Source organism: Nelumbo nucifera, chromosome 5 (genome assembly GCF_055504915.1).
Source record: "Nelumbo nucifera cultivar China Antique chromosome 5, China Antique-T2T, whole genome shotgun sequence".
Taxonomy (NCBI): domain Eukaryota; kingdom Viridiplantae; phylum Streptophyta; class Magnoliopsida; order Proteales; family Nelumbonaceae; genus Nelumbo; species Nelumbo nucifera.
The window spans coordinates 51,649,211-51,721,299 of NC_142653.1; the positions used below are offsets into that span (position 1 = coordinate 51,649,211).

Below are 72,089 nucleotides of genomic sequence, written 5' to 3' on the forward strand. Positions count from 1 at the left end.
TGTCTTGCTCAAGTGATGACTCAGCATGACAGCACAGCAAGCACAACTGCAACTCAGAGAGAAGGGCCCACCGAGTTCATCCTAGCAACTTGGCGGGATAAGCTACTCGCCGAGAGCTGCCTGACCTGAACCTCCTCCCCGAGACTAAGGCGTTTCGAGCTACCTCCGAGCTCGGGGCCCCCTGACCTTTCCTAATGCTCGAGCTCCTCCCAGTGGATTTTGGGCCACTCCCAAACAGGAACACCCCGATCCGCCTCTAGATACCCCGAGGTAAAGACACCTCGGGCTGGACAGCTCGGTGTAGCTTACCACGGGCAGCTCGCCACTTGCGGGATAGCTCAACACATGGTAACTTGCAAAAGAGCAGTTCGGCATATTGCAGGAAGATCTCCTGCCCGACCACCGTACCCGACAAATCCTGGGACAGCAACCATGTCCCTCGTCAGACAGTGTCGTGCTTGCCACCTTTAGAGGGTGCCTTACACCTGACAGGCACATACCCTGCAATGACGGCCCCGCGCGTGCCACCTCAGCCTTGCCTGTAATGGCTGCGATAGGATGACAGTGGCGGTTATACCTGCCCTGTCAGAGGCTAGTGGGCTTGATGCAACTGAATTCTGTTATAAGAAACCCAATCTCAAGGAGCAGGGGTAACTTCCAGATACTCGCACTATCTGCACTCTTAGCCTTCATCCTCTCTTTGCATCTTTCACAGAATTCTAACTTAAGCGTCGAAGTGTTCCCGTCGAGTAAGCCCCTGGGTATTCTTCATCTTCTCCATCTCAGGTACCTTTCAGGAGCCACGCAAGTGCCAGCTAGGAGTGACCGAATTGCACACCATCAATTTCCAAATAGTCAATACTATATGTGTAAGTAAATCCTTTTGCAACTAACTGGGCCTTATACCTTTCAATAGAACCATCAACATTATGTTTCACAGTGAATACCCATCTACATCCAACCGGCTTCTTACCTTTAGGCTGATCAACTATCTCCTAAGTATTGTTTCTGATGAGGGCATCCATTTCTGCTTTTATTGCATCTTTCTATTATGGTACTTCCAATGCTTCCTGTATTGTTCTAGGAATGGGAACGTCGGCAATGGATGCGAGAAAAGACTTATAGGTGGGAGACAAATGATTGTAGGACAAGAACTGAGAAATATTATGAGTTGTAGATGTGGTGCAATGACACTTTCCCTTACGAACTGCTATGGGAAGATCAAGATCATCTAATGAAGGTGAAGGCTCCATGGTGAGATGTCTTTTATCTGTAGTATCTGTGGTACCTGGATTTGGCACTACAGAAGGAACTAGGGCAACTGTGGTACCGAAATCTGGATTTGTAGAGGAAATTGGGACTACCCTGCACTGTTGACGTCCACAATCAACTTGTCTCCATCGTCTGTGATAAACTCTCACATCCCTGCATCTTTGACAACCCTCCCCATTACACCCCTCTTCACTTAATGGTATAGGTAAAGGAACTTTTGACGAGTTAACCCCATCCTTACTATTCTCCCCCTGAGGAGAAACCCTTGGATAATAGGGTACATCTTCAAAGAAAGTGACTTCCATTGAGACAAATATTTTCCTAGAAATAGGTTCATAGCAACAATCTCTTTTGAGTCTGTGCATAACCAAGGAAAATACATTTTGGGGCCTTAGGATCAAACTTGGAACGATGAGGGCCAAGAATCTAAACAAAGCATGTACAACCAAAGGTTTTAAGGGGAATAGTAAATAACTCTTTATTAGGATATAAGAGGGTAAATGGAGATTTCATGTCAAGAACCCATGAAGGAATCCTATTGATGAGATACAGTGTTGTAAGAACAACATCCTCCCAAAAACGTATAGGCATATTGGAGGTAAACATAATGCTTCTGGCTACCTCCAATATGTGTCTATTATTTCTCTCAGCAGCCCCATTTTGCTGTGGTGTATAAGGACAGGTAATCTGATGGATAATCCCATGTTCAAGCAAATAGGAGGCTAATGGGTTTGCAAAATATTCCTTCACATTATCAGATCTAAAAATTTTGATTTTGACCCTAAATTGGGTTAAAATCATTTGATGAAAGATCTGGGTTAATGCTGGAACCTCATCTCAAGAATGCATGAGATACATCCATGAAAAATGAGTATAATCATCAACAAACAGTAGGAAATATCTGTACCCCCAGGGGTATGGTAAGGTCTCCAAACATTAGTATGCACAATTTTAAAGGGAATATTACTTTTATTATTACTTAATGAAAAGATTGTCCTGTAGTGTTTTGCAAGTTCACAACTCTCACATTTCAAACTAGACATCTAGATAGATTCAAATAAACTAGGAAACAAACTCTTCAAAGCCCAAAAAAATAAATGACCCATCCTATTATGACAAAGCATAGCTTGATCAATAGACTGCGAAACACAAGACCTCTTAGTCTCACTATCTTCCCAATGAGGACTCCCTCCATGTAGATAGGCTCCAACTGCCTCATGGCCAGTCCCAATCACCTTCCTTGTCTCCAGATCCTGAAAAACACATCGGTCTAGAAAAAAAGGTTATTGAACAATTTTGGTTTTTTGTAATGCTACTAACTTAACTGAAAGCAAGTTAGTACTAAGCTTAGGAACATGCAAAACCGAAGATAAAAAAATAGCATTAGACAACTTGATGTCTCCCTTGCCAGAAATAGGAATGAGGGAGCCATCAGCAATGGACACTTTGTCTTTGCCTAAAGATAAGTGATCAATAGTAAATAGTGACGGCAAGCCAGTCATATGGTCAGATGTTCTAGAATCTATTATCCATGAATGTTCTATATTACCTGTAACTGAGGCATGATGAGCTAAGGCCCGATTACCTGTATGAGTAAAAGCTGAGGTAGGGGGTGCTAATGGAGTCTAAAGAGGTGGAGTTGAATTACCAACTTCATTTTCCAGCTGAACTAGAGCAGCTTGGATAGCAGCTAGAGTATCTAGAGGATTGCCTCTTGTGCTAGATGAGGTTGTACTATCAGTGTTAACATCCATATTTGCATTCCCCTTTTTGTTTCTGAGTTTTGCTGGAACTAGATGTGGATGTAACTTCCAATAGGTCCCTTTAGTATGTTTAGGTTTCTTGCAATGCTCACATACTAAGTCCTTCTTAGCTTCCTTCTTCATGTCTCTTTCCTTATCACTCCCAGATTTGGGCTTAACTGCTGCTAGAGCTGATTCGAAAGGCTATTGCTATAGTATAACTTTTCTCCTAGTCTCTTCGTTGTGCACTAAGGAATAGGCCTGGGACAGAGTTACACTGTCTCTTGTCAACAGTTGCTGCCTCACAATATCATATTCCGAATTTAGACCAGCCAGGAACTTAAATACTCTATTAGTTTCAATCTACTTTCTGTAAATCTATGCATCCTTCTGACTTTCCCATTCAATTGATTCAAGGTGGTCAATTTCATGCCACAGGGATTTCAAGATTGAAAAATAAACAGAAACTTGCTTCTCACCTTGCTTAAGATTTTTAATCTCACATTTCAGCTCATAAGCCTTAGCAACATTAAGGGGCTGAGAGTAGGTTTCTTTCACAACATCCCATATTTCTTTAGCTGTTTTTGCCCATAAGTAATTTTGGCTGATGTGTGGCTACATGGAATTGCACAGCCATACCATCACTAAATAATTTTCCTGAATCCACTTAGCATAAGTGGGATCCTTCTTATTTGGTTCCTTTACATCTCCCAACAAATAGTTCAGTTTTTCTCTTCCCCCAATGGCCATCATGGCTGATTGGGCCCACTCTAAGTAGTTTGAACCATCAAACTTTACAGTTGTAATCTGGAAGGTGTTTTCAGTCATGCCACCTGAACCAGTCCCAAAAACACCCTCCCCTTGGTGCTTGAACTCCATTGTTGGTTAGGGGTTAAGCAAAAACACATTCTATTTACTATAACAATCAGCCTACTAGTTTGAAAAAACTAACGACAGTAGGTCTAGAAGCAGAAATCAAATTCAGAGAAAGAAAAAAAAATTCCAATTCACTGTATCACTGTACCAATCAGTCTACTAAATCTGAGAACTAATAGCAGTTGGCCTAGGGTACAAAACTCAAAAAACAAAGATCAGAGAACATAAATCTGATAGTAGCCAAACTTAAAAACAAGTCTAATCTCTTATCCAGACACAGTAATAGTCTTGGATTTTAGGGTTTTCTCTTAAAACCCTAAAAGAGAAAAAGAAAAAAAAAATCTATATAGTTGTACCTCACAAATTAAGCTATCCTTGTTGCTGCCCTCAAGAAGGAATAAGACCTTACCCAGGAATTTCTAAGAAAAAAAAACTGATCTTGATTAAAAAATTCTTGTTGAAATTCTGATCGCCAACTTCAGTTTGCTCAAAACTGATATTGACTCTGATCAACTCAAGTAACTTTTGAAACAAAACTGATCTCGGAGAAAAATATTCTTGATCGCCAACTTCAATCTTGATGAGAGAACCAAAAAATTTGATTGGCACATCCAATCTTGACCAAAGACTTAACCTTGATCACTTAATTCTTCTCTGATTCTTCCTGATTACAAGGAGCACTTTCCAATCCTTGGACAGTTGTTGAAGACTTCTTGTGATCTCCAAGAATTAGTTGGATGAAAAAACTCAACCCTAAATAATTCTCATGTGGTCGGCTGAATTAATTCCACATGAGAAACCCTAGATTGAATACTCTGATACCAAGTAGTCGCTCAAGATTGAACAAACACTTAAAAGTAGAAGAAAAAAATAAGAAAAGAAGAGGGAGAAAATAGAGAGAGAGAGAGAGCGAGATTTTGATAAAAGAGAGTTGGGTTGATGTCTTTAAAAAGCCGTCCCCCTCTTAAATTTATATACATAGTATCATACTTGTAAAATGACTAAATTGCTTGCATAAGATAAGATAAAGCTGAAAAAAGACTAATCCTAATCTTATCCTAATCTTATAAAAGACTAGTCCTAATCTTATCATGAAGAACTAATCATAATCATAATTTATTGTTGACATACGAACAGTGGGGACCACCTTAGTGGGATTCACATTAGTGTTCTCTACAGGTTAATTAGACAATAGGAAATTCAACTTGGATGTCATTTAACAAAAGAAGATTGGAATTGACTAGGTGATCAGAGTTGGTGGCGAAGATGAACAATGTCTTGTAAAAGAAGATGATGAATAATATTTTTAAGGGTAGTTTTGGAATGTTGAAATGTTTCAATTGCATGTGACATCACATGATACATATAACTAACAAACTACTAACAATAGGGACTAAACTCACACGTTTTGGAAGTTCACATACTGGATCGACACATTTTGAAGTTCAAGAGACCAAAGTGAGACTAAGCCCAAAGTACAAGGTAGAGTAATATGTAAGTTTCCTTAATATAAATACATCTTACATTCCATACTTATTTTTGTTTAGTATAATGAATATACAATATTAGAGATATGCCCAGTTCTTTTTATTTTTTGTATTATATATTTTATTTATTTTAATTTTTATTATTTAATTATGGAATTATTTAGTAACCTGTTTGACCCCAAATGGTTGAAGTGCTTACCTACAAGCAGGAAAGAAGAAAATGGTTTTGTTTTCAAAATATTTATTTTTTATACTATTAAAATTAATATTGTGAATTTAATGACGAGAAAAATATATCTTAAATATAGGTTTTAATGAGAGAATATACCTTAGATATGAGATTTAATGAGAGAGAACAAGAAAATAATTTTATTTCCAATTGGTTTTAAATTTTACATTCTATTTCCATCATTAATAAAAATGTTTCTTATTTATCATACTTATTATAGTTTAATATGCTGAATATATGATGTAAAAAATATTCCTATTTTTTATTTCTATATTTTTTGTATTTTATCTATTTTTGAACTTTATTATTTAATTGTGACAACATGGATTGACCCATTTAACCCAAAATGGTTTAATTTCTTACCATCACCTAGATGAAAATGCCATTTTTTTCAAGGTAAATTTTCAAAGTATAAGTTTTTATGTTATTGGAATTATTAATTTATTATGTATGAATTTAATTAATAGAATTTAATGATAAGAAGAAACAAAAATGCCTTAAATATATGATTCAACGAAAGTGAAAAATAATTCTTGATGAAGAAAAGACAACTCAAATTTTACTTTATTCAAACCTTGAAAGCAATTCCAATTTTCTAATCATTTGTTTTATTGTAAACACAACAAAATCCAATCCAAATATAAGAAATAGGAATACTGACAAAACTCAAATGGAATGATCATAACTTTCTTTTTTAGATATTTCTGTCAAATAATTGATCCGTTCATATCTTTTATATATAAAGAAAAACCTTTAGACTAGAGAGCTTCTCCCTCATGCAAGTGGCATCAAGGTTCAAAAGTATCGATATGTATTGGGAACTTCCCGATACGCCCCTACAGAGGGTGTATCAGGGTTTTGATTGGTCCAGGGGTAGACGGGACCTTAAATCGGTCCCTCTGAACTGGATTTGAAAACAAAACTAAAAAAAAAAAAAACTATCGATAGTGTTCGATACGCCTCTACTAGCATATTGGGTGTATCAATATTTTGAACCTTGAGTGTCATCTTGTTTTCTCAAGATATAACATTTTAAAAGTGAGTACTCCTACTTTCAAACAAGAGTTTCAAATGATAGTAACCTCTACTTTTAAAAAGGTTAGTAGTAATAACCTCTACTAAAAAGAAAACAAAAACAAAAACTCATTTCAAATAATGTTACATCCATAAATTGGATTATTATTTAGAAATAAAATTTGATTCAATCTCTTAAATTGAATAACAAATTTAAATATAAAAAACTAATAACCAAAATTTACAATATAAGAAATGGGTGTGAAACAAATTTTATCAAAATACATTTGTAAAAGAATATCAAAATCTATCGGTTCAGGGGGGAGGGGGGAGGGGGGGGGGGGGGCCTTTCTAGTAAAAAATTAACTGAATTGAACATGGTTTCAACTTTCACCCAGACGACTTATGCCGTAGCCCATAGCAACTTTTGACGAGCTGCTGACGACGGGAGGTGAAGAAGTCGGTGCTCTTTCAGAGTGACGAACGTCGAGAATATTTCCTTCTGCAACGAACATTCCGGTTAGTTTTGCTTGATTTCTCCGCTTTAGTAGTCTCTCTTGTCTTGCTTTCCTTCTATTTCTCAAAACTTTGGAGGATTTAAGTTAGGTATTCGTAGAAAATGGATGAGTACCAGCATATGGAGAGATTTGGAACGGAAAACGATTACGATGACGGGCAGTGGATTGGTGGAGAGTTCTATTACAGGAAGCGCAAGGAGAAGCGACGGCAGACAAAGGAAGATGTCCTGTATGGAGTCTTCGCGGACAGTGATTCGGATAATGATGATTCATCCAGGAAGCGGAAGAAAGATTTTTTCTCAAAATCGGATTTCACGAAGCCGGTGAATTTTGTGTCGACTGGTACCGTGATGCCGAACCAGGAGATTGATAAGAATAGTAAAGAAGAAAGGAACAGAGAAGAGGACGTGGGGGTGGAAGAGGAGGAAGGAAGGGCTGGATTAGGGCTTAGTTCGAATGTGGGGTCGGGATTAGGTTTTAGGCAAAATTCGACGAAGAAAGATGGTGGTAATGAGAATGATGTGGACGATGATGGTGATATTTTTCTTCCGACTGCGTTTGGTAGGATTATTAAGGAGGGTGTGCAGCGGCGGGAGAGAGAGAGGGAGAGATTGAAGTTGGCTCAGAAACCTCAGGGAAGAAGAAAGGAATCAGAATTTGGTGATGTTGGGCAGTTTGAGAAGCATACGAAGGGGATAGGGATGAAATTGCTTGAGAAAATGGGGTACAAGGGAGGTGGATTGGGTAAGAATGAACAAGGTATTGTTACTCCGATTGAAGCCAAGTTGCGGCCGAAGAACATGGGAATGGGTTTTAATGATTACAAGGAGGCAAGTTTACCTGCTGTAGAGGAAGCGGAAGAGAAGAAACCTTCATCTGGAATGACTCGGCCTGCTGGGCGGGCAAAAGAGAAACTTTGGTCAAAGCAAAATCGGGGAAAGAAAAAGGATTATATCACAGCTGAGGAATTGCTTGCGAAAAAGCAGGAGCAGGGTCTGGAAGTTGTTCAGAAGGTTCTAGATATGAGGGGACCGCAGGTACGGGTTTTGACGAACTTGGAGAATTTGAATGCTGAAGAGAAGGCAAAGGAAGAGGACACACCAATGCCTGAGCTTCAACATAATATAAGACTGATAGTAGACTTGGCCGAGCTTGATATTCAGAAATTGGACAGGGATTTGAGGAATGAGAGGGAGACAGTGGCAACTTTGCAGAAAGAGAAAGAGAAGCTTCAAAAGGAGGCATCTCAGCAGAAGAAACAACTGGATAACATGGAAGACATAGTTGGGGTGCTGGAGCGAATAGGTGAGGAAAACTTGTCAGGGACATTGACACTGGATTCACTTGCAAAGGTGTTTTATGACTTACAGAGAAGATATGCTGATGATTACAAGCTCTGCAACTTGTCTTGCATTGCATGCTCATTTGCATTGCCTTTGCTGATTAGAGTGTTTCAAGGATGGGATCCACTTCAGAGTCCATTGCATGGGTTGGAGGTGATGTCTTCATGGAAGAGTCTGTTGCAAGGAGATGATTCTCTTGGCTTTTCAGATGCAACATCACCTTATGTCCAGTTGGTCATGGAGGTTATTTTTCCTGCTGTGAGGATATCTGGGACTAATACCTGGAGAGCCAGAGATCCTGAACCAATGCTCCGATTTCTAGAACCATGGGAGAACCTATTGCCTCCCCTAGTTCTTCAGACCATTTTAGACACTGTGGTTATGCCAAAACTAACAGATGCTGTAGAGTCATGGGACCCTCGTCAGGAGACTGTCTCGATCCATGTATGGGTGCATCCATGGTTACCATTATTGGGACAGAAATTGGAGACTCTATATCATACAATAAGATTCAAACTGGGAAGTGTTCTTCATGCTTGGCATCCAAGTGATGCATCTGCTCTCACAGTACTATCTCCTTGGAGGACTGTGTTTGATCCTGCCAGTTGGGAACAGCTTATTGTTCGATATATAGTTCCGAAACTAGTGAATGTACTGCAGGAATTTGAAGTAAACCCTGCAAATCAGAAACTTGAGCCATTCCATTGGGTCATTGCTTGGAGACATGCTATTCCAATTCATCATATGGTTTCTATGTTGGAGGTGGGTTTCTTCACCAAGTGGCAGCAGGTTTTATACCACTGGTTATGTTCAAACCCAAGGTTTGATGAAATTGAGAAATGGTATTTAGGTTGGAAAGAACTTTTTCCAAAAGAGCTGCGGGAAAATGAGCGTATATGGTATCAGTTCAAGGTAGGGCTTGACATGGTTAACCAGGCTGTTGAAGGTATGGAGGTGGTGCAACCTGGGGTTAGGGAGAAAATCAGCTACCTTAGGGTGACGGAGCAAAGGCAATTTGAGGCGCAACAGAAAGCAGCAGCCCATGCTCAGCAGCAAGGAGTGAATGCTGTTCCTGAGTTGAGCTTAAAGGAAGTTATTGAAACATATGCACAGCAACATGGATTACTGTTTAAACCTAAGCCTGGTAGACTATACAATGGTCTTCAAATTTATGGCTTTGGTAATGTGAGCATTTATATGGAATCCTTAAATCAAAAGATCTTTGCTCATACAGAAGAAGGATGGTTGTTGGTTACACTAGAGAAATTGGTGGAGATGAATCTTAGTTCTGGCCAGAGACGACGTTGAGTTTTGTAGTACATAGTTTGTTTTCAATGACTTATAAAAACTACTAACTCAAGGTTTGCTTGTCCTTGAATTCAAATTTGTTGATACATTTAAGTGTATGACTATTTTGTTTCAAGAATGGTTTGGAAAAATTACTTGATATTTTTTTTTTCTTGCAAGTAGCTTTAGATTATACAGAATTGTACTTCTTTCAACTTCTAGTTATATTTGCTTCAGGAAGGCTGAACTCTAAAGTAATAGATAACTCCTCTTTGATATATGGTGGTTACCAGCTACCACCTTGAGGTTGGTTACTTGGTTTTACCAATTGATGTGCTTATTCTTTGTTCTATTAGTGAAATTCATACATCCTCTCAATTCAACTTCCTATTGATGTAGTACTAATGATTTGAGGGAAACTGAAAAATAAATGATGGTGGTAAGAGGTTAGGTCCAGATAAGGATATGCAGAAATTTCTATAGAAAGAAAAAAAGAACCAATATCTTAAGATTGGAATGGAACTTCTTCAAATTGTAAGGTTTATGTAAGTGAAGCAAAGACAAGGATTGAGTTTGGAAGGGTTTTTGAGAAGGTTTGGCACAAACTGCTTGGACATCTCATAGTATATACAAGTTACTAGAAGTGACCCATGTGATGCACAGCCTAGTGCAACGTAACTTTTAGAAAATCACTGAAATATCTTGAGGGTCCTTGCTAGAAAAGGAATAAACCTTTGAATAACAAAAGAAAATCTGTTGATCAAAAAATAATGAAAGAAGTTCCAAAGTAGCAAGTGGAAGGAAAATATATCTTACCCTGCTTGTAAATAACCATAGGTGAGAAATGGAGAATATTATGTATTTTGGTCTACAAAATGAAAATAAAAATATTATACCAGTTATACTTGTACCACTATCAAATCTCGTAAAATTGCATTGAAGGAGAGTAAGGCTGCATTTGGCATTCCTTATTTTAAGGACTTATCTCCCTTTTGTTGTTAAAAGCTCAGTGTTCATAGGGGCATTTTAACTGCAAAAAGGAGATGAGTCCTTAAAATAAGGAATGCCAAATACAGCCCAAGTGTCCAGAGCAATGAAGAGGCAGTTAACCCGAGTCTCTTTAGTCGAACTTCTCAGCTCAATACTTAGTGATCTTTTTCTTCAGCATGCAATTTACATCATTGATTCTGCAACACTACCATACAAATCAGGAAAAACAGAATTTTATCACACAAGAATAACACCTGATAAAGACTTTCTCCTCTTATCCAATACCACTGTTTTTTCTTTTTTCTTTTTAACTTTTAATACTGTTTCTTAACCTATAGAACTATTACCTTTCAATATAAACACATCCATATTTGAAAGGGGGAGGTCTCCATTGAAAGAATAAATGATACAGTAATACTATTTTTGTACAGCTTTGAGGGTTCTCACCCTCCATGGTAATACAATTAAATTTCCACTTATCAAAAAAGGAAAAAAAAAGAAGAATATGATGTAGAGCAATGAGAGGAGGTTGGCTTATGTTCTCACAGACCTCTAAAATCTGTATTATTGAGAACATTTTACATTATATGGTATAGAAATGAAATTATTTGAAAATTCTGTGAACTTCAAGGATTATTATAGTGCTGGTGATTTTCAGATTAAAATATTCTTTGTAAATTGAAGCCATTTTTGGTTCATTGCCATGGGCCTCATTTTTTAAATTCTTGCTTATTCTGAGAAAGAATGGACAATTCTTAATAAAGAGAATTGCTGTTTTTTCAATAAACATACATGCTGAATGGTATATAAAACTAGGAAACTAGACAAAAGTCAGTTTTTTATATTATAAAATTTTGGGTAAATTCCACTTTAGTACCCTGAACTTTGGGGGTAGTGCCGTAGTGTCAAGTTAGTACCCGAACTTCCAAACGTGTCACTGCAGTACCTAAACTTTCAAAAAGTGTCAAGTTGGACCCTACCATTAATCGACTGTTAGTTATTTGTTGAAAATGTCAAAACTGCCCTTCAAAAGAAGACACTATTCATTGTATTCTTGTTTGAATAGGGTTAGAATCCATCATATGGATGGCCAAACCATGCAAGATGGCTAGCCAAAATTTCAAAAAATTTTTCTAACCTTTTCGGGAACCGATTTCCTGGTAAATTGAAATATGAAATTTCAGGATCGTTCTTGCATCGAACTGGACCAGATTTGAAACCAAAAGGAAGGGAGGATATACCTGATACAGAGACCAGAAATCGCAGCTCCCAAGGTGGTAGTTCATGCCCAATATCAAACCCAAAACCGTTTTCCAATTGAAGACGATTCAGCGTACAGAGATTCGATTCAGCAACACTTGTTTTCAGCAAATCTACTATCCAACTTGTTTGGATTGAGTAGGGTAATTGAGCCTGGAATTTTTTAGAGTTTTTCTTGCAAAAACAAAGAAGAAAACCGATCTAAATCACTTTTTGAAAGCCTAAGTCGTTTTAGGGTTTCTTAGGAGACAAAAGAGAAGAAGAGTGAACAAGAGAGAATTGTTAATCCGGGGGTGAATTCCACTTTTATAGCTCTGATTCCCGAAAAGAAAGAAGCATTGCATCCAAGGGATTTCAGACCAATCAGTCTAGTAAACAGTTTGTACAAGATCATTGCAAAGGTGTTATCCTTGAGGTTGAAGAGGATATTGCCAGACATAATTGAACAAAATCAAGATGCCTTTGTAAGTGGAAGACAGATCACATATAAAATCCTAATTGCCAATGAGAGTGTGAAGAATTTCAAGAAGGATAAAAAAAGGGGGTGGTGTGTAAGTTGGATTTGGAGAAAGCTTATAATATGGTGGATTGGGAGTTCTTAAGGAAGGTTATGATCAAAATGGGGTTTGGGGCCAAATGGTGTAAATGAATCATGGGCTGTGTTCGGAATTGTCATTATTCAGTGCTAGTGAATGGGATAGTGGTGGATTTCTTCCTAGCCACTAGGGGTATAAGGCAGGGAGACCCCTTATCTCTATTTTTGCTTTTACTGGTTGCTGATGTTTTGGGGAAGTTGATCCATAGGACAAACTCTAGGGTCTCATTAGAGGTTGGAGGGTTGGAAGGAAGAACATCCCACTCACTTACAGTTTGCTAATGATACAATCCTATTTTGTGAAGGAGGTAATGTGAGCTTCATAAGGAATTTGAAACTGGTGATTCAATTATTTGAGCAGGTGTCATATTTAAAGGTGAACTTTGGGAAGAGTTGTGTAGTGGGGGTGAATCTGGAGGAGAGAGAGTTAAGGGAGAGTGTAGAAGTACAGGAGTGTGAAGTATCAGGGTGGCCTCTGAACTATCTAGGGCTGCCCCTAGGAGATAATCCTAAGAGAGAGCTTTTGGAACCCAGTGGTGGAAAGATTTGAAAAAAGACTTGTATTTTGGAAGAAGAATTATCTCTCTCTAGGTGGTAGGATTACACTGATTAAGGCCACGTTAGCAAACTTACCCATTTATTTTCTTTCAGTGTTTAAGATTCTAGGGAAGGTTTCTAGTAGGTTGGAGAGGTTGATGAGATATTTCCTTTGGGAGTTGGGAGAGGAGAAGAGGGACCATAGGGTTAGCTGGAAGGTGGTGACCAGAAGTAAAAACTATGGGGGTTTGGGGCTTGGGAACATTGGGATAAGGAATTTGGCCCTTCTGGGGAAATGGTTGTGGAGGCTCCCTCTGGAGTGGCAGAAGCTATGGGCTAGAATAGTGGCAAGCATACATGGGCTGGAGCAAGATGGATGGGATGCTGGAATCAGAGCAAGGACCATAAGCACTTCACCTTGGAAAGCCATTCATGATTTGCTTCCAGCCTTCTCCCCTCATCTCAGGTATGATTTGAATTCAGGTAATGCCATTAAATTTTGGGAACATGTTTGGGTGGGGAATGCTCCTCTTAAGGAACAGTTTCCTTCTTTGTATGCTCTATTTGAATTTAAAGATGAGCTAGTTTCATCTTTCATCACCCCTTCCTCTTTTAGTTCGGAGTTTGGGTGGAACCTGGGTCTGAGGAGGGCTGTGAGGGACTCAGACCTTGATTGTATTTCGAATCTCTTTGAACTTCTTGATAATGTTTTCTTGGACCCTTCTATGGTGGACTCTAGAATTTGGACCCCTACCCCTACGGGCTCTTTTTCTTGTGCTTTCTTCAAAGTCCTTTGCTAGTCCACTAGTCCTGCAACCTCTCCTTTCCCGGTTAGTGAGGTTTGGTGTAGACCGATTCCTCCTAGGGTTGGTAGTTTTTGTTGGGGAGTCTATTTGGAAAGATTCAACACTGGGGATTTGCTCCAAAAGAAGAGACCCAATACTTGTTTGTCACCTCATTGGTGTGTTCTTTGCAAAGCGGATGGGGAGATTGGTTCACTTATTGGTGTCTTGCCAATTTGCAAAGTCAATTTGAGAGTGGGCTTGTTCTCTCTTTGGGTGTAGGTGGAACCCTCCATCAGACTTGCAGAGCCTTTTTTTCCCTTCCTCTTTCAGGTGGCACATGAAAAGGGGAAGGACTATGTGGAGAGGTCTGCAGTATGCTGGACATTATGGGAAGAAAGAAATCTTCTCAGAAAATGAGAGAGGGGCTGAAGATGTGAAGGCTATGATCCATATAAGGGCAGTACAATGGCTGAAATCACTAGAGCTATTTACAGACTACACAGTGGAAGACATGCTGAGAAAGTGGGGTGAGATTGCAAACTGCACTCAGATCAAATCAGTAATAAGGGTGTCTTGGACTCCCCCACCTGCTAGCTTCTTAAAGTTAAATTTTGATGGGAGTTATAGGGGCAACCCAGGACAATCAGGGATTGGAGGTGTTTTTAGGGATGAAAACGGGGTCATTTTTGCCCTGTTCTCAGGCCCAATTAGTGTGGGGGCTTCCCTTAGAGCTGAGATCTTGGTAGTTATGGAAGGAGTTCAGAAAGCCAAGGAGTTGAATGTTAGGAAACTCATAATCGAAGGGGACTCGGAGGTGGTGATAGGGTGGCTGATTAAAGACAACTATGGTTTATGGAATTATAGAAATGAAAAGAGGAAATTCAGGTGGCTGGTGCGGGAGATGGAAATCAGGATGCAGTGGGTTAAGAGATCAGCTAACTCTTTGGCTGATGGGTTAGCTAAACAAGGGATAGAAAGGGAAGCAATGTTTTGGGCTAAGCTGTAACTTAATTGTTTATTTTGTTTCCTTGTTTCTCTCTTTGGAGGGTTTAAGTTGTACTCAGAAGATAAGAGTTTTTGTCTTCCTTGCTGTAAATAGTTTGATATTTCAATGAATTGAATGAATCTATTATTGATAGAAAAAAAAAAGAGTGAACAAGAGAGAAAAGTGTTTTAGTCTACTTCACCCTCTTCTTTTATCTCCTTATGGAGAACTTTCCTAATCTAATTAGGTGATTATCCACATCTGATTTGGATTTGGATTCTATTAATAGATAAACCTTATCCTCTTAGGAGGATGAGTTCTCCATACCTAATACCAAACCCGTATTTGATCTAGACTAGTTGTCACATGACAACTTAATTAATCTTATTAATGTTGGGCCTTTGGCCCATTTTCTTCAAAGGCTCACGACCCTAGGTGTTGCATGGCCAATTTAGTCCTGATATTGTATGGCGTGGGACCCCACAAAGGTCTCACTCAAGTCCACAAGGGTCCGGCCCCACCTCTAAATGAGGTTAGGGTGAATTTACTATTCTGAGTAGTGAACCCCTTAGCCAATCAGCATGGGCTCAATTTAGGCCCGACATTTACACCTAAATGATCCTTGGGTTCAGCCACCCTATGAAGACTCGAGGATAATGGACTTAAGCAAGATAAAGCCCATTAGGTAATCAACCTTGTAATGGTCTCTTACACTTAACCTCTCAGCCCATAATGATCATAACATTGTCCGAAGGATCTCTTTCCTAACTGCAAGGTGCAGTGCCACACTCTCTGCTCAGATGGATCCTGGGATTAAAATCTTTTGCAAACCATTTTAATAAAATAGTAGTATATAACATATAAGTACATTTTGCAAAAACATATTTCAAATATAGTTGAAATCCACTTCTAGCAGTTTAGGTTTCCATCAGAGAGAGTGTAAACCTTAATATTCACTTTGTTCGACAAAGTGGCCGATCCTATCACTATGATCACCCACTCAGGTGAATTCCCAAACTACCCCAACATGCCCAGGTGTTGATCCTTGATGGATCTCATTGATTGGCATATCAAAGATGGTCTAATCCAACACCTAGTGTAGTACTATAATCAAGTTTGGGGATATGTATAACTTTTCAGTCTTGCGCATCTATCTCCAAGGTCCATTGCATAATTAGAAATTGATCTGGGTTTAGTGTTTCTTCCAAACACACATATTGCCTATGCTTGGGGTCTAACCCTAGAAGCTGAGACAAGCTGCTCCCACTGTTTGGTAGCGCACCAATGTCAGCCTTGGCAGGATAAACTCCCAAAGTCTATGGCTGAGAATATTCTAAACTAATATGAGTCTCACAAGTGTCCAGATTAAGAGGTAATAGACAAAAAACATACCAATATCAATATGAAACAATAATGTATTTTATTCATTTACAAATAAATGTTCATGTACATTAGTCTGATTAGAGCTAAGGCCATATACTATCTAACACTTCTACCTTAAGACTGAATCGATTGAGGTGTTTGAGATTCTGGACTAGGTACAACTCATGAGATTAACCTTGAAAGGAAACCCCGATTTCTTATCATTGTTGGTTTGAAAATTTTAATAAATTCTCATGCAACATAGTTCACTCAATCAAGTGATTGAGCTTTTATTATTCTGGGTAAGGGAATTATACGGATTGCTCCCCTTAATTACATCTCCACAAGAAAGTAAATAACACCTTTTGATTCTGACTTGGAGAAACGAATGCATAGAACAAAAGAAAAGAACAGTAGGGTACTAAAAGAACTTTTCATTTGTGTTTCTTTTACATCAAGTGTACAAGAATGAGAAGAAAGAAAAAGAAAATACAATTGAGAAACTATACAACAATACATTTCTCTCTTTTCTTTTTGCTACAAAGAAAATTTCCTTCTCACTCCTTTCTTCACAATAAGTTGTAGTTGTGAAATCCCTATTCGATTCTAAGTTAAAGTAGAGAAGAAGAAGAGGAGAAAGAAGAAGAAGAGAAAGAAGGGTTCGGCCAGATTAGGAAAAAATCAGTCCACCTCTAGCCGACCCACTTGTATTTATCTCTAATAACATAGATACAAGAAAGACCATATTGTCCCTCATAAGTGATAGGACACATAACTTAAAACTTAAATAAAATAGACCTTTCACTCTCAAATAGATAAACCCAAATGACCAAAATACCCCTGATTTGTGTATTCTAACACTCCCCCTCAAGCTGGAAAGTATATGTCATATAGTCCCAGCTTGTCACAAATATAATCTACTCTGCCCCGAGACAATCCCTTTGTAAAGAGATCTGTCCACTGATTTCCTGAGCTCACATGAGATGTGGTTATCACTCCACTTTTCACTTTCTCTTTCACAAAGTGACAATTGACCTCAATATGTTTGGTTCTCTCATGGAAGACTGGGTTGGAAGAGATGTGAACAGCAGCTTGGTTATTACAGTATAGTCTCATGGGTTTGTCAATCGAGAACCCCATCTCTTGTAGCAAGTTCTTTAACCATACTAGTTCACATGTGGTATGAGCCATAGCTCTGTACTCAGCTTCTGCACTACTCCTTGCCACCACTGTTTGTTTCTTGCTCTTCCAAGTTACAAGATTGCCACTAAGGAAGGTACAATACCCTGTAGTTGATCTCTTGTCTGATATAGAACCAGCTCAATCAGCATTTGTATACCCTACTATTTCAAGAGTCCCTCCACTTCAGTATAGCAAACCATGACCTGGAGCACCCTTCAGGCACCTAACAATCCTTAGAACTGCTTCCCAATGAGGAATCTAAGGATGTTGCATAAACTGACTCACCATACTCACAACAAATGATATATCTGGTCGGGTAATAGTCGGATAATTCAACTTTCCCACCAAGTATCTTCCAGGATCATCAAACTCTTCACCTCCCTCAACAGTCAACTTGACATTAAGTTCCATAGGAGTCTCTGTTGGTTTAGCACCTAACAGTCCTGTTTCTTCAAGTAGGTCAAGAACATATTTTCTTTGAATAAGTTAATTCCATGCCTTGACCTTGCAACTTCTATTCCCATGAAGTATTTCAACTTACCCAAATCTTTCGTATTGAAGTGGTCCTGTAGGAATTTCTTCAGTCTGTCAATCCCGTTACTGTCACTCTCAATTATGACAATATCATCCACATACACCACTAGCAAGATTTTCCCATCTTTTGAGTCATGGCTGAACACAGAATGGTCTACCTGACACTACTTCATCCCAAATTCCTTCACTACTTCACTGAACCTCCCAAACCATGCACGTGGAGATTGTTTCAGTCCATAAATTGCCTTTTTGAGTCTGCAAACCTTACCATCCTCCCCCTGAGCAACAAACCCTGGCGGTTGCTCCATATACACTTCCTCAATGAGATCACCATGTAGGAAAGCATTTTTGATGTCCAGTTGCACAAGAGGCCAATCATACATAGTAGCTAATGAAATCAACACCCGAACTGAACCAATTTTAGCCACAGGAGAAAATGTTTCCATATAGTCCACACCATACAACTGAGAATAGCCCTTGGCCACTAACTTGGCCTTCAATCGCTCCGCACTGCCATCTGGAAGATACTTCACTATGTAGACCCACTTACACCCAACAGCATGCTTACCAGGAGGAAGCGCAGTAAGTTCCCACGTGTGATTGTGTTGTAGAGTAGAGAGTTCCTCTTCTATGGCTTACCGCCACCCTAGGAAGGTAAGGGCTTCTTGGATAGTCTTGGGAATGGAAATAGATGATAGCAATGATATAAATTTGCGATGAGAAGCAGAAAAGTGAGCAGCTGAAACATAGTGTGAAATAGGATGAGAAGTACAAGTGCGTTTACCTTTCTGCAGGGCAATAGGAAGATCAAGGTCTAAGGGAGAAAAAGCAATGACAGAATCTGTCGACGAGGGCTGAATTGGAGGAGGGGCCGGTGCTCTTCTGTGAGTATACACATGTTTGATTGGTGGCCTCTCAGTAGTAACTGGCATGGGAGGTGAATCTGCAACTGGAATGGGAACCACGGGAAGGGGATCCGCAACAGGGACAGGAAGAGGAACTACGGAGGAAGGAGAAGAAACTACAGTATCCGAGAAAAAATGAACTGATTCAAAGAAGGTGACATCGGAACACACAAATGACTTATGGAAGTTAGGGTTATAGCACTTATACCCTTTCTGAGTCCTTGAGTAGCCAAGGAAGATACACTTAGTAGTTCGTGCATCTAACTTGTCTAAACCAGGCCCTAAGTTTTGAACAAAACAAACACATCCAAAGACTCTTGGGGTGAGAGGAAACGGAGACAAGGTGGGAAACAACACCGAGAAGGGGGATTGACTTCCAAGGATGGACATGGGCATCCGATTGATGAGAAAACAAGATGTGAGGACAGCATCACTCCAAAAATGCTTTGGGACATTCATATTAAGCATCAAAGACCGAGCAGTTTCAACGAGATGTCGATTTTTCCGTTCAGCTACACCGTTCTGTTGTGAGGTGTAGGCACAAGAAGTTTGATGAATTATCCCATGGTGCTCCAAGTATTGCTGAAATGGTATTGAGGTGTACTCTTTGGCATTATTAGAGCGAAGAATTTTAATATGAACACCAAATTGGGGTATTTCAGCATAACATTTTTGAAAAATAGAAAACAATTCACTGTGATCTTTCATAAGATAAATCCATGTCATCCTTGAAAAGTCATCAACAAAAATTACAAAATACTTATAGCCATTGTATGACATCACTTTGATCGGACCCCAAACATCAGAATGAACTAAAGAAAAAGGACTCGAGATACGACTATCAACTCTTGGACTAAAAGAGACTCTATGATGTTTCCCAAGCTGACATGACTCACAATCCAAAGATGAAAGATGACTCAAGGAAGGAACCATCAACTTCAGAGCCTTGAGAGAAGGATGACCAAGTCTGCAGTGCCATTGAAGAGGAGTAAGAGAAGACTGAAAAGCTACTGGAGGGCCGCCACCATCAAGGTAATACAATCCACCTGCCTCATGCCCTCTACCAATCTTCATCCCCGTCTTGAGATCCTGAAACACACAAGAAGAGGGATAAAAGGTTATGAAACAATTAAGTGACTTGGTTAATCTACTAACAGACATAAGGTTAAAGGGGAACTTGGGAACATATAAAACAGATGATAAAGACAAGGAGGAGAGATCAACATCACCAACACCACAGATGGGAGATGTAGAACCATTAGCAAGAGTAACTTTTTGAGATGTGGAGGACCGAGAAAGAGAAGAAATTACATTAGGAGTCCTAGACATATGGTTCGAGGCTCCGGAGTCAATGATCTAGGGTGAAGGCTTGGAAGCCAAGCAAGCCATACCTGAATGGGCAAGGGTAGCTGTGTTCTGCTGAGATGTCTGAAGTAACTGTTCATATACTGCACGGGGTACTCTCACCATCTCCTTCCTAGAAGCACCAGTAGATGTGGAGGGAATCGGGTCAGTTTGTTGACTTTCAGTAATTGTACCACTACCCTTAGTCACAGCATGGTTAGCCCAAGTGTTGGGTGGACCATGTAAATCATAGCAGAAATTAACCGTGTGCCTCTCTAATCCACATTGTGTACACTTCCTAGGGGCATTACTTCTTCCTTTACCACGACCTCTCCCTGAGTCCCGACCTCCACTCCGGCCACTAGCACGGTTAAACATGGGACCACCACGGTTACCCGGAAGTCCACGACCACCACTACCACCTCTATTTCCACGGCCTCCTCCTCTAGTCACCACAAAACCAGATCTGTCTGAGAGAGAAGAATGCTTTATAGATTCAATAGATGTCCTCCTGAGACGGGCAAAAACTTCTTCAAGTGAGGGAAGAGCAGACCCCCCCCCCCCCAAGTATTTGTGCACGGACAGGCTCATATTCAGCCTTCAAACCCACCAGAAACCTTGTCACATCAAGTTGCTCACGCTGTTGTTGTCGAGTCTGAACATCCTGTGTCAGAGGATGATACACATTGAGCTCATTTCGGATATTCCTCAGACTTGCATAGTATTCTTCCAAGCTTTGACTACCTTGCTTCAGATTAAAGTACTCTTGGTACAACTGATACACCCTAGTTGCATTATCTTGTTCGGAGTACAGTTTCTTAGCATGATCCCAGATTTCTTTAGCTGTATCTAGGAACATAAAGTTCACGCTCCATGTCATTATTTGTGCATCTTCCTGTTCCCAGTCAGTAAACCCCGGAGAATCAGAAGAGGGTTTCTCCTCTCTCACATGTTTTACCTTTTTCTTGGCCTTTAAAAACACCTCCACAGATTTTTCCCATGGCACATAATTCTCATCATTCGACTTAATAGATGCCATTTGAACATTTAGGTAATCTAGAGAAATCATAATGCTTGTTTTATTGTCATTCCCATCTCCAATCGATGCTATCTTAACTAATTCACCTTCAAATATTCAGCACAACTTCACGCACTTCCACAAAACTTATCTCACTCTCAGCACCACCAACTTCTTCAAATACACATTCCACATCAAATACAAAAACTGAAATTACTCAGTCATTAAATCAAACACCTGTACTGCACACTGCAGAACCATTCACACACCAAATACAAGGGTTGAAGTCACTCAGCCATTAAACCAAACACAAAAATTAGTATAAACACCACCACACGACACAAGGTTTCACTTTCAACTATTCAGAATCACCCACACACCATTCAACACAGTACAACCACCACCACACCACTGCTGTCGTGAACTTCAGCAGTCGAAAAACTCTACTTTCAGCACACATATGAGGTAAAAACAGAGAAGAACAAGGCTGATATGCATACTAATCACTTCAAACCTCCACAAAAAAATATTTTGAACCAAAACACAACATTTACAGTCCACTATTTGGGCAAAAAACAGAACTGCTCATACCTGTCCACAAACAACCCTCTTCGTATCACAGAATAGAGGGCATCTAGTACACAACCTTAACGACCACCACCACAGTAACTGGAGGCATACTCACCTCCAAAACCACAAAACGACCACTCCTTTTTGGCCTCTTGTCGAGCTTCCACTCGGCTAGAAGAAAATCGAAGAAAGCTGAAATAGTTGGCGGCGAACCCAGGAAGAAGACAAACAATGAGGAAAGAAAAAAAAGGGAAAAGAGAACTAGGTTTTATTGCTTTGATACCATGTGAAATCCCTATTCGATTCTAGGTTAAAGTAGAGAAGAAGAAGAGGAGAAAGAAGAAGAAGAAAAGAAGAAGGGTTCGACCAGATTAGGAAAAAATCAGTCCACCTCTAGCCGACCCACTTGTATTTATCTCCAATAACATAGTTACAAGAAAGACCATATTGTCCCTCATAAGTGATGGGACACATAACTTAAACTTAAATAAAATAGACCTTTCACTCTCAAATAGATAAACCCAAATGACCAAAATTCCCCTGATTTGTGTATTCTAACAGTAGTCAATCAGATAAAATTCTGTTTGTAAACAACCTTAATCCTTGGATTTTTGCATACAAAAAGGGAACCATAGTCAATCAAACTGAATATTTGATTGTAGACGGTTTTTATCCTTCTGTCCTTCATTTTCATTTGAAGGGAACCATAGTCAGCCCTTGAGAATTAGGTTGTAGATGGTTTAATCTCTGACTTTGTCCTGAAAGAGGGACCATAATCAACCAAGTAGAGGCACCTAATTCTAGATGGATTATTTCCTTCTATCTCCTTTCTCAAAAGTGAAAAATAAAAGAGAGAGAAAGAAGGATACATAGCAGAAGACATATATAGGAAGTATTCATGAAGAGAACTTTCCTTTTCTTACCTGTATTAGTGAAACTTCTTTTCCTTCCCTGCCTTCCCTTGAGCACTTCTCTTTTCTTCTCTCTTTATCTTTGCTTTTCTTAAAGATCTCTTGAGATAATTTTCCCTGAAGAGTGTCCCGTTCCTAGCTTCCCCTTAAGGAGTTAAATAGGGAGTGGGGTAGTTATGTAACTACCTCCTCCTCTAGGTGAAGGACACCTGTCCCTCCCACTTAAAGAGAGGGAAGTCCCATACAGGATACTTTTCTATAGTTTTGATGATTTGGCTAGCAGACTAGCCAACCCACTTATTTGAGTTATAATTTATTTAAATATTATTTGGATTAAAAAAATGCCTTCAACGGTCATTTGTTGATATAGTTCTGAAGAAAGGAAGCTTGGGTTCGAGGGTCAGATCCGCTAGTTTTGGAGGCAATTGTAGGGAACGGTGAATCCAAGCTTCTAATCATCGAGAAAGAAGGGATATTGTCTGAACTAATATCCATGCCGAGGTGAATTAAGTTATAGATCATTTGCCTCGTAGTAGTTTTGATACTGTTGAAATTGTTGTCTTTAACCGGACACCGGCATCTCTGTCACTAAGAAAGTCCTGAGGCTATTAGATATGGTTTCGACGTGCCTGGAAGGCCGTACGGCGATATGCGAGGATCCAACATGTGTAGCCACAATTGTACAGAAGATGCTTAAAAGTGTTGAGTGCGGTGACAGAGCACACTGTTCTGATAATTTGGAGCGTCTGCCATCTATTCAGAAGAGACTTAGTAAATGAAAAAAAATTATCCAATGGAAGACAATGAAAATGAAGCTTGGATCTTCATTGAAGGGCAGTTTGATTCTTCTTGCACAATGGAAGACAATGTAATTTGAAGTTAAACACCTCAACCAGGGTGAGACAAACCCAGAATGAAGATGTAGAGCAATCAAGGAGGGCAAAGACATTGTTGTCGTGGAATACAAATGGGGCTTCCCAATCTAGGCCAAAGCCTTTGCTCGAATGGGTAGAGCATGTTAACATGGTGGGGTCTTGGATATAGATGACTTGGTTGTTGTAGTTGATGGTGTTTACAAGGTAAGAGCTGGTATGATTCGTCATGGTGAGCTTCTGTTGATTGCATGTTATATACTTCTAAAATTGGGGGGGGGGGTGCCACACCCAGGGCCGCTGCCAAATGGGTACATGATTAATTGGTTGCCGACTCGCCATAGGTTTTGTTGCAGGCATGGAGTGAGACGAAAGAGAGAAGAAAGGCGAGGGAGATGAAGTAGAGGAGCGTGATGAGAGAAGATTCAAGCTTCACTTTCATGGCTTCCATTGTCCAATGGAAGACAATGCAATTTGAAGCTCAAACACCTCAACTGGTTTAGTCTCAAGGTAGAAGACAATGAACAATGTCTTCTTTTGAAGGTTAGTTTTGACATTTTCAACAGATAATTGATGGTCGGTTAATGGTAGGGACCAACTTGACACTTTTTGAAAGTTTAGGTACTGCAATGACACGTTTGAAAGTTCGGGTACTAACTTGACACTACCCCTAAAGTTCAAGGTACTAAAGTGAAATTTACCCTAAAATATTTATTGCCTAGGCACCTAGTGTCACCTAGAATTGCCTAGACACCTTGAAAGCTATGCCATCGACTCTATGCTTTTCTGTAAATACCCATTTACAATCCACTGGTTTCTTTCCCTTTGGAAGATCAACAAGGTCCAATGTGTGATTTTTATGAAGGGCATTAATCTCCTCACACAACCATTTTTCATTCAGGTAGATCCAATGCCTTTGCAACACATTTTGGAATAGAAACACTATAAATCATAGAGATAAAAACTCTATAACTAGGAGACAAAGAAGTACTGGAAGTAAGGTGGGCAATAGGGTGCTTGGGGCAAGTAATCACACCCTTACGAAGAGCAATTAGAAGATCAATATCACAAAAAGTAAATTCAAGGGTACCTGATGTGGGGTTTTGCCTCGTGAGAGTCTAATGGCAACGGCTGCACAACAACTAGTTCCACACCTGTATTCGGTGGCTGATCTAACAATGGACCCTTGTAATGTTGCCATATATAATGAGAAAAGGTACAATAAGGTGGTGGAGGCAACAAAGATTGTTGTTGAGATGGTTGGAGTTGTGGAGAAGGAAAGGAAAGGATATATTTCACCTCAGCACTACTCTCCCCTTGAGGTGAGACAAGGAAAAAAGGACGGGACTCAGAGTGTTACATCCATAGAGATAAAGACTTTATGAGACACAAGGTCAAAACACTTATGCCCTTTGTGAGTAGTAGGATAACCAAGAAAGACGCAAGAAATAACATGGGGGTCCAACTTACTAGATGTAGGAGACAAATTTTGAAAAAAGCATTGGCAACCAAACACCCAAATAGGAATGGAAAGTAGTGGGGATGAAGCAAAAAGCAATTGGTGTGGGGCTCGAGATTGTAATAGATATGATGACATGCGATTAATCAAGTATGCAGTAGTGAGAATAGCATCAACATAAAAGTGCTTTGGAACACTCGTCTGGAGAAATAAACCACGAGCCACTTCCAACAAATGTCTATTTTTCCTCTCAACAACACCATTTTGTTGTGCTGTTTTAGGGCACGAACTTTGATGTAGAATACCATTCTTCAGGAGATAAGCATTGACGTCCTTAGCAAAGTACTCTTTTACATTGTCTGAATGAAGAATCTAAGTATCAACATGGAATTGAGTATATATCATATGATAGAAGTTTTTTTTTATAACTTTGGGAACTTCATCACGAGTGCGAAGTAAATACATCCATATGCAGTGCGAGTGATCATCAATGAAATTAGTGAAATATTGATATCCACTTTTAGCAATAATAGCACAAGGGCCCCATACATCAAAATGCACAATGTGAAAAGGAAAATCAACTCTTTTATTAATTGGAGGATATGAGCTTCTATAATGTTTGCTTAACTGACAAGTAGAACATTCTAACAATGACAAAGATATTGACTTGAACAAGTCTAGAAACAAACATCTTAAGGAAGCAAAGGACAAATGACCAAGACAACAATGCAAGAGATTAATCTCATCTTTATTACAATGACTCTTTTGTAGACTTGATTGGCTCAATAAATTGGTGCTTGTAGAAGAAGTAGATGCCAATGAATCCAAAATGTAGAGTCCATCTGTCATACGTCCCTTACTAATCATCCTCCTTGAAGTCAAATCCTAAAACACACAAGAATCAGGAAAGAAACTTATAGAACAATTTAATGACTTGGTAATATAATTGATAGAAAGAAGATTAATAGGCATTTTTGGAACATGGTAAACATTAGACAAACTTAAACCAACAAGAAGGGAGACAACTCCCTATCCAGCGATAGAGGAGAAAGAGCCATCAGCAAGCTTAATTTTATCTTTTCTAGACAAAAAACATGATAACAAGAGAAAAGATAAGACTTACCGGTCATATGGTTTGTGGCCCTTGAATCAATGATCCAAGGAGATTGAGAAGAAATGGATGAAACATGAAAAGCATTGGCATGGGTACCTGAGTTTGTTGCATAAGGAGTGGAGGGAGTAAGGGAAGTTTCCTCCAATTGTATGAGAACAGACCAAAACTGCTCAATTGATCATGCATGGTACTCAAAAGACCTTCCTTAAGTGTAGACCGTGTAGATTGAATAGTGGAGGAGCCACCATTACTTGACTATTGTTGGGTCTCTTGCTTTGGTGTAGTTGAAACAGTATTGGCTGCCATTAGGTTTCTTACTTTACTTCTCTTGGAACTTTTTAGGTTTTCCATGTAAATCCCAACAAAAATCCTTATTGTCCAGACCTTTACAGTGGGTACACCATAATCCTTACCAAAATCACTTCTTTTTTGCATATCACCTCTCTTGTTTTCACCCTTAGCTAGGAAAGCAACCTGCTCTCCCTAAAGAGGATTCATAGTTGTCCTCCTAGTTTCCTTGGATCGAACCAAAGCAAAGACTTGTTCAAGACCCGGGAGTTACTTGCTGCCCAAAATTTGAACTCGAATAAGTTCATAAACGGAATTCAGACCTGTCAAAAAGGAAAATACTCTTTCTCGAGAAAGTAATTTTCTATAAGCAGAAGCATCATCAACATTTTCCCAATCAATAGTCCTATTGTGGTCCAACTCCTTCCACAGATGTGAGAGAAGAATAGTAAGCTGTAAGAGATTTTCCCCCTTGCTAATAGGCTGATGATTCAACTTGTAATTGATAGATTATAGTAAAATGCCTTTATTCCGAATAAGTTGATTTTGCTTGGCCCCAAATCTCCTTAGCCGTTTCAGCCCACATGAAGTTTCTTCTAAGTGAAGGCTGAATGGAAGAAACAAGCCAGGACATGATTAAATAGTTCTCTTATTCCCACTTGTCACAGTCATCTCCCTCTGTATTAGGTCTTTTGGTCTTCCCAGATATCCCAACTTTCCCTTGGCTCCAACAAACATTTTTGTACTTATAAACCACTCCAAGTAATTTAACCCATCAAGAAGGACGATGGATACTAGGAAATTAACATTCTCCATGCTGCTATTAGCACTACTTTGTCTTCCGGAAAGATTAGATGTGACTGAACTATCAGTTGACATGACTAAACAAATTTTTAACAGTACACCTTTAGGTCCCGAAACCGGTCACACAACTGATACACTTCTAGGAAACACACCAACAGCTGAATAAAAGATGAAGAAAAGAGCTAAACTGAAGCTCAAACAGCGACACAAACAACTCAGAAGGCTTCTAGCACCAAGGAAACATTTTTTCAAACAGTTGGAGGGCAACAAACATGCCAGATTTCAAACTTGTTTTCTGCACAAAATTGGTTTACTACTTCTGGTCTTCACACAGTTATCAAACACTTTTGACATAAAAAACACCAAAAAAACTCTTCCTTCGAAGCTCACACAACCTTCCTACATGTGCTGGAAGGTGAAACACCACCCACAAGCAAGTGACAACAGGTCCTATGACTAAGAGATGAGAGCCGATCAATTCAAGCAGATTACAGTGCTGCATCCTTTAAGAAAGCAGATTGCTTTAGAAGATGAGAAGAAAAAAAAAACATTTTCTATGAAAGTTTATTCTCTGATACCATGTAATCTGTCATAGATACCTCATGTGAGAAGAGAAGAAATAGAATAGAAGAGGAGAAAAGAAGAGAGCAGAGAAGAGAATAGAAGAGAAGAAAAGAAGACAGCAGGATGTAGGAGTTTGAATCCTGTTCGTTCAGAGAGAGGACCCCTCTGACCCCTTTTATTATTAATAAAGAGAAAAATTACAGAGAAGTCCCTGGGAATAGGAAAATTACGGAAAGACCACTGCACCTAAAACACATAACAAAAAACACCTTACAACAGTTACCACTTTGAGTTGGCTCAATATTCATTTCAAACATAAAGTTAAATATTAGTTTTTGTTTTTGTAATAGATTATTTGGATGATCTATTACAACCATTTACATTTATGAAGCTTTGAATCTTGAGGTTTATAGGACAACTTTAGAATGCATTCTTTTGTCTATAACCTTAGTTTCTTAGCTTTGTTTAATGATTTTGAATGTTCAAAAAGGTGTGTCTATGCTTCTTTTATCATTTCATAAAATATCATTCTATATTTTGCATATTTTGCATATTTTGCAATGTTTACACCATGTGTAATTTTTACAATATTCCCATATGATATTTCTTACATGTTTCTTATATTTGGAAAATTAACATTTACACCGACACCAACATTTTAAACCTTGGGGACGAATGCTTCAACAAATTAAAGATCAACAATGGGAGATGGTTCAGGTTAAATGTTTAAGCCTGAGGAGAATGAGAAGAAATGATCACAAGTCTCAAGAAGGAAATGATGAGGATTGGGTTTGGGTGGTTGGTAGACACAATTGCACAGGAAAGAAGAAAGTGGTTTTGAGGGCCACAGATGATTGGGAGGGCTTTGAGAAGCACTGAAGCTCTGATAGCTGTGAGGAGATGATCATTTCAGATGTGCAAAGTGTTGAGTTGGGCCGATTTCTAGTTATTGGGCCCAGTTATTTAGCTCTTATTTTTTAAGTTGTTAAGTTAGGAAGTTGTTGGGCTTTAGGCCCATTAGCTTATGTTTTTAAGTTGTGACTGTTCAGCTACTTTAGTAGCCGCCCTGCTAAGGGCATTCTTGTAATCTCTTATTCTTTTAAATTAAGTATAAAATATAATGAGGGGTTGGCGACCAGACCTAATTCAATTCTGGTTGACATCCTACTCTTTCTTTCTTCTCTTTTCTTCTCTACTGCTGAAACTCTTCATCTTCTTCTTCTTTCTCTTCACAAGGAATTCATCTAGATTTCCAAACAATGATTTCTACTTGGTATCAGAGCCAGGTTGAAGGTTCCTTGAGCTGTTATCTCATGTAGCCTAGATCGGCTGACTACATGGTGATTTAAGAGGCTGATCAAAGATCTCAGGTAAGCCCAGTGTTGGATTTTTTGGTGGATCTGTTTTACCCTATAGCTGGTCTAGGGTTTCCCATCAAAATCAAGAAAAACTGAAGAAAGGGGGAGAGTCCCTGTTTCTGTTGGACTCTTTAGTTTTGACCTAGGAAGTGGCACCTTAATTTAGGGTTCCTTGAGTTTTCTGTAGGGGGCGGTTCAAGTCTTGCCTGATTTGGAGGATTTTGGAGAGAGCGGATGCCTCTTCTCTCTCTTCTCCCGTCTCACAGAAAAGTAATCTTTTGTGGGAGGACCATCTAGGGCACCAAAAGGGTGTCGTTGGTACCAAAAGTGATTTATTTGATATTCTTGCATATTACAGTAATCTTCTATCCCCTTTTTGAGAAGTATGGAGGGTAACGGAGTTGAAAACAAGTCCGATAGTGAAATGAGCCCAGTGGGAGGAGGTGTTTGAGACATTTTCGGGGCTGGGACCATTACTACAGTTAAGTTGGATGGTTCAAATTACTTAGAATGGTCACAATCTGCAAAGATGGCCATTGGTGCTCGTGGGAAGTTAGGGTATATCACTGGTGAAGAAGCGAAACCCGAAACTAACAACTCCCAGTGGGTACAGTAGAGCTATATGGTGATGCCTTGGCTATGTAATTCCATGCTGCCCTATATAAGTAAAAACTTTTTGTGGGCAAATACAACTAAGGAAATATGGGATGGGGTTGTAGAAACCTATTCACAGAGGGAGAATGTTGCTAGGACTTATCAGTTGAGAAATCAGATTATTGCTACAAGGCAGGGAGATAGACCCATTGTTGTATACTTTTCAGCCCTTAAAACCCTGTGGCAGGAGATTGACCATTTGGAGACAATTGTTTGGGAAATCACTAAGGCTGCAACTGCCTACCAGAAGATCCTAGAGAAGTATAGGGTGTTTGAATTTCTTGCTGGCCTTAACCCTAAATATAATATTGCAAGATGGCACATTCTTTCCAGGGGCAGTGTTACTCTCTCCCAGGCATATGCCTTTGTGTCAGGGGAAGAGAGTAGGAGAAATGTGATGACGAAAAATTCTGGGTTTGATCAATCAGCCATGGTTAGCACCGTGAGGCATATGCCTTTGTGACTACTGTAAGAAGCCTAAACACACAAGAGATACTTGTTGGAAGCTTCATCCCCATCTTGTGCCAAATAGACTCAAAAATAAGAAGGGAAATGCTCACAAGGCAGTCACTGGTGACATTCCGATCCCTCCTATTAGAACTACTCTAGAGTCTGTTGCAGTAAGGGCCGAATTTGAGAGGTATGGGCAGTTTCTGAACCAGCGGGATACAACCAGTTCTAGTTCAGCAACAAGTGGACAGCCAGGTACAGGTGGTTCTGGTGGAGCACACTCTACTTCCTTTGCTCACATAGGTAGTTCACATGCCACTACAAATTATGTTTCTACTTCAAGTAAGGAGGGACCTCCTTGGATTATAGATTCTGGAGCCTCGGAGCACATGACCCATAGTTCCACTATTTTTTCTTCTTACTAGCTCTATTCTGGCAGAGACAGGGTCTCCACAACTGATGGATCTCATGCTCCCATTGCTAGGAAGGGGTCTGTCAAGATAAGTGATTCCATTTCCCTACCCTCTGTCCTTCATGTTCTTAGATTGAGTACTAATCTGTTATCTGTTAGTAGTTTGATTAAGAACCTGAACTGTTCAGTAATTTTTTTCCTAGTCATTGTATCTTGTAGGATCTAGATTCAAAAAGGACGATTGGGAGTGGTCGTGAAGTGAGTGGAATCTACCTCCTGGACGTGCTTCCTCATTAGAGTCATCATGTTAGCAGGGATAATGAGTTAGGGTCTGTGAGTCAGATTATGCTTTGGCATAATTGTTTAGGTCATTTCCCTTTTTCTTCTTTGAGTCTTTTGTTTCCAAAGGTATTTGAGTTTGTTAGTTTGTCAAGTTTGGAGTGTGAAGGTTGTTAACTTGGAAAGCATTGTAGACATTCCTTTAAAGCTAGTAATAAAAGATGTTCATCTCCTTTTGATGTTATTCATTCTGATGTTTGGGGACCTTATCATGTTCATTCTATGGGTGGTTATCGATATTTTCTCTTATTTGTAGATGATTTCTCTCGATATTCTTGGATTTACTTGATGAGATCCTAAGATGAGGTACCATCCTTGGTAAGGCAATTTCATCAGATGGTGCTAACACAGTTTGGAACACGAATGAAGGTGTTCATATCAGACAATGTAGGGAATATTTTGAAAAACACCATGCTTCATATCTATTAGAATATGGTGTTGTCCATCAGAGCAGTTGTTCCTATAGTCCACAGCAGAATGGTGTTGCAGAAAGGAAGAACAGACACATTGTTGAGATTGCAAGAAGAATGATGATCACATCTACAGTTTCAGTTCGATTTTGGGGTGATGCAGTTCTCACAACAGTATTTTTGATTAACTGGGTGCCCTCTCGTATACTTGGATTCAACACCCCATTCAGCCTCCTTTTTCCTGAGGGGGAGATGTTCCATATTCCTCTCAGAGTGTTTGGGTGTGATTGCTTTGCACATATTCTTGGTGCTCACCGTTTGAAGTTTGATCCGAATGCAAAGAAGTGTGTCTTCCTTGGATATGCAGAAAATCAGAAAGGGTACTGCTGCTATGATCCAGCCTCTGGGAGTCGGTATGTTACTATGGATGTCACTTTTTTTTTTTTTGAGTCCACATACTTCTCGAAGAATCCTTCTCAGGGGGAGTGTTTTGGGGAAGTGAGTGAGAAGTCTATCCCTCTTCCATTCTAGTTCCTATGTCCACTCCTATGCCTGATCCTCCTATGTCACCCACTTTACCACCTCCCTTGCGTCCTGAGTGAGTAGTCTATCCCTCTTCCAGTTCCAGTTCCTATGTCCACTCCTGTGCCTGATCCTCCTATGTCACCCACCTTACCACCTCCCTTGCGTCCTGCTTCTCAGCGTTACTCACGACGGAGACTTCACAGGGAAATTGATTCCATTGTAGCAGAACTCATATCACCTCCTGTCGGTTCCTTAGAGACTCCAGATTCAGCTGATACGGATTCAGGTATTCCTTTTGATCCTTCTACTGTTTCAGTTTCCATTGGTTCTACTAAACCCATTACAGATAACCTAGACCTTCCTATTTCTCTTAGAAAAGGGAAGAGAAAGTGTACTGCTCATTGTATTTCACAGTACCTATCCTATAGTGGACTTTCTCCTTCCTACCGAGCTTTTCTTTCTTCTCTTGATTCTGTGTCTATACCCAAGGGTGTCAGTGAGGCTCTCTCCAAACCAGAATGGAAGACAACTATGTAGGAAGAGATGGAAGCTTTAATTAAGAATCAGACATGGGAGATTGTGGACCTATTAGAGGGCAAGGAGATTGTTGGATGCAGATGGGTTTACACAGTCAAATATAAGGCAGATGGAAGTATAGAAAGGTATAAGGCCAGACTTGTTGCAAAAGGGTACTCACAGACATATGGCATTGATTACATAGAGACCTTTGCACCAGTTGCAAAGATGACCTCTGTTTGAGTACTTTCTCTTGTTGCCACATACTCTTGGCCCCTGTTTCAACTTGATGTGAAGAATGCTTTTCTAAATGGAGATCTTCAAGAAGTGTATCAAGGTTTAAAATGTCGATGTCGATGGAAATGTCGCTTACCAAAATATAGGACATATGTCGGAAATGTTGAGGGGAAATATTGTAATAATTAGAGACATTGTGGAAATATTATGAAATATGTGGAAATATGCAATGATATTTTGTAAAATGATAAAAGAAGCATTAATACATATTTCTAGACTATTATCTTATTCCCAACCATTATATAAAGCTAAGAAACTAAGATCAATAACAAATTAGTAAATGACGATTTACTGATTTATTATGCATTTTGATGTTTTACAAGGTTATCTGATATTTTCTTTTCTTATTTTTAATTCTGATTTATTATAAATTCTAATATATTTATTTCACACTAGTAAATAGAAATACATTTATTCTGATTTTTAAATATTAAAGTTATAATACATTATGTTTTATTATAAATTTAATAAACTGATTCTCCTTTTTGTAGTATTAAGATTATGATAAATTCTGATTTCTTATAAAACTTAATGAGTTTATTATGATTTTTAATACTAAATTTATAATAAATTATGATTTAGTATAAAATTTAATAAACATTTTCTGATTTTAATAAATATTTTAAAAAATACTAACTAGTTAATATTTTATTACTTGAAAAATATTTTATGTTTTATATTATAAAGTAACTAATTTATTCTTTTGTTTTTATATTTTGTTAATTCTTTTTTAGAAATATTTTATTTGAAATATTAAATAGAAATTATTAATGGAATAATTTATATTAATATAGTATATTATATTAATATAATATACTAATATATTATATTATTAATGTACATTAGTTGACATCCTATCGACATAATAGGAAAAGCTGTCTTTTTTTGGTTATTTGGACCGATTTGGTCGACATTTCTGAAATATAGGAAATGTCGATTGAAATAATGTAATTTTTATATTACCATCCATTTTCATGTCGGTGAGCCTCGACATCGACATATGTCGGGCGACATTAGCGACATTTCGCGACATTTGAAACCATGAAGTGTATATGGATCCTCCTGCTGGTTTCTACAGTGATGCTGAAATGGGAAAGGTATGCAGACTTAAGAAGTCACTTTATGGCTTAAAGTAGTCTCCCAGAGCATGGTTTGACAGGTTCCAGGAAAGCCTTGGTTGCTTTTGGCTACACTTAGACTCAATCTGACCATACCTTGTTTATGAAGCGGAGGGGATCCTTGGTGTCAGTCCTAATTGTTTATGTGGATGATATTGTTGTCACAGGGAATGACCCAAGTGAGATTGATTGTCTGAAGAAGAATCTACATAGAGAATTTGAAATTAAGGATCTTGGAGAACTTAGATACTTCTTAGGCATTGAAGTTGCAAGATCAAAACATGGAATTTTTATCTCTCAGAGGAAGTATGTCTTGGATCTTCTACAAGAAACAGGGAAGCTTGGAACAAAGGCAATCGATACTCCTATTGATTAGAATCACAGAGCTAATGCATCAGAAGGTGAGCCAATAAAGGACATTGGGAGATATTGAAGACTTGTGGGGCGGCTACTATACTTGTGTATGACAAGACCAGACATTTCCTATGCAGTAAGTGTGGTCAGTCAATATATGCATGCTCCACAAGTCCAACATTAGGAAGCTGTTGACAGGATTCTTGCTTATTTCAAGGGACACCTGGGCAGAGGCATATTGTTTATTGATCATGGACAGTTGAAACTAGAGGCTTATATAGATGCAGATTGGGTAGGATGCCTTGATGACAGGAAATCTACTTCAGGAGTATGCACCCTTGTTGGGGGTAACCTTGTCTCATGGAAGAGTAAGAAAAAAATAGTGGTGGCAAGATCAAGTGCTGAAGCTGAATACTAGGCCATGGCACATGGAGTTTCATAACTTCTTTGAATCCGTTCCTTGTTAGGAGAGATTGGTGTATAGGCAGAAGAACCTATGATGTTGTACTGTGATAACTAGGTAGCAATCAGCGTTGCCCATAACCCAGTTTAGCATGACCGGACAAAGCACGTTGAAGTGGATAGACATTTCATCAGAGAAAGGGTGACTTCTGGGGAAGTTTGTCTCCCATACATTGTTTCTAATTTGCAGCTTGCTGATGTTCTCACAAAAGGTGTTGCAAGGAACAAGCTAGAGCATGATCTACGCAAGTTGGGAATGTGTGACATTTACTCCCAACTTGAGGGAGAGTGTTGAGTTGGGCCGATTTCTAGTTATTGGGCCCAGTTATTTAGCTCTTATTTTTTAAGTTGTTAAATTATGAAGTTGTTGGGATTTAGGCCCATTAGCTTATGTTGACTGTTCAGCTACTTTAGTAGCCGCCCTACTAAGGGCATTCTTATAATCTCTTATTCTTTCAAGTTAAGTATAAAATATAATGAGGGGTTGGCGGCCAGACCTAATTCAATTCTGGTTGACATCCTACTCTTTCTTTCTTCTCTTTTCTTCTCTACTGTTGAAACTCTTCATCTTCTTCTTCTTTCTCTTCACAAGGAATTCATCTAGATTTCCAAACAGTGATTTCTGCTCAAAGCATTGAAAGCATTGAGAAGAGGTTGGAGCTTGATGGACTGCCTGTTAACATGATTTGTTTTGGATCTTTCTTGGTTAACATTCAACCTGATGAGGTACAAGTGGGTTGAACAATCTCAACAGATCAAATTGCTGAATGCTTAGAAGGGAGAAGGGAGGAGAGGTAGAAGATGTGGAGTTGTAAGGGGGGATAGGAGTTGTAGGATGGGAAGGAGAGGAGGGGTGGCTCCTAAAAGGGGTGAAGACAAGTTTTCAGGAGACATTTGCTGCACAAAGGACATGGGCAATGAGGGAGAAAGTGGTTTGCAGGAAGGTTGTGAGGATTCTTGAATATTGAGGTTCCAATCAGAAGGCTTGGAATTAATCTGGGTTGGCAATGAAAGATTGCGACCAACAATGATGCCAATTGTGATTCAATGATGTTGAGGAAAGCCTTTGTGTGCTCTAAGTCTCACATTGTCTGTCACTAAAATTTTTTCAAGACTAAAAGATGGTTGGGTAGGGGCCAGTCCTACAAACAGATATAAGAGAATTTGTAGGAAAAAAGGATCAAAGGTCAAGGTTTTGAATAAGGAGGCCGTTGAGGGGAGGGGAGTTGAGTTTCAAGATCTAGGTGGGGTGGAGCTTCAGCCTATTGATCTTACCTGAGGAAAGTTTAGTGCTAATTTCACAGGTTGAGAAGGAGAAGAAAGGAATCTGTGACATAGAGGAAGGAGTTGATGAGGCTCTATCAGTTAGTTAGGATTAGGGAGGGGGAGCAGAGATGAAGAGTTTGAATGATAGGAATGTTAGGGTTAGTATGTAAGAGCTTAGGCTTGTTTTTCTGGGGCGGTGGGGAGTTCACAAGTTTGGCCTTTGAAGCTTTTGAAAAGGGGAGAAAATAAGAAAGGCTGAAGTTGATCGTAGTAGGGGAAGGAGGAGAGGAGGAGAGGTGTGGTTCAAGGAAGGAAGCAAACAGGAAGAAGGTGTTTGAAGCTGATGATCATCGTTGATGTCAGGCAGGGGAGGGTTACTCTGATGTATTTGTGCACCTTTTCTTTTGTTGTTTTGGTTGGTTTGGGTGCTGTGTTAGCACCCTAGTGTTGAATGTACTCTTCTCTTTTCTCTTTTTAATAAAATATTTTCTTTTTATTATAAAAAAAATCAGGTTTTTTTACCCAAGCCCCTCAAACTTCACATGAATGAGGGGTCAGTGAATTGTTTTTTCTGACACTTTAGTAAGATTTGGTTCATAAATGTTGATAGTTCCTTTATCCATTATCCCCAGTGTTAATGGTAGAAGCATATTGCCATTCTGAGCTTGCAAAGAAATGTCGCCGTTTGAATATCCAGGTGGACAGCGATTGTCTTAAGTCTATCTTAGTCGTGTTTCAGTTAGTGAGTCTGAAACTGAGTTTGTTGTAGCTGATATCAATTAGGAGTCTTCTTGCTTTGAGCAAGTCTTTTGGTCTTTTGGGATTATTTTCCTAGGTCATGGATTAGTCCAGTTCATTACCTCTTTAGTTCTTAATGCAAGTTGTTGGGTGAATGTTTGATAACTTCAAGCTGAGATTGCTTCACCTCTACAGTCCCTGGATTTTGTTTTGGACTTGGTTTCTCATGCTTATTATTGATACATTTCCCATTTTCACATTTTAATCATGCACCTTTATATTTCTGCATGATGCATGATTCTTATGACATTGGTTCTGTATACTCTACCAAAATGGAAAATCTTTGGTCATAATTACTTGTCAATTTTTCCTTTGTTGTGCTTACAAATTCATTACTGCAATTGAGTAGCTCTTGTGCATATTGGTATTTCCTACTGAAATTATTTATGTTAAACCGCTACTCTTAAGCAGAAATCTGAGGAGGAAGTTTCAACTGAAGCATGGCTCTAATGTTTTCTTTCTGTTAAGTTGTTAGTTTGCTTAGTTTTGATATGCTTACGCATATTAGAGTGTTGTTTTCCTTTGTTGGTTTCAGTACCTTGCATGACTTTGTAGAAGTACTATCAGTGGAAGAGAAGAGAAGTTGTTTTTTCAACAATGGAAGATGAGCAAGATCAGAAAAGTCATCAAGTTAAATTATGGTGCCTTGGCCTATTTAGAAGAGTAAGATTTTCAAGATCATTCTCTCACTTTTTCTTCTTCTTTTTGCTTGTCTTCTTATATGTGTGGTTATTAAATTTCTGTCAATTATATAGAACAACTAGAACACCTAATTTTAAAATGGGCTATAACAAGGACGAGAAGCCTCTTATTATTGTGTTGCTTCATTGATTTCTTTTATTTGACATGTATATTTTTCTCATTGAAAAGGGGGCGATCCCAAATGAAATTACAAAAATGATGTTTATTGTTTGTGTTATTATTGTACAGTTTATTGTATTAGGGGCATACCTTCCATTTCATTTTATTTATGATCACCCTAATTATAACACGAGGGGTGGCCACCCACTGTTTTTTTGCCTTCGGAATGCTATTTCTCTCTTCTTTCACTCTCTAACTCAGATTTGAACCAGAAAACATGGTATCAAGGCTGTTGGGGTATCCTACAAGGGCTACAGGGGTCAGACATGAGTATTCATGCTTATGGAAGTTCTTGGGAGTATTGGTTTGAAGTCTCTGCACTTGTATTAGTTCTTTCTCTTGCTGGACTGTTTTTTCTTGTTGGATTGATCTGGTTATTGCTGGAGAAGAGAAAACTGAAAGGGTGTTTTTTTTCCCTGCTATATAAAAGAAATATATTAGCTATTAGAAAGAGATACAAAATTTGATACTGGTGGAATTCAGTCAGGTATATGATCCAACCAGATATCTGTAGATAAACTATGCTTAGCAAACTGGGCCATTTGAAAGTGTTTAAATCCTGTGGTTTGGGTGAGTTTGGGATAGGGATCAATCAGCACCTCTAAAACCTTATTCTAGAAAGAAGAAACCTTTACAACAGGTCTTGATTTGGCATAGTGATGGTACTGGGGATTTGGACTGAATTGGACACCAGGGGTAATTTTTTCATTTTACATTTTTGTGTGGGTCCAATGATATGATCTGGTTTTTCTATTTATGGTTTGTCCATGTTTAAAGTTTCAGAGTCATTGCATGAGTAGGATTGTAGTTACTGTGTCTTTGAATTGAAATAGGATCTGACAGATTAGTTTGAGTCCTACTAGGATTACTATAAGTCTAACAGTTCTCCTAGGATTATTATGAGTCTAGAGTCTGTAAATATGTATGGACGTTTTACACAAAGATCAATGAAGTTTATTGAGTTTTCTTGAGCTTATGCGAATTATTGTGAGCGATTCCCATACCCTAGAGTGATTCTGGATATTGTCTCTTTTCTCTCTTTTTATTTTCTTTCTTATACCTTCAAGAAGCCATTACATGCATCAATAGCCATAAATTTTTTATCTAAGAAGACCACTCAACATTCTCTAAGAATTGGAACAGTGTTTTAAAAGGCGTGGGGGTTATACACCTAGAGGTGCCTCTAGGCGAGGTGCTCCCAAAATGCCTAGAGGCACAAAGAAGTGTGGAGATCTGTGATATTTAGGCCTCTTTTATAAAAGTATATACAGAGGCATATGCCTAGCAGGGGGCGTGCACCTTTTTAATGTCTTATATTAGAGGTGTGCAGTTCACATGCCTTAAGCTTTTACACTACTCTATCATTTCTAAGTTCTTTCTCATGAAAAAATTATTATTTCTAAGTTTTAATTTGGTGGGTACATGGAAATATTGTAGTCCTTGTTATATATGCTATCACAAATTTAATTTACAAAGGGAGGATATGACCCTCCAATGTCCATTCTATTCATTTGCTACAAGAGAAGAAACCCAAGCTAGGGCTTGATTTGCTTGACAAACCTATGACTACCTCCAACTTCAAGCTTTGACTTGCAACTCTCTTCCTCGAACTGACTATTACAGGTACATATATGCTTCTTCTTCTTAGATGCAAACCAACCCAAAAGAAAAAAGATATTTCAATCTGTAAATCGAAGAAAAGAAGAGAGGATAGTAGAAATCAGAAGATGAAGATGGTGAGAGAAGAAGGGAGAAGGAGAAGAGAGCTCGATCAATTCTCTCTCCTTTCTCCTAGTTACTTTTATTAATCTAATCTTAGTAGACATAATTACAAAGATGCACTTAATGGGGTTGCTAGTAAAGGTGCCAATGGACTAATTTTGGGTTGGACCTCGTCCAAATCAAAGGTGTTATGGACGGATTGGATGATCTAAAGGTTTGTATGGATTTGGACTGGTCCAAAGATAATGGTCTATAGAATTTGGACAAAACTAATGAGTCTGAAGGTCCAGCTCCCTTTGATTTGAAACTTCTAAAATTTCGAAGACTATGGTTTCACCGCTCCAACCTCCGGTGATTGAACAAACAACCAAATAAGGTTTTTTCTCTAGCAATATTCTCCTCACTCTGATAGTATTCCCAGTGGCATTCCCCTCTCTCTGGTGATTTATCTCTTACTCTCTGTAGTGACAGCAGTCATTATTCCCTCGTTCTCTTACTCTCCTTGGTGATCCTATTTCTAGCAATTCTCTATCTCGCTTCTCTCTATCTCCAACAGTAAGGTCCTCTGCGATTTGCTCATTCAGATATTTCATTGCTCCTTTGTCATTCCAAATGAGAAAACGATGAATAAAACCATTTGATTTGAACATGTTATTAGTTGGATGTAAATAACCTTTTATCGAATTGGATTGTTTAAATTATAAGCTAGATGGAAATAATTTTCATGGTTGGGTACTTTGGATATTGCAATTACTTTTTTTCTATATTTTTTGATAATTGCTTTTCTATTATATTTGGAACACTAAAAATGATACAATATTTAATAATATTAGAAGATCAAATCAATGGATTTTATTTCATATCTCATACATCATTGAAAGCCAATTAGTAAATGACTAAATGTTAATAGTCAGAAAATTTCTGAATCAATCTCATGCAATTTGAAAATGATTTGAGCCATCAGGGCTCAACTTAAATTTGGTATCCAATTGGATTTTGTTTTTAATTTTATACTAGAAGAGACCTATTCAACGCACAAGATGAAAATGATGAAGGGATTTATGGAACCAAGAATGAAGGGACTAAATGAGTGATTGTATTGTTATAATAACTGCATCCATGTAAATGGGGGTTTCAATGAATTGGGTTTGGGTTGGACCCTATCCAAATCAAAACCAATTTGAATGGGTTTTACTGCCCAATAAGATAATGTTGAATAAAACCAGTCCAGACTTAATGGACTTGTTCCATCTGTAATGGACTTATGTTGGATTGGATCAGGTTGGACCAATATCCAACCTATTGATAGTCCTACTTGTAAACAAGTTCCTTGTTCCATGGAATCACTCTTTCCTGAGTATTATATTTGTTTACTCTATTTGATCTCTTTCAGACTCTTGGGAACAACTGAGCTTATTTAATATTTATTACTTATTAGTACTTAAGTCATAAGTGTTACCATATGAATCTCATTAAATTTTCTTGTATTTCATGTTAGTGTGAAAACCGATTTATTTATTTTCTATTTTGATGCATTAAGGATGGATGAAAGAGGGTTAAGTCTAAAGTGTGGGAACACTTAAAGAAAATAAAATTGGATTTTGAGGAGTAAAGAGCTATTTGTAAACATTGTGAAAAACAATATATAGGAGGAAGTTCTAAATGGATGAGCCACCTATAAGGGCATGTACCAAAATGTTCGACATTAAAAGAAAAGGGCACTAGTGAACAAGAAATTGTTGAAAATTTTAAATTCGAACAAAATAGGAGTCGAATGGATTTAGTGAAGATGATAATGAAGCATCAGCATCCTTTTAGCATAGTTGAAGAAGAGCATTTTTCATATATTTATTAATAATCTTCAACCATTATTTAGGTTTGTATTGAGAAATACAATAAAAATGATGTCATAAAGATTTACTTAGATGAAAAGGAGAAGTTATATAAATGTTTTGATGGTTTGTCTTATCAGATTTGTTTAATTACTTACATGTGGACTTCAGAGAAAAAATTGGGGTATGGTTGTTTAACGACACATTTACAGATGATAGATGGGAGTTAAAGAAGAAAATTGTTGCATTGGTGGCAGTTGGGTGTCCTCATGATGGAAAAATTTTATATGAAGTTGTTATGGAGAGGTTGTTGACTTGGAGCATTGATCAAAAATATGTTTTATTTCAGTTGGCAATGCCTCTAACAATGATGTTATGGTTAGAGAACTCAGGAATTTGAGTCTGTTAAGGGTTTGCTTTCATTGCATGGTGACTTATTTCATGTGAGATGTGTTGTTCACATCTTAAACCTTATTATGCACGATGGGTTGAAAGAAATATTTCCATTGCCGCATAAGATTCGAGAAAATGCTAAATATTTAAGGTTGACACCACATAAGAAGCAAAAATTTGACAATGCAAGTAGCCAAGCAAAAGTATATCATAAAAGAGGGGTGGTTGTTGCTTGTCCAACGCGATGGAACTCCACATATGACATATTGGACACAACTTTAGATGGGCATTGTAACATATTACTACAATCTCATTTACGGAGAGACTGTTGAGAGGCATGTTATAAGAGTTAGAGAGGCACTAAATGACTTAAATTCAGAGTATGTGGGTATTGATACCGAGGAGAGGTTGCCTGCAGGTTTTAATAGTGCATCTCAGCCAGTAGGATTCGTGGTGTTGTAGATTTTTTGAGCGGTTTTGATCGGTGGTTAATTGAAGAGCTTTAGAATATTATCTAGGAATCAGAAGTCAGACTTGGACTTGTATCTTGAAGAAAACCAGTGTTCTGAAAACCACATTGGACCAGCTGGTTGGATTGGTTGAACCTTGACCTAGGCCCCTGGTCGGTTCGGTCATACTCCCAAAATCATAATATGTAAAAACTGGACAAAACCAGTGATCCAGACGGTTGAACAAAAAAACCAGCGACCCAATCTTGGTTTCAAAAAAACCAGCTGGTTTTCTAAAATTTTTTAGCACATAAATGCAAATTTCTGAAGGCCATAACTTTGCGCTTGGATATCCGATTGGGGTGATCTTTTTTTTTTTTTAATTTTGGAAACTTTTCAAGATCTACGTGTTCCTAATGTGCAAAAGGTGCCTTGCCCCACTATTTTTTCTAAAAAATGCCTTTTTTTCTTCAAATCTTAATTTTAATATAAGGAAATAAAAACTAAAATAAAAAAATATATGTTATAGAAGAATATAATTATATATTTTGAATATATTATAATCTAGTATATAATTTATAATATATTATATATATAAATTACACACACACACAGTTCAACCTCTGGTTATCCCGCTTGAACCTTTGACCCATGAACCTCTCCCTTTTCTGGGTCGATGCCCGGTCTGACTTTTTGAACATTGAGAAAAACTATTTCCTAGAGGTGAAGAATTTGATATTTTGAGATTTGGCAAGTTGGTGATCCCAAGCTTCCGAAACTCTCTAGATTGGCATGTGATATTTTGGAAATTCCAGTATCCACTCTAGCATCCAAGGGAACATTTAATACTGGGGGTAGAATAGTTGATCAGTATCATACTTCATTACTTCCAGAGACGATGGAGGCTCTAGTTTATGGGCAAGATTGGTTAGAAGCTCCAACTACAAGAAGTGAGTTCAAAATTTGATCTTGAAGCAACAACTATCTCTTCTATATGTTTCTGTTTATTTATATATTTTTGTTTCTAATGTGTTTTTGGTTGTGTATGGTAATGTTTTAGAATTGGATCTTGAAGCAGCTGCTACCTCTCCTATATGTGTGGCTTCTGCAACTATAACTAACTGAACATGTAAGTTATGGCAAATGGCCTATAATCAGCTTATTGATTTGCAAAATGTTGGTATTTATCTAATTCGACTGAGCAAATGATTTGTTTCAGGATATTGGGGCATATGCCATGCATCTAGGTTGGACATTTTTTCTTCACTGGTAATTTTTTTTCTTATAATTTTTTTATAAAATTTGGATCGGATTGGACCTGGTCCATCTGTAATCTGATTATATTGGACTAGGTTGGGTTAAACCAATATCCAGTCCATTAACATGAGATAAGAGTAAGGGTGTCAATGGACCAGGTTTGGGTTGGACATAATCTGAATTAAAACCAATTTGAACAGGTTGGACAGTCGGTCCAATAAGATATTGAATTGGAGCAATGCAATCCAATCCAGTTTGAACAGGTTGGACAGTCAGTCCAATAAGACATTGAATTGGACCAGTCCAATTCAGTCTAGGTTGAACAGGTTGGACAGTCGGTCCAATAAGACATTGAATTGAACCAGTCGGATCCAGTCCAGGTTAGACAGTCCAATAAGACATTGAACAGGATGCCCATTATTTTTGCTTCAGTTCGAAAATTAATTAAAGTAGATAAATACCAAAGTTGATAATTGGATAAGCAATTCAGAATGAATTGGTTATTCGTAGGTTTGAATTGTAAGTTATAGTCTATATTTTTCTTTCTCTATTCTAATAAACAGTATGCAAGTTACTTTTGTTTGAATATATTTAGGGTTATGATTTCTTGAAAAGGATTGCTGATGTGATTGGCCAATCTGATAGGAAGAATCTTGAGCTATCAAGTGGATGAGCATTGCTTCTCATATACTGGAGTTCATTTGCTGGTGGTATTTCTTCTTGAAAGTAAAACCCATTACTGAATGTTAGTCCCAGCTGTATGGGATCTTGGAAGGGGTGGACTCGATACAGACCCAGCTTTTGATTTTTTTTTTTTTTTTCCGCAAAGTGGCAGCTCTGAGACTAAAACCTGTGTTCCCATGCTTGTCATCCCAAGATTTTACCATTACAATGAGTTGAAAGACTTCATGCAATAATTATTCTCTGTTAGCCATAGATATGGATGATAAGTAACAGAACTGCATGAATATTAATGATAATGATTGTTATTACTACTCTTTACAAGTTAACAATTATTGGTTTTGTTCTTGCATCTTCTGTAAGTGTATTTGATTGGTTATGTAGGAAACATGGCTAGTTTGATAGTGGGAAAGTGGGAAGAGAATAGAGCTATTACATGTTTATTCAGAACCGGTTAATTGGTAAAGGAGGTAAAAATAGACCTTGGAATTTGCAAATCTACATCGATTAAAGATGGTTCCCAACAAAAATCAGGGCAACAACTGGCTGCTATACGGATCTGCTAAGATCTAACAACCCTGCAAGGAGGTCAAAAAGAACCCATTAACCCTTGGTTTTCCTTTGGGGATGCAGGATTCAACTGAATTGGATGCTTCCTAGAGAGTGGAGATTGTCCTGTGAAGGACTAGTGAACTATAGAAGGCCTCATTCATCATTATCATCATCATCATCATCTAGGATTGCTAAGTTGTGAAGTGTCTACTGAAATCCTACATCTTTGCTATTTCTTTCAGCAATTTTTATGCCATTTTTGAAAGCTAAATACATTTATAAATATTAATGATAATGATATTTAATAGGAAATGCTTAGAAGACAAAATTCATCTTTCTAATGATGAGAGCAGTTGAGGGTTTATTAATTCATATCCTTGTAACTTTAACATGCTTCAATTGTTAAAATTTAATAAGCACATTGCACACCCTTTTGTAGCTTTAGCATGCTTCAGAAACACATTTGTCTCACCTTAGACTGGTAAAAATAATTTTGGTTAATGCTTTCTATTTGAGGTAGTGTGTTCAGTGAGCTTTGAAGGATTGATAAGATTGCCTCAAGCTGTGAATAAGCATGAAGTGTTGTGTTGCTTGGGTTTCCTGTGTATTTATGATGCTTTCTATGAAGACTGCAATATCTGAACGCTTATTATTATCTGAACACTCTATTATAATCTGAATTTATTACTGGTATTCCACCTGGAGAAAGTGATTAGGATTGGAGTACGTATTACCAATCCAAATATGACCTGTTGGATTGTCAATGGCCACTTTGTAGTACTTCATGCTGCCTTCTCTCTGGATATTTAGGTCATCTTCCAGTTTTTTGCCACTGCGAATTAGGTGGCTGGCACATAATGTTTCTTTGTTAGATTACATGATGTTTAGCAAGATTCCCACAAGATGCTTTGGTATCAATGGATTTCAAGCTTTTCATCCATTTGAATTGCCCTTCTTATTGCAAACATTCTGGTATAATTTAATAATTTTTCTAATTACTGAATCAACACCTATTCTATTGCTATAGGCAACACAAATCCTACTTTGGCTAACCTTGTTAATCTGTCACTGACGGTCAGTTTGATGCTTCTCTATGAATGCCCTTGCTTTTGCATCCTCCTTCCATATTTATCTTGACCCAAAATTCTGATAGACATGATCACCTAATCATCTTGTTTGTTTTTGTCTTTCACTTCTTGATTAACCATGGAACTCCCCAAGCCCAATGAACTTTGCCCTTGGAAATTATCTTGGAGCAATAGCAGCTAGCTTTCCTTTCTATACCTTTTCTGTCTTACTTCTGGTCCATTGCTCATTGGTGCCAGAACCTCACAGTACAGATTGCAACAGGTGTTGGTTCTTGGTGGATGTTTAGTTGTGGGGTTATGTGACCTTTTAGCCATTCAATTGTGACTTGTGAGTTGTGGCAACTGGCATGTTTCTCTGGCTATCTAACATAGTTAATTTTGCTCTGCCATCGTTGGCATGTGAGGCCTGATATGTCAAGGTCTCTCAACTACTTTGGTTACAACGTTTTAGATATGCAGTTTTGCTTTTTCACTTTGTTGTGCCTATGTGCTTATGTTTATATTTTGTTGCAATTCTTTAGTATTAGTGGAATTAGCATGTTTCTCACTCATGATATAATTCCATATATTTTGAGAAATAGTTCAATTTGTGTTTTTCCTTCAAGTTGTCTAGTTATTGATCAGTGGATAAAAGAAGAAAGAAAAGCTCAAGTCATCTAATAACATATGATGTCTCCTGTGTAGGAAAATCAGCTGGGAGTTTAGAAGCAAGAGCAGACAGGATATTTGTTTCCTGGAAGGTGGTTGTAGAGGTTACATGTTTGCATCGAAGGTTTTTGAGGAGCTTGAGTCCGGCATGATGTTTGTTGAACTAATGAGTATGGTGTGTAAAGAAGGATTTCTAGTACAATCAGTTGCCTCACAGAAGGGTCAATTGATTAGGTTGATTCATGGTGAATTTTCATAACTGACCCATCGATTGGATGGTTTGTATTGATGGGCATGATTGCAGCATGTATCCTAAGGAAAATCTTAGTCTTGTAAAATACCCTTTTTGCAAGTCTTAATTAAAAAAAAAAAATCATAGAATAGAGTCCATCCTTAAGTTTAATGGATAAGGTCATGCATGTACAACTGCTGGTTCTTTATAGTTTGCTGCTATTCAAGTCTATTCAATTGCATGTTCTGTTCTGAAACTATAGAGTGATCCACATAAGTTTAACAAAGTCCATTTGAGCTTCAAAAATTTGTAGGCCCCACATTTAGATATTTTTTTGGCTGCATATCGTGGTGTTTCATTTTTTGTTTCAGTTAGTAGTTGTATGGTCAATCAAAGAGCAGAAAACATTCAGTGTTAAAGGTTCCATGCATCATTGCATCATGTATGAGACATTTGATTAGAAAAGATGAAAAACAAAATGAGGAAGGCAAATTTTTAGATTTTTTGTGAAAATTTTAATATATTTCTGCATTTTTTTAATTTTCTTTGTTTTTATGTAATTTTTGAAGTTTTATTTTGTTTGGACTGAATTGGGTCCTATCTGGTCCATTTGCATTTCAGTTGGACTCAATTAGATCTCGTTTGTATGGATTTGGGCTGGATTTGGTCCAGTCTATTTGTAAATGGACATATGTTTGGATTGATTTCGCCCAAATCCGGTCCAATTGACACCCCTAGCTGCTAGCTCATAACATGGCATAAAGGAATGAAAGAAATAGTTAATAAGCCCATACGGATAAGGCCCATTAACATAAATATAAGAAATAAAAAGATACTAGGGCCCATCCAACCAAGTTTCTCTACACTCTCCCCCAAATTGAGCATAAATATCAATCATGCCTAACTTGTTTATATGATGTAATATCTTTCCTTTTGGAACTCCCTTGGTCAGGACATCATCTATTTGTTCTTCAAAAACAACAAATGAAAAACAAACTTTTCTTGAAGCAACTCTCTCCCATATGAAATGTCTGTCCATCTCAATATGCATTGTTCTGACATGTTGAATAGGGTTATGAATAATGTTGATGGCTACTTGATTGTCACAATATAACATCATTAGCTTTGACACAAGTATCATCTATTTGTTCTTCAAAAACAACAAATGAAAAACAAACTTTTCTTGAAGCAACTCTCTCCCATATGAACTGTCTGTCCATCTCAATATGCATTGTTCTAACATGTTGAATAGGGTTATGAATAATGTTGATGGCTACTTGATTGTCACAATATAGCATCATCAGCTTTTCATAATCAATGGCCAATTCTTCTAAAAGAGATCTAAGTCATAAACTCATAATAGCTCTGATATTCTATGAGTCATTGTCTTATACTCTGCCTTAGTAGAAGATCTAGCCATCACTGGCTACTTCTTACTCCTCTATGGAACAATGTTTCCTACAGCCATAGCATTGTAACTTGAACTTGAGGTGGATATTTTGCCATCAATACAATTGACCCAATCTGCATTTGTATATACCTCCAACTTTATGTCCATGTTTGGCAAAAAAAATATATTTCCTTGGAGTTCCCTTCAAGTAACACAATAATCTTTTAACAGCCACCATATGAATATCTCTAAGAGAGTATGCATGAATTGACTGATTACACTTACTTCATAGGAAATATCCAACCAAGTGATGAAAATGTACATTAACTTCCAAGGTTTTAAAAACTGACCCAGAAATGAATTCATTATAACCTCTAGTTTCTAGGTCAATAGTTCAACCGTTTGGATTGAATAGTTCAACCTGTTTGAAATTGAAAACCTCTCTATTAGACATTAGACTATTACATATAGAAAACTCTCTATTATAGACTGAAAATCCTTTTGTTAGTGAACGAAAGGTGATCATCAAGAGTGAAAAGTGAAAGAGGAAAATCTTTGTTGAGAATAATCAATGGAAGGTGCAGTTAAGATTGGGCATTTTGAAATTAAAAAAGAAAAATTGGGAGAACCAAAGAAGTCAAAGGAAGAAAGAACCACCTTTTTAAGAAATCTTTGTTGCAAATTGAAACTCTAAAACTGAAGGTTGCCGCTGCAACCCAAGTATCAACCCTAGGTGGCTTTGACACAAGTTTACTGCTGCCCAAAGGTCACTCTTTTACCTAAACCTCCTACTGCAACCTGCAAGGACCTACTGGTTTTGTACCTCTTTGCTACTATCCAGAGGTTCTTGCTTAAAGAAAACCCCGATCAGTGGTTGCATGTTGCCGATTTTGTTTGCTGCCACCAAAAAATGTTGTCGCTGCAAGCATACCACAACTAATCAAATCTCGAAGAAGATTAACATTGAAGAACATGAAAAGAGTTGGAGGAGAGAAATGAACTGTTGTAGACTTTAAGAGGAAGAAAGAAAATGAGAAAAATCCCTAATTTGTCAAATGGGTCTATCGAGAGTTCGGGGAAAAATTTATTTTTGCAATTTTTTTTTTAAGTTTATTTCAAGTTTAGAAACCCATGAACTGTCACCCGTGTTGAACAATTTGATGGTTCAACCGTCCAGGTCAATGGTTATTTGACTAGTTTAATGGTTTTTTAAGAAAACCGGTTCAAGGGTGAAACAAAACTGCTACCTTGACCGGTTCCTGAGTCAAGCAGTTCAACTATTTTGGTCAACAACGGTTTTAAAACCTTGATAAATTCTCAACAGTCTCTAGAACACTCCCTTATTAGTCAATAATTCACCATCAGTAGTTAAGAGCTTGTGATTTAAATTTATAGGTGTAGAAGTAGGTTTGACTCTAAGGGGGCATTCTTTTTTTTGGATTTTGAGAGGGGAGAAAATTAGTCATTGGACTTTTGGTTCCCATTGACCAAGAATCCCATGTTCTTTTTTCCGATTAATGTGGGGATCAGGGAAAGTTTATTTTCCTGTGTAGGGTAAGTGATACCCATCTCCTAGGTGGATAAATAACTTTCCCACCAGGGAGAAAGTTTCCAACACTTGAATGGGACAAAAACGCCCATTTTAATAATGGATTTTTATGGCTAAAATGGTTATTTCCTTTTTTTTTACTTGGGAAATAAAAGAACATTGGTAAATACACTTACTTGGGTAAGTGTTTTCCAGAGAAAACTTACCCAGGTAAGTAACTTACCAAAAAGCAAACAGGGCCTAAGTTTTCCAGTCTTGATAAGAAGATCAAAGGCATACTTTTCTTGACAAATGAATATAATTCCCTTTGACAAAGCAAATTCTATCCCCTAAAAATACCTTAACTCCCCTAAATCATTAATTTGAAATTCAATGTTGAGAAACTTCTTGAGGCTATGAATTTTTTGGACATCATTACTAGTAACCACAATATTAATAACATAAACAATTAGAAAGGTCACCAAAGAGTCTCTCCTCTTGACAAAGAGGGTATAATTAGACTAAGTTTGTGTTTATCCAAAAGTGATAGGGGCAGCCCAAAACCTTTCAAACCAAGCTATGGGGGACTATTTGAGTCCATAAAGGGATTTTTTTTTTTTTTAATTTTTACACCTTCCCTTGCATCTCTTTCCCATACAAGTTTGGAGATAAGAGACATAAACTTCCTCATGTAGTTCTTCATTTAAGAAACCATTCTTGACATCAAACTAATACAGGGCCCAGTCAAAACTAGCTACCAAGGATAAAAGAACCCGAACTAAGGTCATTTTTGTTATAGGAGCAAAGGTCTCCAAATAGTCAATTCCATACATTTGAATGTACTCTTTAGCTACTAAATGGACCTTATACTTTTCATAGTATTGTCAACATGGTACCTGATAGTGTATACCTACTTACAACTAACTGTTTCGTTCCCCTTAGGTAAATCTGCAATGTCCTAGGTTTATTCTTATGCAAAGCATCAATCTTATTCCACATAATATCCCTCTATTTTAGTGTTGTTGAAATGTTTGCATACAAGGGAATTTTAGTTATTTGATGTAATATGGTATTCCCTTGTTAAAAATCACTTAATAGGGGCATTTTTGTAATTTTTACATGTTTAATGAACTATAGTGCAGGTCAAGAAGAAGGGATATACTGTTTGTATTCCTTCCTTGAAACCCACTTTTCTTCTTCTTCCTACTTTCTCTTTGCTTTCAATTGTGCAATACAACTTTCCTAACTTCTTTCTTCCTTTTTCTCTTTATTTTTCTACTTTATTTACAAATAATAACATGGTAGTAGAGCTATAAACTTATGGATTACTATTCATGCCTCTACATGTTTAATGAACTATAGTGCAGGTCAAGAAGAAGGGATATACTGTTTGTATTCCTTCCTTGAAACCCACTTTTCTTCTTCTTCCTACTTTCTCTTTGCTTTCAATTGTGCAATACAACTTTCCTAACTTTTTTCTTCCTTTTTCTCTTTATTTTTCTACTTTATTTACAAATAATAACATGGTAGTAGAGCTATGAACTTATGGATTACTATTCATGCCTCTATTTTGTGCCCTAGGAGTTGAGAACTTCTTTTCATGACAAGTTGCTAAAGGGACTGAAAAAGGCCTAGTTGTCCCGTAGGAAAAGAGGCTTTAGTGCATTGAGTTGGTCGGTTTAAGGTGTTTGTGATGGTGTATTAAGTTCCTCTTTTCCGCAGCCCTACACGTAAGTACAAGTATGTGTGTTGAATTTAGCAAGTTTGTGATTGTGTGTGGTGATTAGTTTGATGTGGAAACTCACTTTCTATGGTGCGTGGAGTCCTTTGATACTCTAGAAGCTTGTGCAAGCCTTTATTGGTTTCGAGGGCTGCAAATTACTGTAGTCTTTTTGTTTTAATGAATAAAATAATTAAATAATAAAATATTTAAGGATATAGTAATCAACCCTATTTCAGCTCCAGCCAAGGAGATCATAGCTTCCTTGATAACTTGTCGATTTAGTTAAGTCATTTTAGCCATTATCCAGCTGACAGCCCCTTAACTAAATCAACTAATAACTTAACAAATTAATATAAAATAAAGAAAAATGGTATGGAAGATATTTAGGGTTGATATCAAATACTTGATATACATTGCATTGCCACCAGAAGATCTAAGGGGTCATGCATGTAACTCAATATTTTAAAAACCGATTCAGAATTAAAACCGCTTTGACCATCGGTTTTTGGGTCAATAGTTCAACGGTCCAGTCTAAATGGATGGTTTATTGTAATTTAAAAAAATAAAAATTAATAAAAATAAAACGACTAAAAATTGTTGTTCAGGTTGAATGGATTGATGATTCAATCACTTAGGTCTGCAAATTGCTAATCAAGTCGACAATTTTGATAAAATTCCAGATCATGGGTGAAACAGAATCAGTTGCCTGAATAGTGTTTGGTCTGAATGGTCTGACCATTTAAATCAACGATAATTAAAGAACCATGATATAACTAAGAATAATGGGGAAAATTTATTAATGCAATTTATCAACCAACAATCATTTTGCATGTCTCAAACATCTTTGTCCCACAATTGACTGGAGCTAACCAAATTTTTTAGTTTCCAATTATATTTTGTGGATGGACTATTAACAGCCTGTGTTGGTGGCACATGGGATTGAGAAGAAATGGTGTGTAAGCGACACTTATGCCAAGGAAAGAGATAATCTATTCAATTATCTTGGCCAAACTAACTTTTATGTCCAGCAAATAGTAGGAGCCCGTTTGGGAGGGCTGATTCGGCTCAGTTAAGCTGATTCATCTGCACCAAAGTATTCTGGGTAAGCTATCTAAATAGGTTGAAGTGGACATTGGACATCCCTTCAAATGATTAAATAGAGTCAATTTAGGCTCTTTATATTTTGCACCAAACATAGTTTATAGATTGTCACTGTAGGGCTTACCTCTGAAAGTCAGAAGCCACAACCCTCTCAAATGGTCACTTGGGACTTGGGAGGGCTTTCACAGAATGGCTTCTGTCTTTATGAGACTGGCCCAGCCAAAAAGCCTAAAAGTAGTGTTTGGTGAAAAATAAGGAAAGCCCAGTGAAATCAGTGGAGTGTGAAAACTCGGAAAGCCAAAATTACGCTTATATGAGCAGAGAAATCAATTTCTCGGTGAAGTTATTTTCGGCAGTTTATCCAAAGCGGCTCAGTCAACACAGTTCAATCAACATTGAATCCGGCCCTCCCAAACGGGCCCTTAATTGGGTAGATTGGAAAGTTAGAGGCTTTCTTTTTCAAGTTTGGGTAGCCCAGATTGTATCTGGAATGATGGGTGATGGAATGATTGGATTTTTGCCCAAGGATTCTGTTTTCCATGGTTGACAGATAAATTTGTTATTTTTAATTCACATGGTCCATTTGACAGTGTCGAACAGAGAAACAGGAGGAATACAAAAGTTGGGAATTCTATTCCTTACATTAAAAAAAAGGGTAAATTATAAAGACCCCCCTGTACTATGGGGTCTGTGACAAAGACCTCCCTGTATTTTGTTTTGCGACAAAGACCCCCCCATACTATGACCGTGAGACAAAGACCCCCTTTCGTTAGCCTTCTGTTCAAAAAAGCCGTTACAATATTTTTTAATCCCCATACTACCCTTGTAACAATTAGATGAGAGAAATATTGTTCATCTTCCCTAACCTTCCAATACTACCCTTCTGTTCCTTCACATTTCTCTCTCCCTCTCTCTCCTCATTCTCCCCCGATCTCTCTTCTTGCCCTTCCCCTTAACAGCGTCGGGATTGAACCCATTTAATTCAATCCCAATCTCTTTCTCCATTGAGCTGGGGACGACGTTCTAACGCCTTGTGGAGCCTCTGGAAACCAATGAACATAATACATCTCTTCATTGCTTCTCTTCTGTGGAACCATTTACAAAATTATAGTTATAGAGAGGAGAGATACTCACTGATACGAGATCATAAGATGGGAACTTTAGTGCAACCACTTGCTATTCTACTCATCTCCCTCTTCCTTGTCTTCCCTCCCAGAACTTGTGCAAAATTTGTGATTGAACCATGTAAGTCCTCTGACTCCTATACCTCTCTACTCTCCTCTCTCCTCCCTTGGGACTCCAAGCTCTCAGAGACTGCATCTAGGTTCCAAGTAAATGTAATCGACATCTTAGGCTCAAACTTGCTTGATCCAACAATGTCATTCCTTGGGAACCAAATCCTCCCCAAAAATTCTCTCATCAGAATACCCATTTCGTGCTCCTGCGTGGATGGCATCCGTTGTTTCATATTGACATCTTATACGGTTTGAGATGTAGACACAATCGAGTCTATATCGATTAGTTATGGTGGGCCGGCTAGTGTAGAGCAAATCAGGAGCGTTAATGGGGTTGATGGCCAAGGATGACTGTGGAGTGGTCAGAGCCTTATAATTCCGTTGCCGTGCACATGCTTCAATAACACTAGTAATGGCATTACGGCAGTTTACTTGTCATATTTAGTGCATGTAGGGAAGAGCTTAAGCTGCATCGAAGCAACGTATGGTACGACTGTAGTAGAGTTGGTGGCCATTAATGGTTTAACACATCCATCCTTCAAACTTCAAAGCTTCAACACACCCATTGTTGAATTTAAGAGGGCAAACGAGCAGTCACGCAAAACATCAATAGTTTGGTCGGATCAGAGGATCTGCAGGTGGTGGATCATTACTTCCTACCGATAAATACATCATTCTACAACTAGAGAGCGAATTCATTAAGATGAGTACCCTGTTACCATCATTTCCAATACATAGACAAGCTCTGGTGCTTTAGTTTTAGATAAATTTTTGTTGTTATTTGGTTCATGAAAAGGGAAAAAAATCAACTCTTTGTATTTTTCCTTTTTTTTGAAATTATATTGTTTCTCCTATTCCAAATCCAAAATCCAAAATGAGTTTGTTGGAAATCTTGCTAACTCCCCTTATGGAAGTGGTAAAGTGCGTACTAATGTCTGTCGAGAAGCAGATTGGTTATATTTTCCATTATAGAAGGAACGTCAACAACCTTAATGAACTCACAAAAATCTTAATTTTGAGGAGAGATCATGCACTACAACTATTGAGTGAAGCTCAAATGAGAGGAGAGGAAGCCAACTGGCCGGTAATGCAAACCTGGGTAGAAAGAGCGGATGCCATATTAGCACAAGTTCATAGTTGGCTTCCTAACCCTGAAAATGCAGAGAGAAATAACAGTTAATGTTTTATTGGATATTATCCTGCTCGTTACATTTTGAGTAAAAGAACAGGGTTGAAGATAGTGGAGATTAATTCTCTAATTGGCGAAGCAAAACTGTTTATGAATGAGAGTTGAAGATAGTGGAGATCAATTCCTTCGTCCTTTCGTCTCGGAGAGTTGGGAGAGGGAAAGAATGAGAGAGGACGGTGAGGGAGGGGAAAAGAAGAGAAGAAAGGGAAAACAATAGGTTAAATAGGTTTTAAGAGAAAAAGGGCAAAAAAGAGAAAATAGAAAAGTTTAGTGGAGTATTTTAGTAATTTAACGCATTCCATCATCTGACTTAACGGTCAAAGGGGGTCTTTGTCTCATGGTCATAGTACAGGGGGGTTTTTGTCATAAAACAAAGTACAGGGGGTCTTTCTTTGTCACAGACCCTATAATACAAGGGGGTCTTTGTAATTTACCCAAGAAAATGTCTTTAGAGTTTATAGTTTGAACCAGGTGGCTTACTATTTAAAGGCTTAGTTCTGATCACTGATCCAATGAAATGTAGAAAAAGAAGAGAATCACAGGCCACAATCATTAGTGTCTCTCAGTTGATCCAGTTAAAGGCCCTCTAGCTTAATCTATTTGATGAAAAAATAAAACTTTGACAAGTCTTATTCCTTTTAGTGGTTGGCTTTAATCTAACATTGAGAGGGAAACAAAAGGGAGAGGATAATCTAACAAAGGCGATAAAGCCCCAGGAGCTTGAGAGTTGAGAGGGGATGTCCTTCTTTTTAGGGCACAGGTCCTATTCTATGGAGGGAAGCAAACCGACATTATTCCACCTCTTCCTTAACATGGTCCCTTAATTTGGCCATTATCTTATATAAACTAGAGTAAAGTTTGACAGTGGTCATTAGACGTGTGGCCGTCCAATTCAACACAAAATCATTGAATTAAACAACTCAACTCACTTGAAACTTGAAAGCCATATAGGGTCTAAAACTAAAAGATGCAAGAATAATGTTTTTTAGTTGGTTGGAGCCTAGAAATATTATATTTGTAGGGTACCTTTATAATAGAAAGGCAAAAGGTTGTAGGGAAAGGGGTCATAAATGTATAATATCATTAGTTTCTGTCCATCTTGGTTCTTGATAACCCACTCAAGTAGAACATGCTATAATTAATAAATGTATATTTCCTCAAATCTAATTGTGTGTCTAAAAGCCCTTTATTGGGTAAACTCAGATAGAAGAAAAAAGTGAACCATGATTGCCATTCAAATATTGTGATGTAGGGAGACAATTCCTGAATAGGTCCCAACAACCAGGAGTGTCAGTTGGACTGGATTTGGTCCAATCTGATCCAGTCCAATGTGAGTCCATTATAAATGAACCAGGTCCAATCCAATTTAATAAAGTTTTTGAATAAATTTGAATTGGTCCAATTCAATGTCTGGACCATTCAATTTGTTCAAATTCATTTTGATTTAGATTAGTTTTAACCTAAACCTAGTCCATTGACACATATATTCTTATCTTATATCAATGAACCAGATATTGGCTTAATCCAATTCAATTCAATGTAAATTTGTTATGAACAGACCAGGTCCAATCCAATCTAATAAATATTTTAGACCGGATTAGTCCAATTCAATATATCTTATTGGTCCTTCTAATTCTAAATTGATTTTAAACTGAACAGGGTCCAATCCAAAACCGGTCCATTGACACCCTTACCAACAACCCAAGTCTGTAATTAATAACCAGACATACTAGTAGTACCAGAAACCTTCAAAACCGATTCTTTTATTATCTTTTTTTTTTTTTCATTACAAATTACGTTTTCCTTTATGAATTGGCAAAAGAAATATGTTTCTTCCAAAGATGAATTCCTCGGTTCAGTAAAAGACCCAGAACTCTGCTGCTTCTCTCGTCCAGCTCCAAACGAATCTAATTATCAACATAAAAGGAGAGGGATTTTTTTGGATAAATTACTGAAACATTATCCCTTAAACTTTGGTAATTGCAATCATCTCTCCAGAACTTTCTGACGTAATTGTAAGTAACCCCCTTAATTAGAATTCTCTAAAAAGAGGCTTGAATTTAAAGGCATAAATACTGGTGCAATTATTTTGTCAAAAATGTTTATTTTCCAAGTTTTCTCTGCATATGGATCCCTATCCAAGACCCTTCCATTTTTTTCTGAAGTTGATTTATTTTTTGAATTTGCCCTTCATTTTAATCGCTTAAAGGTAAAAGTACAACTTTAAATTCTTTCTTTTTTTTTCGTAATTTTGTGTTTTTTTTTTTTTTTTCTGTAGAAACCAACCTCAATAATAATAGTATGGGTATTGATATTTTTATGCCTCTTTTTAGAGGATTCTAATAGAGGGGGTCTACTCACAATTTCATAAAGATCAGGGAAGGAGGGGAAAATGGCCTAGAGGACATAGAAACAATTGCAACCATATGGTTTTAGGGTCACATGGGCAGCCATCATTGCATGCATGAACGTATACGTAACAAGTAGGACCAGTTTTTCACAAACAACATCCTACCAAAACCAACTTAAGGTAGCAAGCTGCCGCCTGCTGCTAGTATTTACTAGGAGTGTCAATTGGACTGGATTTGGTACTATCCAATTCGATCCAATATGAATCCATTATAGATGGACCAGGTCCAATCCAATCTGATCAATACTTCAGACCATTTTGGACCAGTTTAATTCATTGTTCAGACCGTTCAATTTGTTCAAATTGGTTTTAATTTGGATTGGTTCTAATGCAAGCCTGGTCCATTGATACCAGTATTCTTATCTACTATCAATGGATCGGTTATTGGTCCAATCCAACCCAATTTAATATAAATCCATTACAGATGGATCAAATCCAATCCAATAAATACTTTGCATCATTAAGTTTGGAATTGTCCAATTCATTTATCTTATTGGTCCGTTGTAATCCGTTTCAATTGATTTTGATTTGAATGGATCTAATCCAATTAATGATCAGTTCAGACTGGTACACCCTATCCTGAACCAAAATTAACAAATCCAGATTTCTCACAGAATCTTCCTCACACCACCTTGTAGCCGCACATTGGGAGCATCTCCCCATGAATGAAAACAGGAGACGTTCGTAGTGTGTGGCTGCAACACATTGTGAGGAGTGAATCCTAACTCAAACAACCAGACCCAACTAATTGACAGTCCTATCCAAAATCAGTCATTAATGTAACAGAGAAGCCAACGATGTATGCTGACAGTATAACAAATCTCACTCTAAACTGTAGGGATGAGACTGGATTTGTTCCTCACACCAACCTCACAACAGATGTTGTAACCACACATTGAAAACATATCCAGTAATTGCATAGTTGCATGTTGTCATCTTGTGAGGAGTAAATCAGGATTACATGCGGAATAGGTTTAGGTTTCGTCAAGAACGGTTTTAATGTATAAAGTGGGTTTAGTGGACAGAGTTTCCTTGTAGGGCTGTAACCGGATCAAATTCGGATTGTATTCGGATTTAGGTGGTGTTCCGTAGATTTGAAGTCTGAAAAGAAAAAAAAAAAATCCTAAAAAATTCTGAAAGCATTTAGAGGAAATTTTGCTTTTCTGTTTTTGCAGACATCTGAATATAGCGAGGTTGTTCACTAATTTGAATGTTGTAACGTTTGAGAATTTTACATTTTACAAATTTACCCTTAAAGTCATTATGTAAATAAAAGTAAATTAAAGCGATTAAAGTAATAAGATATTATAAAATATTACAACAAGAATACAAGATAGAAAATATGATAAAAATCAATAAAAAATAAAAATAATGTAAAAATGATAAAATAGAAAAATCTATTATAAATACAAAAAAATGTAAAAAATAAAACAATAATGGTAATAAACATAAAAATCCAGCACTGATTTCTAAGAAGTGACAAAATAAAAATCAAAATCCAAGATTGTACACGGAAAAACGCACCTTTGTTGAATAAGGTTGAAGAAAACGTGTTTGTCTTCAATATCATTTGTAAAACAATAACCATGGGAAACAATGGAAAACGAAAACAAAAAAAGGGGATGGGAGAATGAGAGAAGAACAGTGGTGTAAAAATAAAACAAAAGAACCTCACCTCTGTGTGATGAAGATTGTCGGCACTACTGCTGTGGAGTCAGAGAACGGTTGTTAGAAGAAAGAAGGGTTTGTGTGTGTTTGGGATGATTTAAGGTGCAGGATAATTTTGGGTTTTTCTAATTCTCACATGGGCGCCACTATAACAAAAAATTCATGCGCTACCTCTGAATAAATTGGAGGAATTTTCAGATTTCGGTTTCTCTATTCAGATGTGCAGCCAAACACCATCAAGCGCTAAAAAAGCAAGTTTTTTTGGCATTTGGTGGTGTATTCAGTGCTATCGAACACAACCTTAATCCAATTCTGCTTTAACTTTTTAAAATACAAAAAACTAAAATCTTAATTACTTTTCAATTTTTATATAATAAATTAATATAAATATACATACTGAATTTATTATATATATAAACTCATATATAATATAATATTTTTATAATTTTTAATATAGTTATATAAAATTATATATTTAAATCAATAAATATTATAGTATAATAGGATTCGGATTCTAATTGGATCAAATGGAGTCAAATCTGAAACCAATCCGATTATTAATCAAATGAAAATTGCAAAATCCAAATCTGAAACCAATCTCTCTATCTCTCTCTCTTAGCCCAAACCCAAATTGATGCCAAAAACCTAAATTTGTCCACCAAAACCTAATATGTGCCCAACTCTATATATAGATTAGCCTAAAGCAAAATTCAAGACAAAATCTAAATTTGCCAACCAAAAGTCAAAACCTAACTTCTGCCTAAATCCCCCATGGGGGCTATTTGAAATGTACAACACCATACTAATAATCCATTCCCCAAAGTTGGTGGTAGAGGGAACCGAATTTGTATCCATGTTAGAACAAACCAAAAAACATACCAACTAAGTCACCACTTAGTTGGCTCCCAACCTTAAATATGGACTTAAGTCTAAACCGAAATTGATGCCAAAAACCTAAATTTGCCAATCAAAACCTTAATATACATTGCATGAATTTAATTGCTAGTGTCCTGTAAAGTTTAAAGAACACCATAAATATTGTGTATGAAAATGTAACTCAGTCTTATTTCAAAAGAACACCATTCTAGTCCAAGTCAAGCATTGCACCTCAATCTTATTTCAACCAATTCATATCTCATCTTTATCTTATCCCGTAATATACCACTAAACCTCCTTTTGTATAAAATCACACCAAACAATTTGCAATACGTACGTGCACTTTTTACTTTATCGGCACAATGCCAAATGAATGAATACATCTAGTGATAATATGATGAAGAGACTTTATATATATATTGAAATTGACAAATACTAACAATCTCCCACTGTTTGTCATAGTTTAAAAAAAAGGTTTTGAAACAAAACATCTATTGGGTTGAAATAATGTTTTTTTTTTTTTTTGAAATCGAGTGAACGCTCATAAAGACAAAAAAAACAACATGTGTTATGAGAGTGTAAGATCAAATCAATCTTGCTTTCAATATCCTTACACATGCCCAAGAAGGAGAAACCTACGCTATTATGCAGTAATGACTCATTTCCATGGTCAAAGAATCTATAAGCATATATTCCACAAGCCAAAACAAAAACTGGGAATAGTGGTTTGGTAAGCCATCAAAGGTATCTCTAAATATGGTCACTAAATTTCATGTGCCAATTAGTTGATCAAACACATGTCACCTGGATGTCAAACCATGTGGTCAAGAATGCTACTTTCAACAAGCATTTCATCCGGTGAGGGCTTAATAGGTGATGTCCAGTCACCATGAATGCCCAAGCCATAAAATCTACATGGACAATTAAAACCCATTGGAAAAATCAAATGTGCACATATATATTTCTAAACAAATTATAAAATATCAAATGAGCCTTCATCGTCAATGAATATTAAATGATATTAGTGTCAAAACTAAATAAAATAAACATGACACTCCCACTGACCAAAATAATTCACTAGCATTTATTACACCCATATTGGATACATGATGTTGGGAGGGTTTGATAGGTAAACCCTTAGTCAAAGGGTCAGCTAGCATGTCTTCAGTGGACATGTAAGAGACTTTAATTCATTTTCAGCAACATTTTCTCTAACATAATGATATTGAACCTTTATGTGCTTTGATCTTACATGATGATGCGCCTCTTTAGTCAAATGTATGGCAGCGGTGTTATTACAATAAATCTGAAGAGGTCTATGAATGGAATCCACCACAATCAAATCAATGATAAAGGTCTTAAGCTAAGAAGCATGCCTTGCAGCTTCACAACATGAGACATATCCAGCTTCCATTGTGGAGAGAGATGTAGATTCCTACTTATGACTTCTCCAAGAAATAACACCACCAACAATAGTGAAAATGTATCATAAAGTGGACACTTGAGTATCAAGATCACCTTTAAAATCTGAGTCAACATATCTCATAATCTCTAATTGGTCTACTTGGCTGAAAACTAACATGAAGTGTTTAGTTCTTTGCAAGTATCTTAAAACCATTTTAGCAGTCTTCCCAAGATCTATTCCAGGATTATGTTGAAATATGCCAAGCAAACCAGAAGCAAAGAAAATATTAGGATGGGTGCAATTCATGATATACATGATACTACCAACAACAGAGGCATATGGAATGTTTGCCATTTCTTTGTGTTCTAAATCATTCTGTGGGCACTGCCCCTTATGTAGTTTATCTCCTTTTATAATAGGAGATTCACCAGACTTACAATTTGCCATCCCAAGCATTTATAGCACTTTCTTTATATACCCTTCTTGTGATAATCCTAGCATTCTCATACGTCTATTACGCTGAATTTGAATGTCCAAAACATATGAGGCTTCTCTAAGATCCTTCATGTCAAAAGATCTAGACAAAAAGGATTTGGTGCCAAGTAACAATGTTAGATTATTAGAGGCCAAGAGGATATCATCTACGTATAGTATTAAAAATATAATGTTACTCCCACTAGTCTTGGTGTAAATGCAATTGTCAGCAGTGTTCTCCTTAAATCCGAAGTCAGTGATAATGCCATGAAATTTATGTTACTACTGCCTAGAAGCTTGTTTGAGTCCATACAATGATTTGTTCAACTTGCATACATGCCTTTCATGTCCTTTGGCTACAAATCCCTCAGGTTGGTCCATGTAAATAGTTTAATCTAAATCACCATTTAAAAAGGCTATTTTTATATCCATTTGATGTAATTCATAATCAAAATGTGCCACAAGAGCTAATAATATTATAAAAGAGTCATTTCTTGATACAGGAGAAAAAGTCTCATCATAATCAATACCCTCCTTTTGAGTATAGCCCTTGGCTACGAGTCTCGTTTTATGTTTCTCAATTTGACCACTTGAGCCTTGCTTAGTCTTAAAAACCCACTTACAACCAATGGACTTTGCACCTACAAAGAGGTCAACCAATTCCCATACAAAATTTTGTTCCATGGATCTCATTTCTTTTTGCATTGCCATTATCCAATCATTTGAGTTTTTATGAGTCAGGGCTTCAGAGAATCTATTCGGATTTGTGACATCATCAATAGATGAGCTAGATAAATACACAAGAAAATCATCTGATATGACAGACATTTTCACTATTTGGGAGCGTTGAGGTTCTTCTCTAGGAATTGCAGGAGGATTAATAGATTCAACAGATGAAGGTCTGGACTCTGAGAGTTCTTCAATATTCTACTTGTCCTCTCCCTTGTGATGTAGAAGTCTCTTGTAAAAATTCCACATCTCTAGACTCAAAAATTGCATTGCTCAGGCTAGACGATTCAATCAATCAATAACCCTTAGATCTTTCAGGTTACCCTACGAACACACACTTAATTGCCCTACTAGCAGTTTTAGGTAAACCAGGTTTGTTAATCTTAGCCACTCTTCACAGTCCCAAACATGAAGATGATTTTGGTTAGGTTTCCTACCAGTCCAAAGTTTGAATGGAGTTTTCAATGCTGCTTTGGTTGGTACTCGATTGAATATGTAGGCAACAATTTTGAGTGCTTCTGCCCAAAAGGATTCAAGTAGGGTTGATCCAGCAATCATACTACGCACCATGTCTATCAATGTCCTATTTTTCCTTTCTACAACTCCATTTTATTGCGGAGTTCCTAATATTGTGGTTTAATGAACAATCTCATTATCTTGAAGAAAAGCATAAAAACTATCATATTCTCCTCCCCTGTCAGATCTTATTGCCTTGATTTACTTCCCTAATTGCTTTTCAACTTCAGTTTTATAAATTTTGAACATTTCTAATGCATCAGACTTGTGTTCCATCAAGTATATGTACCCAAATATTGAGTAATCATCAATAAAAGTCCCAAAATATTTTTTGTCCACCTCGTGCAACATACCTAAAAGGGCCACATACATTAGAGTGAATCAGTTCTAAAAGAGAGCTTGACCTAATACCCTTAGGAAAGGGTTTTCTTGTCATTTTTCCTTTCAAACAATCTATGCAAACATTAAGGTCACTGAAATCTAGCACAGACAAGATATCATCTTTGACAAGTCGTTCCAATCTCTCTTTAGAAATGTGCCCTAACCTTCTATGCCATAATAGAGAAGAATCATCACATTGCATTTTTCTTTTACCATTTTCATTTATGAACATAACATCATTTCTAGCAAGGAAACATGCATTGGACCTATTCAAATTTAATAGATATAATCCATTATGAAGAACACCTGAACTAGTAATGTTTGCATCATGTAAGATTGACAAAGTACCAAAAGCAAAATAAAAGGAATATCCAACTGTATCCAATATAAAAATAGAAAGAAGATTACGCTTCATAGTGGGTACAAATAAAGTATCCAATAAATCTAAAACATATATAATATCTAAGGCTAATCTAAAGGTTCCTATGCCAGTTGCCTTCACTTTATGTGCATTTCTTGTATATATTAGTATTTCCTCTCCATCATCAATACTTCCTAGATTCTGGAATCCCTTGTTTCTTTTTCTTCTGTTTCAACTTTTGACAGTCATTTATGAAATGTCCAGGCATTTTGCAATAGTAACATATCACCTTATCAACACTAGTGGCTGGCTCAATGGTAGTCGGATTCGGTTCAGGTTGTTTGGTGGGTAATACCTTTTTACCCTTCTTATATTTCTTATTTCCCTCATTGTCCTTCTTTGAACCTTTCTTGAAGGGTTTCATTTTAGGACCCAAGGAGGTGAAATAACAGATTCTATTTTCTGTCTTTTCTACCTTTATTCTTCTAGAACACATTGATTTATCATCTCATTGACAATCCATTTTGCTGCACTTGTATTAAAGTTCACCACAAAGGTCTCAAAGGATTTTGGTAACTTTGACATAACAGCATAAACCAAAAATTCATCACTTAATTTCATATTCAAATCTCTAAGTTGGCAATTCCTGACATCTTAGAGATGAACTCTCTAACATTCATTCCAAACTCAAAATTAATAGTGAAGAATTGTGTGAACAAGGTTATTGCAAGGGCTTTGGTTGATCCAGCAAACTGTGCCTCTATGTTGTCAAGTGTATCTTTGGCAGCGTTTAAAATGAGAATCCCGGGTCTAAGAGGTTCAAAGATAGTGTTTTGAACTATCAAGAGTACTAGCTTATTTGCTTTGTGCCAAGTGGTATATCTGGTTCTAAGTGCCTCAGAAGCATTGGGAGCAAACTCAGATGGCTCAAGTTGGATGAGACAAAAGTCTATTTCTCGAATTCCTAAGTAGGATTCCAATTGGCCTCTCCATCTCTTATAATTATTATTGGTGAGAAGCTCAATAGGGTAAGGCTGATTAGGTCCAACAAAGGTGTTCACATCAACTGCAATTTTAAACCATCAAACTATTCATTATTTCAAAAAAAACTAAGCAATCATGATGTCAAGGGAGTATATTTATATCTAAAGTCCATACATCAAGCATCTCTCTAATCACATACAACAGGGAACGTCTAATGACTGGCACGGAGACAATATATCACCCTAGATGTTTATGGCTTATCTATCCCCTCCTTCGGGCTAAGATAAATAGCCACATCATCATTTTCAATGAATAAACATTGCTCAAACAAAACAAGTTCCATATATGAATGTATATGATCTCCTCTTACTCCTTTGGACTTAAGAAGTTCACTTACACACCATATACTTTTCTCCTTTATCTCATTCTATCTTTATCATAATGTTAAGTGTTGCATTTGGGCTAACCATAACAAGAATAAAGAAGGAATGGTAATCACAACCTATTTTAAGGTTCTTAAAATAACAAATAAGGATTGAACGCTTGGTTATCATGTCATAAACTTAAAGTACTTTGGCCATCCATTTACTAAGTGTCCCTAAGATTTAATAAAGGATGCAGTCTAAATGTATACTTTGCATCTAAGCATATAAAACAGAAATATAATGCCAATGAATGAATCAAAAAAGGAAATAAAATTCAAAACTAACAAAAGGAAATAAAATATAGAACAAATAATCTTTCAAATAAACAATAAGAATGGAAATAGAGTTAGTTGGGTCTAAATCATTGAATAGGCTGACAAGATGGAAATAACAAGTTTTGATTCGATATAGTTCTCTTAGAATATTTGAACAAGCTGACAAAATCCAAGGGTGTTACTGAGAATGGATCCTTGAGAAATTATGTTTTAACTTCTGAATACTTAAACCTAACCCAAGGGTAAAAAGAGGCAATTGACGGCGATCAGTTAAAATATCGCCTTTCCCTTTTTATTTTAAACCCTTTTCTTTGATGGGAAAAAAACCCCTTTATGCCAAATCAAAATAAACAAATAGCAGCCGGCAATCATTAATTATTTGATGGGGAAAGCCCCTTTATACCAAGTAAAATAAATAAATAGTTAAAGAAAACTAGCAGCTGCAATCATTGATTAATACCCATTAGTTATTATAAGGGCTAAGGAAGAATAGCTGATTGAAAAACCCAATTAGCTGTAATATAGCTCTTCCAATTAAAATCCCAAAGAGAGAAAACTGATGGGTGTTCAAACAACCCAGGACGTCAGAGCAATTGATTTTCGGAGACGAATCGAATGGAGACGTCCAAGCAATTACCCAAAATTTTTTCAAGACGAATCAATCGGAAACGAAAAGTCAAATCTAATAAAGATGATTCAGACATATCAAAATTTTGTTAATAACTAAGATTTAACTAAATTTCGGCTAAGTCGTTCAATAAATCAGATTCAGATATACGTACCTATTTGCATTCAGATTTGGCCATTGTTGTTGAATGTTTGTAACGAAGAAAGATTTGGTCCGACATCGCAAATCATGTCACGTGGTAAAAAACAAGTAGTTCAGCACTTAAAACAGCGTACCGAGAGTACAAACGCCAAAGGGAAGAGACCAGCGGTCCGAACTCCGTAGAAAGTGCCCGAACTCCCTACTTAGTGCTCAAACTCCCTGCAAGGAGCCCGAACTCCCTGCAAGGTGCCCGAACTCCCTACTTGAGCTCGAACTCCCTGCAAGGAGCCCGAATTCCCTGCAAGGTGCCCGAACTCCCTACTTAGTGCTCGAACTCCCTGCAAGGAGCCCGAACTCCCTGCAGGGTGCCCGAACTCCCTACTTAGTGCTCGAACTCCCTACGAGGAGCCCGAACTCTCCCTTTGGCCTTGAGTCGCACAAAACAGAAACCCGAACTGGCTCGTCCTATGACAGTTTGGGGCCCCCCTTATCCAAACTCAAGACTTCGCCTCACGCACCGCTCCAGGCACTTCGCTTCTGGAGCATTGAACTGGACGAACCACGCCGTACCTGACACCGAAGGAGTCCGTATCCAGGGGTAGTGCACTTGACTGACTTGGGATCTGACGCTTGACGGCCGCATTTCAAACGGCCACCTGCCACCATCACCAGTCACCGCTACCTCCAGTTACAGAGACGGCTCCGACAAAAAGAGAAGTGACGGTTCTGCCCCAACAAAGGCGATAACGCCCAAACTGGCAGAAGCACAGAAATACTCATACCTGACTTGACAGGAGTCTAGGAGTGAGTGCGCGAGGTGGTTATAAAAGGCTCTCCACCCCCAAAGAGGAGGTATGCAAACTTTGCGCTATCTGGTTTTACCTTGCCTTTGAAGGATTCTAACTTAAGCTTCGGAGCCTTTACACCGGGTTCCCCCCGGAGCTTCCTCATCTCCTCCGTTTCAGGTTCTCTGCTACTCAGTTCAGAGGCAAGGTCGTTGACAGTTAGGACCGGCCGGATTGTGCATCATCAATTGGCACCGTTTGTGGGAAACGCTTCAAAAAAGCCTCCCTCCAAACTCTCATACCCCCTTTTCTTCTTCAAAAAACCCAACACTCATGGCCTCTTCCAGCAACGCCGGACGTGGCACGGAGACAAACACCACCGGGGAACAACTTCAAGTTCTCGTGGTGTGCATTGGACAGTTCACCATCCCCCTTTCGGTGGATGGAATCCCCAGCTTGAATGCGCCACAAGCAGTGGCACCCATAAACCTTCCTGCCACAAGCATCCCCTTTCCTCCCCCTATTGAGACAACCTTTACTGAACCAACTACCGTCCCCCTGGCAGCCAAAACCGGTTGGACGACCTGATGCAGTGCATGCGGGCAATGCAAGCCCAAATGCAATAGTTCCAACAACACCAGCTTCACCAGCACCAAGTGTTGCACAACATCTCCCAGTATCACTATCAACAACAGTTCCCCCAACTGCCACTGAACCAACCACTACTTCCACCTCGCCACCCTGCTCCGAGGCCGGTCAAGGCCTCCCCGCAAGATGGACGCCCCCACCAAGGAAAGGCCTCCAGGCCCCAAAACCCCCCTAACAGCCAGGCCTCGTCCCCAGGCCGAAGAGAGAAAAAAATCATCCCCGCCTCGCAGCTCGCAGGCGGGTCGGGAACCTCGCCCACGAGATCGGCACCTTGGCGCTCCAAGCCTAAGTTCCCACTCACGGAAAACCGATTTGGTGCCCTAGCAGCAGCAGACTACTAGCATTCCGAGCCCATCGAGCTCGGCAACACGGAGGCCAGCAGCGCCAGTACAAGGCCCACTCAACAACGAAGGTGCCGGCGAAGTCGCCGAACCGCCACCCGTGTCCTGTCAGAGCTCAGAGGCAAAGAAGAGACGAGCTCGGACGAGGTAGGAGTTGCCCCGATTCTCTCAGTTCCTTCCCCCCTCGCATCAGAACTCCTGGCGGTCCCCTTGCCCAGAGATTTCAAGCTCCCACCTCTGGACAAGTATGACGGGTCCTTTGACCCCAATGACCACGTTGATGCTTTCCATTCCCAAATGCACCTCGCTAGGGCCAGCGAATCGTGCATGTGCGTGGCCTTCACCACCACCCTCAGGGGGGTAGCCCGCACTTGGTACAGGAACCTGGCCCCCGGGTCGATAAAGTGTTGGGCTCAGTTCGTGTAGGTCTTCACCGCACACTTTGTCACCAGCAAACGGTGCCCCAGAACAGAGGAAAGCATCTTCGGAGTAGTCCAAAGGGAAGGAGAATCCATACAGGGCTACATTAAGCGATTCAATGAAGCATGCTTGCAGATACTGCGGTTGGACCCCGCGGTGCAGCTCGCGGCGGCAAAAAGATGGGTAACACACAAAGAATTCAAATGGCACATGGTAGCTAACCAGCCCGCAACCGTGGCCAAATTCCTAAAGCTCGCGGACAAGTTCATGAGGACAGAGGAAGAAATCAACCAACGAACCGAGGGCGGGAACGAGAAAAGAAAGAGGGAAGGCGAGCCCTCCAACCCAGTCGACAGGAAAAACCCGGCCCGAGAGCCGAAGCCGAACCAGTCGTTCCAAGCTCCCCTATCAGTTCGGACGGATTACACGCCATTGAACACAAGGCAGACCGAGATCTTAATGACGATCAAGGACGCCCCATACGTGAAGTGGCCACCTCGCCTAAAGGGAAATCCGAACGAAAGAAATAAGAACTTGTATTGTAGTTTCCATAGAGACCATGGTCATAGTACCGAGCAGTGTAATAATCTCCGGGACGAGAAAGAGGGGCTCATCCGTTGCGGATACTTGAGAAACTTTGTACAGCACAACAATAATAACAATAAGGCAGGACGGCAAGGGGAGCACAAAAAGGATGCCCCCGAATCTAGCAGCAGACCTGCTGAACCGTTGCAGCGACAGCCTTCGGAAGAGAGGCCAGTTCGGGGAACCATCCATGTAATTGTTGGAGGTTCGGTGGTAGCAGGGTGTACCTCGGCAGCAGCTCGGACTTCAGTTCGTGAAGTGGCCCTCGAGGAACGGAACCTCCCAAAGAGACCAAAGACCGAAGAACCAATCTTCTTCACGGAGGACGTCGCGCGAGGGGTCCACTACCCCCACGATGACGTGCTTGTCATTAAACTAAGGATCAGCGACTTTGAGGTCAAACGCGTACTCGTAGATTCGGGCAGCTCGGCGGACATCCTCTTTAAATCAACATTTGACCAGCTACAGTTACAGAGGAGTGAACTGAACCCCGCAAACACTCCCTTGGTGGGTTTCAGCGAAGAGGAAGTCAGGCCCCTCGGAAAAATAACAGTACCTGTGGAAGTCGGCACATGGCCTTGTGCGGTCAGACTCAACCATGATTTCCTGGTGGTCGCGACCCCCTCCCCATACAATGCCATAATAGGGTGGCCGATCACGCATATCCTACGGGCAGTGGTCTCCACCTACTATTTGGCCATGAAGTTCCCTACGGACTTTGGTGTGGGGTAGCGCGGGGCGACCAGCTCGAGTCCCGCAAGTGTTATGTTGCCGCCCTGAAGGGAAAAACCAAGGCAGCCGACGACCTCGAACTAGAGTGGCCTGCGGAGCAAGGCGAGGAACGAGCTTCGCCCACAGAGGAAACAGTCGCAATCCCGACTTCGGCTATGGACCCAGCTCGCACACTCCAGATCGGTGCTTCCATCGAGGAGCCCCTACGAACCGATATGCCCGCGGCCGATATGCCCGGTCCGTGGCCGATATTTTTGCGTGGTCCACGGCCGATATGCTCGGTGTTAACCCTGGCCTTATAACTCACAAACTTAACACTGACCCTGTAGTTAGACCTGTTAGACAGAAGAAACGCAACTTAGCCCCAGAACGCTGGAGGGCGGTCGACGAGGAGGTCGAGAAGCTCCTCGTAGCAGACTTCATAAGGGAAGTCCATTACCTGAGCTAGGTGGCCAACCATGTGTTGGTAAAAAAGGCGAACGGCAAGTGGCGCATGTGCGTCGACTACACCTACCTGAACCGAGCTTGCCCGAAAGATTGCTTCCCCCTCCCCAGAATTGACCGCCTAGTGGACGCGACCTCGGGACATGAGTTGCTAAGCTTCCTGGACGCCTACACAGGCTACAACCAAATCCGGATGGACCAGTCCGATGAGGAAAAACCCAGCTTCATAACCGAGTTCGGCCTATACTGTTACAAGGTCATGCCCTTCGGATTAAAAAATGCCGGGGTGACTTTCCAAAGACTCGTAAATAGGCAGTTTCGGCCCCTGATTGGCACGAAGATAGAGTATTATGTAGACGACATGGTCGTCAAGACATAGTTTTCACAAGAATTAATACAAGACTTAGATTCTGTCTTCCAAATCCTGTGTCAGTTTAGCATGAAATTGAACCCCAACAAATGTGTCTTTGGCGTCACCTCGGGCAAATTCCTAGGCTACATTGTCAATCAGCGCGGTATTGAGGCCAACTCGGACAAGATAAAAGCCATCCTAAATATGAGACCACCTCGGAAAGTAAAAGAAGTTCAGAGGCTAAACGGCCGCATAGCCGCCCTGAGCCGCTTCATGTCCAAATCAGCAGACCGCTGCCTACCTTTCTTTAAAGCAATCAAAGGCAAAGGGTTCGAGTGGACCCAAGACTGCCAGCTCGCGTTTGACGAGCTAAAAGGTTACCTCGCCAGTGTGCCAACCTTAGCCTGGCCCGAGGAGGGCGAGGTCTTAGAACTGTACCTCTCGGCAAAAGACGAGGTGGTCAGTTCGGTACTAATAAATGAAACAAACCGGGTCCAGCGACCCATATACTATGTTAGTAAAATTTTGCAGGGAGCAGAGATAAGGTACCCGCAGATAGAAAAGCTAGCGTACGCACTGGTGATAGCAGCTCGTAAACTCTGCCCGTACTTCCAAGCTCACACCATCATCATCCTGACCGACAAACCTTTGAGACAAGTTTTACTCAAACCCGAGGTTTCCGGTCGACTGACGAAATGAGCCATCGAACTCAGCGAGTACGACCTCCAGTACAAGCCAAGAACTGCTATTAAGGCCCAAGCTTTGGCAGATTTTATCGCCGAATGCACGTTTAGCCTCGAAGCCCCCTGAGCCGGTCGAGCCCAAGATCCCCAGCTCGGAGCTCCCAAGCCAATAGAGTCTGAACCCCGTGAAGTAATAGCTAGTGTAGCATCTCTCCTGGTTAGACCAAACGCGAACTGGGATGAGGAGCCCTGGATCCTTCACGTAGATGGCTCCTCGAACCAGCAGGGCAGCGGGGCTGGAATAGTGCTACGCGGCCCGAGCGGAACAAAGTTGGAATACGCACTACGCTTTGAGTTCGCGGCATCCAACAACGAGGCGGAGTATGAGGCACTAATAGCCGGGCTGAACCTAGCGCACAAGGTCGGAGCAAAGCATGTAGTTATTTGCAGTGATTCCCAGCTCGTGGTCAACCAAGTTATAGGAGAGTACGAAGCACGCGAGCTCACTATGATTGCATACTTGGCAAAAGTAAAGGAGGCCCTACTCAACTTCCAGTCACACTTCATCAAGCAAATCCCGAGGTCAGAGAACACTGAGGCGGACGCCCTATCCCGACTAGCCAGCACGAGCCACAACGCCAAGAGAACCGTGTACATAGAGGACTTACCTCGGCCCAACATTCTCGGTGGGGCAGAAGAGGTCGCTCCTGTCTCTGAAGCAGAGCCGAGCTGGATCGACCCACTCGCGAGCTTCCTGCTAGACGGAACCCTCCCTACGGACCGCAATGCAGCCAAGAGGGTGCAGCGCCAGGCAGCCAAATACGTCATAATAGACGAACGGTTGTACCGATAATCCTACACGCTCCCCTACCTGCGATGCTTGCGCCCTGCCGAAGCCGAGCTCGTACTCTGCGACACTCATGAAGGCTTATGCGGTGGACACCTGGGAGGCAGAGCCCTCGCTCAAAAAGCACTTCGACAAGGATACTACTGGCCAACGATGAAGACAGAGGCCGTCGAGCTCGTCAGAAAATGCGACAAGTGTCAGAAGCATGCCAATATCCACCATCAGCCTGCTGCTGACCTCAAGTACCTCACCAGTCCATGGCCCTTCGCCCAATGGGGCATCGACATTCTGG

General features: G+C 38.8%; 1 protein-coding gene across 3 annotated transcripts; it reads left to right on the top strand.

Annotated features, from left to right (window-relative positions):
- Positions 1–6,971: 6,971 nt before the first annotated feature.
- On the top strand, positions 6,972–46,677 carry LOC104596695 (septin and tuftelin-interacting protein 1 homolog 1-like). 3 transcript variants are annotated; one of them, XR_016076579.1, is made up of 6 exons: positions 6,972–7,139; positions 37,342–37,469; positions 42,957–43,013; positions 43,124–43,192; positions 43,283–43,332; positions 43,916–46,677. XR_016076579.1 is itself a non-coding variant. In XM_010257948.3 (6 exons), exon 1 carries the CDS (start codon positions 7,240–7,242, stop codon positions 9,787–9,789), a length of 2,550 nt encoding a protein of 849 aa, XP_010256250.1. In that variant the 5' UTR covers positions 6,992–7,239; the 3' UTR covers positions 9,790–9,842; positions 37,342–37,469; positions 42,957–43,013; positions 43,124–43,192; positions 43,283–43,332; positions 43,916–46,677. The 3 variants fall into 3 exon arrangements, 1 of the variants encoding a protein (XP_010256250.1); XM_010257948.3 differs by having other exon boundaries at positions 6,992–9,842; XR_016076580.1 differs by lacking the exon at positions 42,957–43,013.
- The last annotated feature ends 25,412 nt before the right edge of the window (positions 46,678–72,089 follow it).

Excerpts from the sequence above, each read along its gene's own strand:
- LOC104596695 (XM_010257948.3), top strand. The coding sequence starts at position 7,240 with ATGGATGAGTACCAGCATATGGAGAGATTTGGAACGGAAAACGATTAC.